At 34.6% G+C, this 72,089-nt stretch overlaps 2 protein-coding genes and 1 long non-coding RNA gene across 4 annotated transcripts; 1 reads left to right on the top strand and 2 right to left on the bottom strand.

Moving 5' to 3' along the window:
* Window positions 1-4,110: 4,110 nt before the first annotated feature.
* LOC128556057 (thiol S-methyltransferase METTL7B-like) lies at window positions 4,111-6,526 on the bottom strand. The gene is made up of 2 exons (XM_053539967.1): window positions 5,648-6,526; window positions 4,111-4,922 (listed from the first exon to the last, which is right to left on the bottom strand). The coding sequence occupies exons 1-2, from the start codon at window positions 6,149-6,151 to the stop codon at window positions 4,683-4,685; spliced, it is 744 nt and encodes a 247-aa protein (XP_053395942.1). The 5' UTR covers window positions 6,152-6,526; the 3' UTR covers window positions 4,111-4,682.
* A 29,866-nt stretch (window positions 6,527-36,392) lies between these two features.
* Window positions 36,393-61,295, bottom strand: LOC128555723 (uncharacterized). The gene is made up of 5 exons (XR_008370297.1): window positions 61,259-61,295; window positions 47,753-47,823; window positions 45,393-45,483; window positions 43,420-43,539; window positions 36,393-37,575 (listed from the first exon to the last, which is right to left on the bottom strand). It is a non-coding gene; the product is annotated as an uncharacterized LOC128555723 (long non-coding RNA).
* On the top strand, window positions 49,608-55,182 carry LOC128555722 (dynein light chain Tctex-type 5-B-like). 2 transcript variants are annotated; one of them, XM_053538993.1, is made up of 2 exons: window positions 49,608-49,885; window positions 54,154-55,182. In XM_053538993.1, the coding sequence occupies exon 2, from the start codon at window positions 54,156-54,158 to the stop codon at window positions 54,993-54,995; it is 840 nt and encodes a 279-aa protein (XP_053394968.1). In that variant the 5' UTR covers window positions 49,608-49,885; window positions 54,154-54,155; the 3' UTR covers window positions 54,996-55,182. The 2 variants fall into 2 exon arrangements, with proteins under 2 accessions (XP_053394968.1, XP_053394967.1); XM_053538992.1 differs by having other exon boundaries at window positions 49,611-49,881.
* Window positions 61,296-72,089: the final 10,794 nt, after the last annotated feature.

Here is a 72,089-nt window from a genome sequence, read left to right as displayed (position 1 = left end):
GTCTCCCTGACAAGTTGACTAAAACTATATTTTAATATCAAATATTAAAAATGTGAAACAAAACGTAGTGGATACGTCGTTTGCGTACTTTGGCCCTTTTCGTTTAAATTGTTCTACATCTTTTGAATGTCGTATTATAGTATAATTACTTTCTGTTAGGTACAAGGTTCAGCGACAGTATAATAAAACTTATTTCCCTTTATTAGATAAAATAGCAAAATTAGTGTATGTCACAAACAATTTCAATAAAAAGAAACTCAGATGTGCAAGCTATTGTTCCATGTCTTTCTATAAATTGTTTAATCCTTTCAACATGAATATGTTCGACATTTCACAAAATTAACAAAAAGTTTTTTTCCTTGGCAAAAAGCATAAAACAGAAACATTTATATAAGTTTAATAAAACTATACCCATAAAATGAGAAGCTATTATGCATTTCGTGTAAGCGTATTTGATTGATAAAGACTTCATAAGTATGACAATGTAATAATGAATGGCAGTAATGATCTAAAACAATTAATACAACGCGTTTCTGAACGAACAAGAATCTGCGTATGTCACGTGGAATTCAAGAAATTATTCGAATGGTAACAAATTCAGTGTGACGTTTTCGCACAGTTACTTGAAGCTACAATTCCCACATTACATGTGCTTGGTATCATTGAAAGCATTATAAAGATATGATTTTAATGACTATTTTACAGTTTCAATATAACGAGGAAATTAATATTTGTTGATGTAGACAGACCGATTAAAATTTTACCATCCCAATGAAATCCTTAAGCTTTTCAATAATAAACATTAATGCGATCTGCAAACGAATTTGAAATAGAATATATTATCTTCATGTTCGTTTTTACACTGATATTTGATCGTGCATTTAAATTGATTTGAATAATACGGAAGACCTCTGGTGTCTTCACGATATCAGTGTACACTAAATTACACACAAGATTTGAGAGATTAACAGATTAACGCTACACAGTGAGGTTTACTACTTAAGAACGCTAAAATGTCAAGTAACGGCCAGTTTTGCATTTTTAAAACATTTATTTAACTTCTGTTCAGCATGTGTAGATGGGACAACAGACTTATGCGTAAAATTGACCGCTTGCTTCACACTTATTAAAAGAAAAATACAAAAAGGTGTCAGGCATGATCACGTTAACACTCATAACTTCAGTGAGACTATAACTTGATCGATATGCTTATGTTTCGACATTTTTTGTTCTCACTTTTTAACAATACTACAGCTTTCAATACATTCAATGTTTAATTTGTTAATTTGCACAACTTTTGAAAAAAAAAAAAGAATAAATCTACACTGTTTATTATTTTCAGTTGTTGTTGTTTTTGTTGTTGTTTTGTTGTTCCTCTTATGCGGTAAAATATGTCCACTACCAAATTGAATGTACATTACGTGTCATCTACCTTTTCCGACGACACTTACAGAGACCAAAATCAAAAATCATAATTTTGTAAAATATCCTAGTAAAAAGAAGTTTTGTTAAGTATAATTAGGTGACCGAACGAAGTTTTTTTTTGGTAAAAAAAGACGTAGTTTTGGAGCAAATTCTGTGAAAATCACACTCGTTGTAACTGTAGAATATCTTCAACATGAAATATTTTATATACACATGCTTAGAGCTACAGTACCATACATTAAATGTGTACAGATAATTATGTCTGACTAAATACAGGGTTTCTCAAAATATGTAACACTACTTTACATATCTGTATAGCCAATGAACATTTGTACTCTCTTTCATTTGATATATGGCATGTAAAATATTCAATTCTTGAAAAAGTATTAGTTTTATCAAATACATGTATGCTCAAAATGACCTCTTTTTTCAATATATAAGACGTTCACTCTCCTTTCACGGACAGTAATGTTTCTGTAGAAAAGCTTAACATTGACCAATTTCGGGTTTAATACCAGTTCTTTCAATTAACTGTTGTCACAGGTATATGTTTGTGGACTCTGTTTTTCAAATGTCCACATGAAAGGAAGTCTTTGGAAGTCAGATCAGATGTCTGAACGTCGAGCGTCAATTTCGGAGCATATTCTTTATTTCCTATAAACCTCATTTTCAGTAATTTAGAGCATTTCAATGATTTGAAACCATATATGGTCATTTAGTATGACATGTCTTCTTATCAAAAATAGAAAAACTGACATGTTGTGTTACATATAAGAAAAATAATCTGTTCTGAAAAACATCACCCTCTGAAAATGCTCCTAATGAAAATTGCCGTTTAGCAATTACGCATATGTTGACATTTTTTTTGCATTTTGGCTTGATTCTCTATATTGCTAACTGAAAATTTTTGACAATCATTTACTCTAAAACTGCTTGTCTCAATATACAATAATTACACAACAATTTTCCTTTGGTAACTCTCTACCAAACCCTCTCAGGTTATTATAATTTGTCTTAAAACATGACCCCCAAGGGCAGAATAAGTTTTGTCTTCATGTCTTTCATAAAGGAAAAAAATACAATATTCTCAGAAATCGCCGGCCCGATAGTTAAATAATTTTATAGAAATGTTCCTTTGGTGATCCTATGTCAAACCTTTTCTGTCTAGCTTTGTAGCTCAGGTGAGCGGTCAAGAGCCATCATGGCCATCTTGTTTAACTTTTTGTCACTAGTCTTTCGCATGATTTATATTAGGTCTACTATCAAACCCTTCTCTATATTCATCTATCAGTGTTTGCACATGCTGGTTAGACACATTTGATTAGGGTTGAATGCATTATCTGAACATGAAATTGGCTTAAATCCTCCTTTATATGTTTAGATTTCTGAACCCAATTATGAAATCTTTGAAGCCTGCCTCCGTGATACATGCAGGTATAGCTTTGAGAGCAATAATGTCCTTTGAAAGAATACCAATCATTTTTAGATTGGACAATGAAATTATGGATGATGTTAATAAATACAGTGGCCCTAGACGTACTGATTAACGGCTTCACCATATACACACTGTAACATGAGCTATGGGTAAAGAGTTTGAAAAGAATAACAAAAGAACAGAAGGATTGGGGGAAAGGGTATTGATTGGGTTTTGTACTTTCTCGTTAAATCTTCAGTGCATGACATAGACTTTGAATTCACAGATAAAATCTTTAAAGGAAAATTCAATTTTGAATACACCATTGTGGACCATTATCTCCACTACAATTCTTTTTTATAATGAAAACTAACCTCAAGTACCTTGAAGTGAACTCTGAAAATGTCGAAATTCAATATAATGAAATAAAATCAACTTTCAAACTTACAAGAATTATTTCTAAAATCATACTGACTGATAGAAAGACGATTTAAAAGAAAACTGTCGTCAGCTACCGTCAGCCACCTTCAGCGATGAAAATTACGTTTGCTATATAACGCAACGATGTTTGCAGCCGAGGCAAACGCTATTGACTTTGCATTAAATTTTCAGATCACTTTCTGTTGCCTTCGATTCTTGACAGAAATATGGAAAATCATTTAATTCAAAATATTCTTCTCAGTGTTCGTGATCTATTTTTCTAAAAGTCTATCACATTTTGTTGGATTTTAAGTCATGTTGGTATTAATGGAGACGAAGATGTCACTTTATTACCACAAACCATAACTAAACCTAAATGCAAATATACTGTAACTAAAAGGCATTTTAACTCTTGCCTTGTTACATGCTTTCTAACATGATCGGGTTCGATAACAATTAAACCCATAAATTCGACGTCCAATAAACAAATATTTCATTGTACAAAACAGCCGTACAGTTTCCAATACATTATCCAGTAAGACCTCATCACATGGTATGAACTGAAGCAGAAGGGGGGGGGGGGGGGGGGGGGGGGGGGGAAAGAAAAGAAGTGGAAAAAATTAAGGAATAAGCCGAAGACATATTTTTTCTTCGTTTATGATTAAACCCTACAAATGAGCCGTGCCATGAGAAAACCAACATAGTGGGTTTGCGACCAGCATGGATCCAGACCAGCCTGCGCATCCACGCAGTCTGGTCAGGATCCATACTGTTCGCTTTTAAAGCCTACTGCAATTAGAGAAACCGTTAGCGAACAGCATGGATCCTGACCAGACTGCGCGGATGCGCAGGCTGGTCTGGATCCATGCTGGTCGCAAAGCCACTATGTTGGTTTTCTCATGGCACGGCTCAAATATTTATTCCTGTGTACTATTTTGAACCTATCGTCAATAAGAGTTTTAAAATGCTGTTTGGTTAACCACATTTACACGATGATAGTGTAGGTCATTTGGCGACTTTTAAGCTGTTATATGATGGAGGAAGACGCCGTGAATTATTTCAGGGATGGGCGAATCACCTAGGTCCCTTAGCCAGAAGGCAGCTAGACGGCTTCCTCATATGAAGAATTCTACATCCAAAACGATGTTTCAAATCTACAGCGGTGATGGGTAAGTCAACATAATCACTCGGCCACGGAGGTCAAACATCACAAAGATGCTTTCGGATATATCATATGTGAATCAGATAATCCCACAGCTTTGGATGACTTGGAAAAAAAACTGTATTTATTGAGAAACATTTTCAATGTCCATTCATATCCATTCATATCAAGTTCCTGAACAGTAAGTCTTAAGGAATATTTATTAAAAAGGTGAACTAAAAACGTAATATTAGTCTAGGAACAATAATGAATTTTATGGTATTATTTTGTAGCTATTCCCATGACACAAGTGTTTAGCCAAAGAGGAGCACACTTGGGGCGTACACAATGCATTTGAACATCTGAAAATCCTGAATCTCTGACTGACTTCTCAGTGTCTCGAACTATGCTGCGACAGCCATAGATTAGCCAGGCCAGTGGAATATATGCAAGTTGTAATATATACGTCCATGAACATTTATCTTTGGCAGTTACGTGTTCCAGAAAAACTAGCTTCCCTCCCTGAAAAATATCTTTCAAAGATTAAAAATCATAGGCTGAGATATGCCATTTTATCAAATAACATGTGTTGAGTTTTGAATTTAATGCTCGTGTGCTCAGAAGTGCAATCTGACTAAAGTACTTGATCTTCTAAACGAAGATCTGAGAACGACCCATTCACATTCGTCTTCTGTATATTTTGGATTTCCATTATTGCTATTTTTATGTTATCCAATCAGACGACTTGTTCGATTGTCAAAGAGTAAGAAAAATATGCAGTTATTCCAGGACTCGAACCCGGGACCCCTCGCTTACAAAGCAAGTGGCCTACCGACTGAGCTAACCGGCTATCTGATACATTATGACATAAGAATTGTAAATATCAAAAGTCAATGCTACAGGTAGATTTGCAAGATGTTGTAAGCTAGCCTCTGATTGGCTAGTGAAAGGGCCGTCAGAACGAGGCAATGAATAGGTCGTTTTCAGATCCTATGCGTAGCGTAATAGGAGATGTACTTTAGTCAGATTGCTCAGAAGTGTAGATAAATTTCTATCATTATGGTTATCTATCAATTCACATCTAAACCCACCAAACAGTGAATGTTCGTAAATAAAACTCAAAATTGAATCTATTCTGACTGTCTGTTTTTGTGTTTGTGCAACGAAGGTTATCATGATTTATAATTCAACTGTAGAAACTCTACATTATGAAACGCAAATTTGAATATGAAGTAAACGATACAAACCGGTTTTAAAACCCTCTTTATTTCTTTCAATGACCTTCCAATGTCATTTACAGTGCACAGTACAAAAGAACAGACTGCCGCGTCGAATAGTTCACATTCAAAAGGTATGTCCTCAGCAAATCCTTGAACAAAGTCTATTTCTACAGCATTATTACATTTCTTCATGTTTTCTTCAATATATCCTGCAAAATGTGAATTTGGATCCAAGCATATTAATTTTGTGTTCTGTGGATAGAAAGTTAAATTTACAGCAGGACCTGATCCAACTTCAAGTACGGTTAGAGTTGTTTTAGCTTTTTCTTGATATTCGTGCATAAATTGAAAAACGTAAAGCTTCTCTTCCGATAACAGTTCTTTCATGTATGTCTCCCTGTTAATATTCCAGGCATAAAATCTCCGGAAACAACGATAACCGACTGAGCGCCAAACATAGCAGATAACGTCAAGAATAGCGAATATAATTCCTGTTTTGTACAAATTAATTTGAACTCCGATATTTTCCATGATTTCTGTTGTAAAGCTTGATGAAAGTCAGTGGTCCTGTTTTCACGAATATTTGATTTGTAAAAACGCATGATTTCAAAGTTTGTCATGCTTGTCATAAGATATAAACTTGATGTCACTAGATAATATAAAACATTTCAAGGCTAACCATCAGACCGTATTCCCATCAATGTTTGTCGCGGAAAGGTTAAACCCAGTTTAATGATTTTATGCATTACATAAAATATTCCCCAACGATAACGTGTTATTTACATAAATAAAATAAAAACGGAATCAATTGAAATACTATAGGGAAATAATGTTACAACTTGTCAAATATTAAACATATCTACTCTCCTATTAATCCTCAACAATAACGTGATTCCCGCGGAAATGCAAGGATGCGTCCATTTCATGATAATAGATCAAATAAAAATTAAACTTGCTTGTGCAATACTTGACAAGTAAATGTCAGTATTTTTTTTTTCATTTTCATTGTCCAATAAGAATAATGAAAAATAGCGCAGAAGAACAGAATGCAGATACCAACAGCAAATCATCAGACCGTTTGGAGTATTTGTATATACATGAACAATTAGTATACTTGTCACCCTAGTTTTTCTTGTAGGCTCTTCAACCAATTGTTCAAGTCCCAGTGAGATAGTATATTAACCTAACCACTCATTAAATTTTTTAGAATTTAATAAATTGCGATTGAAGCCCCCCCCCCCCCCCCCAGAATTAAGGTTTCTTTTTTTCCCTTATTAATGATATTTGTGAAGTTTTCAGATGATGGACGATTCTGGTCAGTTTGACAAATTATAAATGATTTACTATTATTAAGAAATACCTTAATAACTACAGATTCAATGTTCGTTCCTGCGTTTTACTTCTAATTCGTCTTTGGTATATACCAGAAGACCCCCACCACCATTTCTTGTTACGTTATCCTTTTTGACAGGGGCCTTAAGGCCTTTAATCTTAAGTGTGCAATCCACTGTATCTGCTTTTAATTTAGTTTCAGAAATACCAAAAATATCAATTCTATTTTTCGGTGAAGTTAACATCAACAGAATTTCATTAAACTTATCGATATTGTTTAAACTCTGTACATTTTGATGTCCAATATTCAGTCCTTTCTTTTTTAAGGCTTAGAATTAGGCTTTGAGAAACAAAAATCAAACAACACCAAATCATAGAAAGAAAGGGTTGATTGACATGAAAATTGAACAGCATGTGAAACATGTATATTACTTTACAAAAGGAGGCAGTAAACAGTTTTGAGCTGTTAGTGTCGAAATGGTCAGGGTTAAATTTACAAGTAAGAGGCAATTTACGGAATGAAGTGCATATTTGAACTTCTAAATAATAATAATTGCTAGAATTGAAGTTTCAACGTCTAGAATTGAGTTTCACTTACTAGTATTTAAATGAAAAAACGATACGGATGACACATATATCTGAGCTTATTTTCAGATTTTACAGCGTTACTGGAGTATGGAACAGTGTAGCAGTTGGGGCTATCATTTGCAGGGAATTTTCTGCAGCGATTTGAAAATTGGCAAATTTAGCTTTTTTCGTCATCAGTTACCGCGACCGGGAGAGCACAAAATTCAGGTTTTGTAAACAGAAAACTAGTTATTAGAGATGTATTGCAGATGATTTGTAACGATAGACATACAGTGATGTTAATGTTGCAATATCTTTATTTCAGGTGTGTGGTTGAGGTTTTGAAAGTTGGGTAGGCGACTCCAGGCCGAGAAGCTCAGAAAACTGTTTACTGCCTCCTTAAATAAGAGCAAATCTTGAAAATTTGTAAGTTCTTCCATGTGAATTTATTTGATGTCTTTGAGGTTTTTCAGTATGATTTGTGAAGGAATATGAGTTTTAAAGTTATTTTGAAGCAAAATGAGAGTTTTTAAGAGCAATAACTAAGGGGAGATAACCGCGATTCAGACATGAAAGTCAGTTTTACAGTGTTTTCCGAGCCGATACAATGAAAGATATATCTGTTACGACACCATTTTACTTAGACATATGCTTACTGTGACATTAAAGTCGTCAAATAAGGCATTTAAATGCAAATTCATTGATTTCTATTAATTCAGTAAGCTTTTTAACAGCAAAATAGCGGCTCGGACTGTGGAACAGACCTCGGGGGTACTTTCGGCAGTATGTCCTCTGAATCAGTATTTCTTTGTTCGTTTCAGTTTAGAATTTATGTACAAATTGCATATAACAAAGACGCCAGTCACAGCACACAAAGTTTAGTGAATAGACATCTTTTTCCCTGAAATAGATAGGTTTTGAAAGGTTTGTCTCAAAAATAACGTTTTTCTCATATTTCATCACTCACGAAAAGTGATCATTATCAAATTGAGGTCTTAACATGGACTCGTGGTCTAATGCAGTCAGTTCTATGGGTTGAAAGTCATGTACATCATAGCTAAATATCACAGTGCAGATAATTATCTTCAAATAGACACCATTTAGTGTCTTGTAATAGACAAATTAGCATGTAGTGGTATTTTGTGAAACGTTAAGACGGTGACATATGGTGCTCATGCATGTGCTTGTAGCTTCCTGGAGCAGGTCTAGCACAGTACCAGTGACTTAAAATTGCTGTAATATTCAGCCAGCTTGGCAGCTGAACATATCTAGATTCTAAAAACATGATTGAGACCTCATTTTTGTATGCAATGGGCCTTAAATGAAACTGTAATGTTACTAGTTAATTTCGGTACGCGTTCCTGGGAGAATTTTTGCATACATGATGTATTCCAGTTGTCAAAATTTTCAACAGCATCTGTTGGATATGTATGAAATTGGGTTTCTTTTGTTCTGAATTGATTAAATTACAAAATAAACAGCAAATGTAATACTATTGGGATCACTTTTGTCTCCCTTAAGGAGGCAGTAAACAGTTTTCAGCTGTAAGTGTCGAATTGGACAGGGTCAAATTTACAAATAAGAGGCAATTTACGGAATGAAGTGCATTATTTGAACTTCTAAATAATAATAATTGCTAGAATTGAAGTTTCAGCAGCTAGAATTGTGTTTCACTTACTAGTATTTAAAGAAAATCAGTTGAGTAGCCTTGATCTTGATAGTATGACGTAATGACTTGCAGGAGCGTATACATGCTTCCTCTGAGCTAGCTTAAAGTGGCGTTGTCATTTTAGCAGGGGCCTCAGGAAAACTTGAATAGTGAAAAAACGGTACGGATGGCACATATATCTGAGCTTATTTTCAGATTTTACAGTGTTACTGGAGTATGGAACAGTGTAGCAGTTGGGGCTATCATTTGCAGGGAATTTTCTGCAGCGATTTGAAAATTGGCAAATTTAGCTTTTTTCGTCATCAGTTACCGCGACCGGGCCCGGGAGAGCACAAAATTCAGGTCTTGTAAACAGAAAACTAGATATTAGAGATGTATTGCAGATGATTTGTAACGATAGACATACAGTGATGTTAATGTTGCAATATCTTTATTTCAGGTGTGTGGTTACAGACTTTTGTGTGAGGTTTTGAAAGTTGGGTAGGCGACTTCAGGCCGAGAAGCTCCGAAAACTGTTTACTGCCTCCAAACAAGTGTCAGTATGCTGACATAAACATTGAATTCCGGAAAAGGACTGCCTAATGGGACCCCACTTCTGGACAACGCCTTTAAAAACTCGCCATTTTCAAAGAACTGTTACACATGTTCGTTTTGATGCATTTGCAATAGCGTGCGAGTGGTGAAATTTCACGTAACAAGGTGGAACACAGTTTTCAGCAATTGTTTATCTTTATTTCTTTACAAATGGCATTTATTTTCAAATGGAGACAATTTTTTCCGAATATATTAAGTACAAATGGCATTTATTTTCAAAGGGAGACAACTTTTTCCGAATATTTTAAGTATCAGTCGAGAAAAGGTTATCTACACGTTGGTTTAAAGGTCCGACCTACTCGGATGGGGCCTCAGTGGCCAAGTGGTTTAGATCGCCGACTTCAAACCACTTGCCCCTCACCTATTTCAGCTTTTAGATATATACATTGCTATGTTTTTTACAATCCATGAATTATCTGTCTGGGACTGTCTTCTGTTATAAGAAACTGTATACATCCAAGGTTCTTAACGCACTAAGGGTGACGGTGTGATCATGAATGGCAATAATGACCTAATGAGAAAAGATTTTGTAGTGATATCAAAGGTTTTAAGACATGTATAAAATACATTTTTACTTGTTATATTGTGTTCCTTTGTCTCTAATTCACGAGGTCAGAGCATATAAATGTTTCTAAGCATTGGTTTTGGTTTTTGTTAGGTTTAACGTCGCACCGACACAATTATAGGTCATATGGCGACTTACCAACTTTGATGGTAGAGGAAGACCCTAGGGGCCCCTCCGTGCATTATTTCATCACAGGCGGACACCTGGAAAGGACCATCGACCTTCCATAAGCCAGTTGGATGGCTTCCTCACTTGAAGAATTCAACGCCCCGATTGAGGCTCAAGCCCATACAACATTATTAAGGGGAAGTGACCTTAACCACACGGCCGCGGTAGCATTGATTTGACATTATGAGCTTGCCTATAGTTTCAATATCAAATAATACCACTGTAGTTGTGTGTGTGCGTTCGGGTTAAGCGTCTTTTTCTACATTTTTTCAGTCATATAAATGATGGTGTCTGCTGGTAGCAGTGAGCAAAGTGTCCAGTTTTATAGCACTGCTTCACTGGAATATTACGTCGTAGACACGGGATACTGGCAACGGGCTTACCAGTCCTAGTTCTGCCCTCTTAATGCTGTGCTCTAAGGGAGGAAGCTACTAGTACCATTTTGCACGTCTTTGGTATATATATATATAAATACAAGCCATATAAAATAAATAGAAAAAAAGATAGCTGCTTGTGTAACAACAACACATAAATATGTGTCAACGTTGGCCATAGCGACTAAGGAAATCGAGGCACTTGCCTCAGTCATTTTTTTCTACCTCATTTGCTTCGGTCGACTTTTCTCCTTTCAATTACCTCGATTGATGCTTTTGACTCAGTCATTATTGTTGGATCTCTTCTTTTGTTTTTTTCCAACTGTATGAATTACCAGTTGTTCTGTAAGAATCTAATCCCGGTTTAGTAAGTGTTTCTTCATGTTTCATTTTCGAGTAGGTTTGTTATTTAGAATATGTAGATGGCTATATAGCGTAGATCTACGACGTCACAACTGTGTGCCGAATGTGAGGTACATGTATTCGGTTGATGCGCGCATTTCGGTTTGAAAATTAGCTTTTGTGTTTTTAATATTTTACCAAGCAGCAACTGAAATTACCTGCCAGTAATCTAGAGGTCGCTCACAGGAACACATCATGGCATACTCATTTACTTTGCTGACTGTTGAGTAACATTTGCAATTAAAGGTTAAAAATCAAAAGGCTTAAAGTCGAAAGAAGCTAAAAAAGAAAATTCAAGAGAAACTGTAACAAGTGAAAGGCAAATGTTTTAGATTGAATCTATTTTGGTCTCCGGTTACGAGGACATGTTTGAAGATTACCAAATCCCGACGTTTCGATCAGTAAGACGTTCCGCTTTTTAATAAAGTTTCTGTGCATACACATGTTTGAGACTTGATATGGTCAAAATATATATGTACATTAATGTGGATTTCGGTTCTGCCTAATGCAGATTTTGATAACATAATCAGGCCTCCTGCAGTCATTCATATGATAATTGCTACTGCACACACGTATTTATATTTCACTGCAAATGTTCACTAGGCAAAAAAGCCTACTAAAATGTACATTATTTCATACTGCTCAATCAAACCGAGCCTGCAACATTTTCGTTTTTGTCGTGTTAAGCGACCTGTGAAGTTTCCACTGTTTGCTATTTTATATCATCCTACATTTTGCCACAATAATGACAATATTAACATATTAGGATTTCATTTCATGAATTTAACACGTCTTTAAAAGCATTTAAGTAAACTTCAAAAAGATTTACCAGATTTAATACTGAATTAGGTTTTACGGGCAAAAACAGTTTACTTTAGTAAGTATTGACATTTCATTTAATCACATATACTTGTGCCGTAATCTAAACGCTGCTAAATGTAAAAGGTATCTACAATACTATGAAAATATTATCCGATAAAACTACTTTTAAAATGTATATAGTTTAATGAACGCCCCAAAGTAAGTCGTTGCTTGGATCTCATTACTTGGTAATATGGACGTAAGTTGCGTAGTGTCATTGCATTTGTAAAACGAAATGGAAACAGCACTTGATAATTTCGCTCAAATAGCCTTATACTGAAAATGTAATTTCAAATACTGAAAATGTAATTTCAGATACTGAAAATGTAATTTCAATTGAAAATGTAATTTCAAATACTGAAAATGTAATTTCAAATACTGAAAATGTAATTTCAGATATGAAATTCAAAGATTGCAGGAAAAAAACAGTTCATACCAATGGATGACACATTTAGTTACTATTATATCATGAAGAGTAGCGGAATAAGTTTCCCGTCTAAATTCTTAATACTCAAATTAAAAATTTAAACAAACAGTATCCAAATCCTTTATTACACTTGCCGTTACCGTTACTACATTGCATCACTGTATTTTAAACAATGGTACATACGAATACCCCTGTACAGTGAGGTCTTCTGCATAATTACAGTTGACACCAAATGTGAAAATGTCGAAGCCGCTCTAAAGCATTTTCACTTCTATTCAGCACGTGTAGAGGGAGAATCAGTTTTGACTTATGCATAAAAATGTTCGCTTGTTTCAAAGCCTATTGTTAGACATATTAAAAAAGTTCAAATGATCGTGTCAGTGGTGATCACGTTTACACCCAGAATTTCAGTGAGAATATAATTTAATCGATTTACTTTATTCTTTTTCTTTTTTATATAATTCAAGAACTTTTATTCAAAACGTGTAATGTTTAATTGTATCATTTTATTTGTTTTATGAGGTAAATGCCGACAAAATGAAGCTGAAAATTTCTAAGTAAATTCACACTGTTCAATATTCTCAAGCTTTCCTGTTTGTTTCTCAGCAGTATAATATGTCAATTACCAATGTATAAAACGTGACATTGACCTCACCCCACAAGACTGACAGACATCAAAAGCTGAAACTTTATGCAGCATAATAAAAGGATAAATACAAACAATGTGTTCCTTAAAATACTTTTGAAGTTTTGTATGTTTCTTTCTTAATCTTTTATGTAATAAACAACAATATTTCCTTCCATGCTCTCAAATGATGAATAGTAGGTTTAGTGATTTAGTTCTCTATTATAACATAAGAAATTTAAAATAAAAAGAAGATATCAAATCAAGTATTCAATATTAAGGGTATTTAATGCATATCTTTGTAGTTACCGGATGATGCAGCTGAAATTTCATTAATATTTGTGAGAAAACTAGGAACATCTGTTTCACTACTGTTTAATTTATAAGCTCAAGTGTACGGCGAGCTATGCTGTTTAAAGTAGTGGTCCAACTAAGCAAAAAAGCAATGTACTAGATATCGAAGCGGTGTAAAATCCATGTAAACGAAATCCATTCAGCAGGTCGCCCCACTATGACAAAAATAAAAATGTTGCAGGCTCGGTTTGCTGGAGTTTGTAGCGGAAATGCATTTTAACATTCATGCTCTCTCTAGTCCTACGTTGAGCAGAACTCTCAATATTGGAAATATTCAAAACTTGAAAAAGGTATGATTGTATAATATATGTACAGATTGACCTTGCGTTTACATTCTTATGAAAATTAACAGATATTAATGTTTCCGTAAAAAAGCCTGTTTTTATCAAAAATTCTTACAAATTCAAGTTAGGATTCTGTCAAATGTCCCAATAGAAGGAAATCTTGGGAAATCAGATTATGTGACTGAACGAAGTTATTTGTGAAAAAGACGTAGTTTTTGAGCAAGTTCTGTAAAATTACACTTTTTGTAACTAAGGAATATCTCCAACAACGAAATGTTATTATATACACATGCTATTTAAAAGTAAACGAATAATTATGTCTGACTAAATACAGGGTTTCTCAAAATATGTTACACTACTTTGCATAACTATTGCCACTGAATATTTTTACTCAGAAGCTTCATTGATATAGGACATGTAAATATTTTTAATTTGAATGTTGAGAATATTCAACACTTGAAAAAGAACTAGTTTTACCAGATGTGCTCAAAATGACCTATATTTTCAATACATATCACGTTCATTCTCCTTTCACAGACAGTGAAGTTTCTGTAGAAATGTTTCACATTGGCCAATTTCCGGTTTTATACCTGTTCTTTTAGTCAAGAAATAATACGTGCTACTTATACAAAATATGAGTGCTAATAAGTTCATACGTCACGTGATTACAATACGTCACTTATTACTTTCATTATTTCTAAAATTAATTACTTACAAGTCTAAAGTTAAAGTATGGAAAAGATTATTGCAGCTATCATTTACAACCACAAATTAACAAAATGCAATTGCAAATTGAACGTTATACAATAGCTGGTATGAATGTAATGTCAACTACCATACAACAAAACGGACATTGTATAGATATGCTATAGACTGGCACACAATAGTTTCAAGTTACAATTACATATTAAATAAACGATACTAGACTTCTCAACACATACATTTATCCATTACAATGTAATGCAGTACCGGCATTCCATAATTTACAACGAAATGTTTGACATGTACTATTTATGACAAAGATAACTTTCTAATTATCATGTTACACAATTTTCAGTACAAATCTTACAGCTTATACAAACGAAACATTTTAGATTCCTCTTTCGAAATAAATTACAAAAGTCTGAAAAATTTACTAGATTAGCCTGACATTCCGAAACTAACTATACTGAACAGCAAAAGAAACTATCCAGATATATAACTGGTATGTTGTGAAATAAAAAAAAATCAAGTTTGAATTGTTTCTTCATACCAAAATTACGCTTGAAGATCTTCACGTGATTTTTTTTTAAATCAATCAACCGTGAAGTCAGTAGTCCCACAATAGCCGTTTGAAAGGCTATATCTTCTGAGCGTCAGTTGCATTGTAACATCCCAATTGGGCGCTCGCGCTAAATCTGATTCAGTCGTGCGGTGCAACCAACAATATATTTTAAACTTTATGCTGTTTTTCGAGTTAGCCAATTATCAATATTTCCAATGACAATAAAAATTACAAAGAATTTCATGCAAAACGGCTATTGTGGGACTGCTGACTTCACGGTTGATTGATTTTTTTTAAATTTTAAAAGTGAAGTTCTTCAAGTGCAATGTGATATGAAAAACACAAGTGATTTATAAATTAAAGTTTTAAATAAAAAATACCCCAGTTATAAAACTGGATAGTTTCTTTTGCTGTTCAGTATAAAAGTAAACGTTCTACAAAATTCTGTAGAATGAACAAAAATTTACTAAATAAAAATCGTAATTAAAAAATTATACAAAAATCTAACAAATAAATTTCTTACCGCGATCGAGCAAATTTTTCTACCAAGAAAAATCAAATTGACATAATTTCGTCTCAAGACTGTCTAAAATGTTGTGCACTAAAGATATCTAGTCCAGTCTATTTGTAGGGTTATGTCCCGCCAAATATTGGATTTCACGGGACTCACGGCACAGGCGTGAACTCTGACTAGTTACATTTTCACGGGAATCACGATATAGCCGGGAAATCCGACTACGAATATGAATTTGACAATTTAAGGCCCGTTATAGTGGTTTTGGGGATGAAAACATAAATTACTGAAGTTTGAAAAATATCAACTTTCTTATTAATGAACCGAATTTAATAAAATTTACATGGAAATTTAAGTTATAAAATACAGAAAAACATGAGAGATATTTTATGCATAAAATTTGACATTTACCTCAATAACTCAAAAATTTACAAAAGATGATGCAATACCTGCATTTAAACTACAGATACATTGAGGCCCGTATGTCAGTTTGTTACATAGCTCCAAGGTCACACTTAGAAGTCAAAGGTTAACAGGATCTGTTTCGTGTCCGGTTCATAACTATGCCATTCATCAAGGGATTTTGAAATTACTTGGCATAAATGTTCCCCATAGCGAGACGAAGTGTCATGCGCAAGATCCAGAACTCTAGCTCTAAGGTCAAGGTCACACTTAGAGAGGATAAACGTTAACATGGTCTGTTTCTTGTTCAATCCATAACTCTGCCATCAATGAAGGGATTTTAAATTACTTGACATAAATGTTCATGCTCAAGACCCAGACCCCTAGCTCCAAGGTCAAGGTCACACTTAGAAGTCTTGTCTGGTCCATAACTCTGTCATTTATCAAGGGATTTGAAAATAATTTGACACAAATGTTAAAAACCATATCGAGAAGAAGGTGTGTAGCGCTTATGACCCGGGTCAATGTCAAGGTCAAAAAATAAAGTGTGATTTTTTTGCGCAGACAAATGTAGCATTTTTGGGCACGCTTCTGGGCATTTGTCACTAATACTGATAGTTCTTGTTTATGTATTTATTTATTTATGTATTATTTATCTCGAATGAGATAAATTATACGAAAAGACTGGTTCGTCAAAGGGAAACTTATAGGATAAGATTTTTTCAGCTATTTCAAGAATGAAAATGCAGATTTTTCTTCTATTCAGTGTGAATTTTTTTAAGGAAAAAAGGTCATCCAGTGTCAATGCCATATGATGAATCTGTCATGTGCATTACCATGGATACACGCTAAAACAATATAATGTGGTACTCAGAATGTTGAATCTTAGAGTTACAAATATGTTTAGAATATTGAAGTACACAACACTTACACATGTAATAAAGTGTCCTCAAGAAATTTTAAAACTAAACAAATATCTTGTTGCTATTCATATGATTATTTTAAGAAACGTATGTACATCACACGCACCTGCTACATGAACTTCGTTTACAACGAAGTATGGACCACCATACCCTGGAACTTATGTTTCTGACGTCTAGTGCATCCTTATTTACGCAAAGGTTTCTAGATTCCTTACTAAAGTTACTTGCATAGGTGCAGTTTACACCAAACACAAAATGTCGAGCACATGACCAGTTTCGCCCGTTTAATGTATTTATTCAAAGTTTGTACAGAAATGTAGAAAGAAAATCAGTTAGGACTCAAGAGTAGATTTGTTGTTTTAAAGTTGAGTCTATATTTTACAAAGAAACTTTCAAATTATCGCGTTTACACTCAGAATTTCAATAGGATTTTAAAACATATTACCCTTAGTCTATTTTTCTTTTTTTAACAACAGCGCAGCTTTAAATTAAACAGTATCGTCATTATATTTTTCATTTTATCTATAGGTAATTATTCGACAGAATGAAAGCAATTATACCGAACGTACTTTGAGTCAAAACGCTGAAAAAATGCTTTGATTAACTTCAAAATCGCCGGGATTTTTCAAACGTCTTCTTGTTCCGCCCTGGAGGACAAATAAAAATGTTTCTACTTCCAAAGTGCAAACAATAACATCGGCTTCGAACACGCCTATATTGCTATTTTAATTTTAGGTAGCCATACTTTATCATAATTTTAAAACATAATTTTTGAAAGCATTAAAGATTTTAATTTTGAAAGAGGCCTGGGCACTAAGACAATGACAAAAAGTCCCTCAAGGTGTTTACATTTCTTGTTACATTTTCTTTGATCTAACGCGAAAGAAATGAAGTTGTTTACCAAGGTATTGCAAGGCCTTCGGTCATTAGGTTGACATTCTGCCTGGTCATGTTCCATTTTATGTATGGTTCCGTGAAAAAAGAGAGTGTCAATGGCTACCATTAGGTACCGTGTACTTGCTTATAAAGACCTATAAAAATAACTGCCCAGCAGGTCTGTCCTTATATCCTTATATACATTTTTTCGCAGTTTATTTTATATTTTAACCCATACCATGCTTAATTTCTATAATGGACTGGCCCATCTACTAATTTGGACAGTACCATTTATCATTTGAAGGGGTGATTACTGAAAATATACTGACTGCAGACCATGATCAGACTGCACGGATGTGCAGGCTGATCTTGGTCTGCACTGGTCGCAAAGGCAGACCAATTGCCGCCAGCAGGCTAAAGTTTAATGATCCAATCTGATTTGCTTTGCTATCGAGTGCTAAAAACTTAAGAAAAAACACATTTTAATTTTGGAAGTGGCCTGGGTAATAAAATAGGACTTTACAAGTGGCAAAAAATACCTTACGCGTTAAGTTTACGTTTCTTGTGATATTTCATTTTATAGAACATGAAATATGCAGTATTTTATTGAAAGAGTTAACTAATATAACCTTTGTATTCGGTCTGCCATTCATAGCCAGGTAGGATTTTTATATATGCATTGTATGATAGGAAAAAGAATGTATGTAGCTACCATTTGGTACCACGCATAAACACGCAGTGGGTCCTTCCTTATGTAGCGCTCTGTGTAAGATCTTTTTTGCAGTATTAATGCAGATGTCCGCAGAATTTGGCTCCATATTATTATGACTTAGTCTGATATGCTCAAGTATTGTTTCTTAAGAAAGGTAGCATTTTAATTACCTTAAGGTGGACCTAGTACTAAGAAAAAGGACTATACTAATGTGAGAACGGTTCTTGTCTATTTTCTTTTATCTAAGGGAAAATACGAAGTTTTTTACTCACGTATAACGAGCGCTTTGGTCTTCAGGTTGCCATACTGCCAAAGCCAGTTTGGTATCATATAGAAGGAATATATGTGGCTACCATGTGGTAGCATGTACAGGCACAGATTTGTTTTAATAAGCGCACAGCAGGTCCGTTTGTTTGTGCGCAAACTATTGGTAAAAACCTGAGGCCAAGAAAGCAGATTGCTGCTGGTGTTGCAGTAAATTACAAGACGATGAATAAGAGTGTAATGTTCAGTCTGAAATATTACAATGACAACGAGTGTAATACAAAGTATAGTTCTTCAGTTTATTTCAGTCAGCGGTGCCAGGCGCAAATAAACTGTCTACTTAAAGTGTGTCAGGGTTCTTCAAATCTGCTGGACAATACCAAATATTGTATGGTGATTATGAAAATGTGCCATGTATGGTATCATTTATACTAAGAAATGAATTCTGGTGTTTGTAATGGATACCTTGACAACAACTAGATGTACATTAGTTTAATCGCCTCTGTAGCTTAGTGGTAGAACGTCCGCTCCTAGTGTGTGAGTTCGTGGGTTCAATCCCCGGCCGCGTCATACCAAAGACTTGAAAAATGGTATCAGTAGCTCCCTTGCTTGGCACTTAGCATTAGAAGGGAAACAGACCTCTTCTCTCATACCCTCGCGGCGATGGATTCCATCAGGAATGAGGTGGCTTCACAATCGACCTAAAATAGATTAGTACAAAATAAATTAGTATAAACGACCTAAAATAAACTAAATTAGTATAAACTAACCGCTTCTACTTACCAAGATGAATTAAAATCAACAATGAAAATAAGACACATGAAAACCATTAATGGAACTGATCGAATAACGCTTTGGTGATTGTCAGTTTGACAAAAAAAAATGTTAATAGATATATATATCCGGCTGGCTGAGTTTTATGCCTTTGAACTACAACTAGAGGTGTTTTCGTTGCAAATAGATTCTGTGGTTTTGGGAGGATCACGGGCTCCATTTGAACAATACTTGAGGTTTACATTGCAAAAGTTAAACTACATTGCCCATGAAATACAACTGCCGCTTGATGAATTGTTTCAGTCGGTCACAGAACTCATCCTTACATGACTAGACACAAGTGAGAACCGCACACATTATTACAAGCCTTAGTTATATCTGTACACACTGAAACAAATATCTGTCTCTCAATTGCAATGAAAATATATTTGCGTATTAAGACTGTAAACTATGATTAGATGTGCTTCGCTGCCGAATTTGATCTTGAGGGCAGGATGACGGTCTTAGGTTGGACAAAAATTGACATTTTACACAGCAAACCTTAATATACATGCCCTATGAAGCGTATTTGGTTCAGTGTTTGGAGCAAGAAGAAGGTCTCAATTAGGACAAAAAATTTAATTTTGCATATTAACAAAAGTTCAAACAAATGGCCTGTATGTATGAAATATATTGGGCGTTTGTTGAATTGTTCAAGTCCGTCACAGAACTCATCCTTAAACGGCTCAACGCAAATGAGAACAGAACATATTACAAGCCTATCGGGCCACTGTAACTTGTTTGTCGCTCTATTGCAATGAAAATATATCTGTCAATTAAGCAAGTAGACTTCAATAGAGGTGCTTAGCTGCCGAATAACTTCAGAATCTGTGGTTACGGTACGATGACCCGTCTCAGTGTGTTTCGAAATTGAACTTTTACATAGCAAAAGATAATATATAGAGCCTATGAAGTTTTCTTGGCGCTGGTTAAATAGTTTCAGTCTGTCTTAGAATTCATCCTTATACGACTCCACGTTAGTGAGAACCGCACATGATATTACAAGCCTTCGTAATATCGGAACTCTGTGACATAAAAATTTGTCTTTCTACTGCAATGAAAATATATCTATGCAAGGAGACTGTGTAAACTACAATTAGAGCTGTTTCCCTGCAAAATTAGTCTCTACAGAATAAGGGCCACATTTTGGACAAAAATTGAATTTTACATGGCAAAAGTAAGTATATATGACTTATGAAATATATCTGGCGCTGGCTGAATTGTTTCAGTCCGTCAGAGAACGGCTCGGCGATATATCGCACACGATATTAGAAGTCTTAGTAATGTCAGGATGTAGTGGCATAAGTATTTGTCCCTCTGCTATAATGAAAATATATCTTTGTATTAAGCCTGTAAGCTGTCGAATCGGTTCAGTGGTTAGGGCAGGGTGACGGTCTCAGTTTGCACAAAACTTGAAATTTAACAAATCAAATGTAATACACATGGTCTTTGAAATATATCTGACAATGGTTAAATTGTTAGAATTCATTCTTATATGGCTAAAAATGAGACCCGCACATGAAGTTACAAACCTTAGTAGTATCAGGCCACTATGACATAAGTATTTGTCTCTCTAATGCATTGAAGTTATATCTGTGTATTGAGACTTTGAAGAACAGTTATAGAGCCTTTTTGCTGCAGAATCAGTCTCCTGGATGGTGCAGGATGAAGGTCTCAATTTGGACAAAAAATGAAGCTTTGTAGGATCACATTCGTATCAGATCGCATATGTAACAGGTGTTACAAATGAGATCGCATATGTAACAGGTGTTACAAATGAGATCGCATATGTGACAGAAATCAAGCACATATGTAACAATGTTTGAGACGAATGTGATCGATGCCGATTTTTGATGTGACATCTGATCACATTTGTCACATGTCATTTTCGATCGGAAAAATGAACAAAAAAGTGCATTTTTACATCTGAAACATATTTGTAACATGTTTTAGCTCACTTGTACGAAGTGACAAAGAAAGCTATTGTGATCACCCTTTGTACGTCGTCCGTCGTCCGACCGTCCATCCGTTCACATTTTACTTGTGAATACCATAGAGACAACATTTATTATTTGATTTTGACAAAACTTGCACAGAACTTATATATATATCTATGATATCTCGGATCCTTTCGAAAACCAGCCATATCACCTTATTCGTCTCGGAGTTATGGCCCCTGAGATGGCAATAATTACTGATTTTAGCCTTGTGAACGCGACAGAGACCACATGTTTTGTTTATTTTGACTTAACTTGCACACAACTTATATATCTATAAGATCTCGGTCCCTTTCAAACACAACCGTACTGAAACATTTGACTTGGAGTTACGGCCCCTGAATTGAAAAAATCCTGCTGATTTTATCCTTGTCAACACAGTGGAGACTACATTTATTATTTGATTTTTATTAAACTTATATAGGATCTCACTTCCTTTTAAAACAGCCATATCGCGCTATTTGTCTCGGAGTACCGTGACCTTGACGCTTGTCCTAGGGACTTGGTTTATGATCACTACAGATTGTCAATATATGGTTGTTATTTGTTCCAAAGTATTTGGAAATCTGACTAAAGTGAGTTATGATCCGGACACAAACATATATATTATAACAAAATAATAATAAAAAAAATCTTAGTTCAATGGGGAGCTGTGACCTTGATCTTGGATATAGCAACATGGATCATGATCGCAACACACCTTCCTTCCATGCTGATCATTTGTACTATATGATTTGAAAATCTGACTATGCATGAGCAAGTTATACTAAGGACAAGAACCTATTTATAACTGCACGAACGCGCAAACTCCGCAATTTAACGGCGGAATTATAATAAAAGAAGGCCTATTACCTAACAGGCGGGCTCAGTTGGGTGGGGGTAATTAAAAAATAAAGTGTATTTTCTTAAAATCTCATAGACATTAATTCGCAGCACAAGGTCGGGCCCTCCTAGACTTAAGGCTAACGACTCTGTCCATGACAAGTTGTATATAATTTGTCCCAGGACATGGCAACTTCCTGTTTGTCACCCAACTTGAAACAGCTCCTGATGACGAAAGATAGCTACAAATGTATGTCCCCACCAGGTTCGAACCAGTGACCTGAGCATGTGTGTCTACATTTCAGCTAGTCGAAGTAACAGTAGAAGTAGCTTAAATTGCAACTATGTTATAGTGGTAGTGGCAGTGGATGCAAAAATGATAATAAAAATTGAGCTACGTCACGGGAAAATTGACATTCGGACATTTTCGTGAATTTCCGGAAAGTGTATATTTAGGCTGACCTGTGCATTTATATCATTAGGGTCAGAAAATTTCATATTCAGGTAATAAGCTTTCTTTGAAATAACAGCGAAGGATGTGGGCCCGATCAGACTGCACAGATGCGCAGGCTGATCTTGGCCCACACTGGTCGCAAAGCCCCTAAGATACCCGAAGGCCCATTTTCTCATGATGCGGCTCAAATAATTTTATGACGTCATTGACGTCGACGCTTACTTGTGTGTGGGATTAGGCCTATGGCAGTCATTTAATGATGTTGCGATGACAATCAACTAATTGAACATTTGCAGTATAAAACTCAACATGATACATATGTGCTTCTCATGTCAACCCTCATGTTGGACAAACACATTCGTAACACATTTTACCTGTTACGAATGCGATCGCATACGTACGAAATCTGTTACAAATGCGATCTGTTACGAATGTGGTCCTACAAAGCTTTGCGAGGCCAAAGTTAATACATGTATTTATGACTACTGGAATGATTTTAGCGCTGATTGAATTGTTCAATCTGTCAGAGAAACCATAGGGGTACTAATCAAAATGCACCGAATTGTATTCATATTTGAACGCTACTCGTAAGTTTTTTCATCTTACAGGCTCGAAATTTAATTCAAGCTTGAACTCAGTTCTGTATAGTTTCGACAGACTTAAAAGTTTAATGCTGGCTCGAATTTAGCACTAAACATATCAATTTCGAGCTTCGATCTAGATCCAAATTCGATGCGGATTCTTTTGTTTTAAACATCTGAATTTCGATCCCCAAACTGTTGCAAATTAGTCTACCGTTAAGGAACTTAAATTCCGAAGGAGTTGACGGAAGTATACGAAAATGTTCGAGTCTTCCTGATAACGAAACAATACTCATCTACAAAACGCAAAAAAATAGACAATTTTCTTCTTCGCCTAGAAAACTGTAGCTGTTATGAAACTATCAAATTGAAAGGAATATAGATTACTAAGCTGTTTGCAATGGTCTTAAATGGCAAATAACTAACTATATTTCTCCGTTATGGTTTCGAAAATGAGCGTAAAATATCGAATACTTTGAGGTAATTAAAAATAAAAATTGTGTTTTCACGCGTTTAACTTCAGACGATATATTCAAATTTCCAAGTCCATAAAGGACCGTAATTCAGCCAAAATACTAGACAGAGTTATGTTCTCTTGCCTATAGATAGAAACTGTTATGATAAACAAGTGATAAAAGCTTCAAAACTATATGTCCAACAGTTTACACAAAATATGAACTGGTTCGAATTTGTAAGTTAAAAGGGGCCATATCTAGATAAAACCCTTAATGGAGTGTGTACTCTTGCCTAAGCTTGGACATGTGATGGTACACAAGTTTAAAAGTTATATGTCAAAAGATTTTTGTAAAAATGCGGACTGGTATGATAAACGCCGGCGCCGTGGTGAGTTGATAGCTCTCCTTATTCTTCGAATAATCGAGCTTAAAACCTCAATAGCCAAGTTGACGAAAACAATTTTCTTACCCCTTTCCACAGAGTTATGTTTCCAATAGACAAATTTTATGGCGTTTAGCAATGCGAAACGCTCTCAACTTGACTACACTGGATTAAAGTGAAAAAATTGTTTGGTTTGTTTTTATTCAATATTTCTTTATTTGCAGCCACTCAACTAAATATATTTTTACATTTGTGGTTTTAAATTATATGTTTTAATCTTTACGTTTAAACAGAGAAAAGTGGTGAAAGTATTGTAAAATTTTCTTTGGATTCTTGTTTCGTTAATACATAGATAATATTTCTTTTTACAGTATGAATACTAATAAAATATATCTACAAAAGAAAGATTTCTTAAAAAAACTTACGGACATAGAGAATATTACATCGTCACGAGGTTGAATAAAATAATAAAATGCGAGGCTTTGTCGAGCATTTTATAAATTCAATGTGGAAAGTCACAAATGTAATACTGTGAAATCATTTTTTATTCGCGTAGGACGAATTTTCGCGTATTTCGCGCTAGGACCGATGCGCGAATTTAAGACCGCGCTATCATTATTATTTTATTATATTTTTTCATTTCTAAAATGTGCAGGTCGTTTTGGTTGTTATATTGAGACGTTGAAAATGTTGATAACCAGGCATTAATTTTGATTTTCTGATACGCATTGAAAGCAAACTGCTTATGTTTGCAGCGAGCTAGTGCGCTTCCTGGATATACAAGAAGTCCCAAATTTGAATCTGGTTTTTACACATCTAAACGCGCAAAAGAGTATCAATTCTTAAATGAATCCGGGTTAGCGAGATAACTGTTTTTTTTCGCGTTGTAAGTCCCGTTATTGTCATACACTCAGTTGAATTATATACTGCATATCTGAAATTCTTTTTCTTTTCCTGTGATATATATATATAATACAACAGTTATGAAATCCATATCTTTGTATAGATTTTACATTTTTAACGCATTTGTTTTTCATTTTTGAATAAGATATTCATTATTAAAGACCTTCTTACAAAATTTCAGCCTTTTAATGTGTTTTTTTCCCCATATTTCACATACGATCCGAGAACAAACATCACAATTATCAGCCGCCATGGAAAAAGTCAGCAAGCATGTATCGTACACGAGCAAACTGTTAGTGCAAAATCTTGAATTTTTAGTCAGGGGTTTCATAGCCAACAAGACTTAACATCAGAAACACACAACAAGGTTTGTTCAATAAATGGCTAAATTCATGGGTCTTGTCAATTTGGTTGATGAGTACTAGCTATCATTAGAGTTTCATTCACTTCGTGAAAAAATATTTTCTAAGATATGGAAGGGTATTTAGTAACAGTCAAATACTTAACAGTCCGTGTCAAATCGTTTATTCCCACCCCTCCGACCACAGGCCTTAACAATAAATTTTAATAATACTCAGCTTAAGTAACAAGCACAAGCCATTTTATTCCACCCCTCCGACCACAGGCCTTAACAATAAATTTTAATAATACTCAGCTTAAGTAACAAGCACAAGCCATTTTATTATGTATTATATCTGATATATAGATAGGTTATATTTAGGTAAACAATTCTGCAACTGATGCAAGTATGTATGATAGAAAAAGATTAATGTTTCTTCTTGCATATTTAGTGAATATCTGGCCCTCCCATTCGCCGGATATAAGTCCGACAAAACGCTTGTAGGACAAATTTTAACGGTCAGTGAAGGCTGTTTGACCAAGAAATTGCATACAGCATTTCTGTATTGTAACATATCATTTTAAATCACAGCCGGTCTGTGCGCATTTGCTGCCATGCCATTTTTTTCTCTGGCTTTAAAACCAGCATAGTAGATAATACATTTTCGCTACACGTATGGTCAAATACCACGACAAATGTCATTTAAGTGTCGTATGGCAGCTGTTTAAAGTCTCCCCGTATTTGGATTCAGTGTTGTTATATTTTCTGTTCCTTTGGGATCACAAAGAAGTGTAATAGAGTTCCGCTTAAGCCGGTGCTAATGGGCGTGAGAAATGTTGCATATCACACTCCAGTTAATATTATCATATTTTATATAAAACTGACATTTTTTTAAAAGCTACAAAAGATAGCTAGACCCATTTCAGAAAACAAATCCTTACCTCGTTTTAAAGAGTTATGATGACACAAATTTCTCTTGTAACATTTGCTAACTGAAAATCACATCAAAATCACACTGCTGTGACTTGAAAGTACTACTCATACTAAAATTGAGTTTCTTTTCACCAAATACAACATCCTCTCCCATTTTTTTCTACCAAAATGTCAATAATACGTCCGCAATAAAATTTAAATAGAAACCGGCTTTAATTTAGATCTTTGTTGCCATGCCAAGAGAAAAATTAGAATTCAAAAACCTGTCCACCATTACGCGTTTGATAAAATGGCTCCCACGCTGGTTCCTTTACTATAATTAGGCCTGCACATTACATTACCACTCATGAACAGACTCACTAAAGATCGCAGGGTCGTGAGTTCGATCCTCGGGCGGGGCGTATGTTCTCCGTGACTATTTGATAAACGACATTGTTTCTGAAATCATTAGTCCTCCACCTCTGGTTCATGTGGGGAAGTTGGCAGTTACTTGCGGAACACAGGTTTGTACTGGTTCAGAATCCAGGAACGCTGGTTAGGTTAACTGCCCGCCGTTACATGGCTGAAATACTGTTGAAAAAGCGTTAAACCCAAAACAAACAAACACACATTCAAACCGAGTCTGCTTTATTCTGTTTGGTTGCATTCTTTGCTTCTAAAGGATCTTTTTACAGACTTTATTACTATTCTTGGGTTGGTAGAATATCGATTTCTTCCTGTTTTGTAATGATTTTGTGCTCTTGCTATGAAATTCGTTTTTGGAGCGGAGTATCCGCCTCAGTGCTAACATAATCTTTTACTGACTTTCAAAAATCAATCATTCTTTAATGCAAATAGCCTAACAAAATAGTGTCTAAAAGTAGGTCTATCGCCTACACCGGACAGTCTTCTGCATAATCATACTGTCATACTTAACCTAGCAGACATGTCTAACAAAGTGTATATCATATAAATCAATGCGTTTAATATCGTTAATATTTAATAAAGAGCGCAATAATACAGCCATTGTACGCTAAAACAAATTTGTGGGCTAAAGTTACCATTACGGAGACTGACGATTCGACTATTCGAGTCGAATCGTGTGCTTTCGGTAATAGGAAAACGGCAGGCTTGCAAAAGAAACTACTGTTTTCAAAACTAGCTTGTCCTTTGTGACCAAATAACTGTGCTATTATACAACTATAACTTGAAAATTTGTACCACTAGCGTGCATGAGTAGGCTAATGCAAATTTTGCGACCAGCCGAATTGAATTCACCTAATGTATTATTGGAAAACCGACTAGAAGCGAATTATCAAATAGATCTAATCATACGTCGAAACGTTTTTCTGTACATGTACCTTCACGGTTCAGACTTTCAGAATGCTATATTTCAGGAAAGACATTAAGCCTTAACTTTACATCACTGGTGTTCTGTTCGGGATACGCTATTTAGACTATTTCAGAGTTTAAGCTTAAGAACGACAGCTTCGTTAAACATATCTGAATTAGTTAGACAGCCTACTGGTAGAGCGTCCAATATAAGTGCAGATGTCGTGGGTTCGATCTCCGATCGCGCTATACCAAAGACATTAAAAATAGTACTAGAAGCTCCCTTGCTTGAGTTTGTTTACGTATAAGGGTGTATAACCATGCATATTTTAATCCAGTGGCCTTTAACAAGATGCAACTGCAACATTTTGACTGTTTTTGTGTTGAGCGAGGATTGGAATTTCCACTTTTTCTTTTTTAGTGTTCCATTTGTTCATAGTACAATCATGATTCTATTTCTATTACAATACCGTTAGCAAGGAAACACATTATCATGTTCAAGTTTAGCAAAATAGAATTGTGTTGTTATTTATCTAAAACTATAGAAATTTTTACGTGAGCTGGATAAGGAAAACGAAGGTATATCTTACAAATATATTTTCTTTGCTTTATTGACTGAATTATAAACTACAACGTAAAAGGGTATATTCTTGAAAATCCTATGGAACACTGAAGAGAGCAGTCGCCAATTGCAGTTCAAACAGCAGAAGAAACCGAAGATCATCAACATTTGGGAAATGGAAAATCGACCGTTCATGCTTAATTACCGTTTGAATTTTTATTTTCTTCACGAGGTAAGAATCCATAGATTTCATTAAAGATTACTAATATTTACCAATTAACAATAAAATGATAAGATATTGTTTGTAAATATAAGTGCCAAAGTAGTTCACAAAATGTTTTAGATTTAAACAGATTCTAACATATTTGCAGTTCTGGCGCTGACCCGTTTAAACTTGAGCTGTAGGACAGACTTAAACAATTCAACCAGCATTAAATATTTGACATTGACCGTGTATAATTACTTACCTTTGCAACGGTCGTCATCCTGTATAAACTACGTTCCCGGATTTGCAGCGAAGCACCTCCTATTGTAGCACACAGACTTAATACACGAATATATTTTCATTGCAACAGAACGACAAAAACTAAAGAACTGTGGCCGAACATTGCTTTGGCTTACAGTAAGTTCTCACTTGCGCTGAGCTGTAAAAAGATGAGTTCTGTTACAGACTGAAACGAGTTAATCAGCGCCAATTATATTTCATATGCCATGTAAATTAAGCTTTGTTGTGACTTTTTTTTTGCAAAGTTCTTAACCAATTTCGCAGCGAAACACCAATTATTGTAGCGAGCAGTCTGAATACACAGATACATTTTCAGAGCGACAAATATATATGTCGCAGGGTCCCGACATCATTAAGGTGCGGTTCAACCGTATAAGGTTGAGTTTTATGACAGACAGAAACAATTTAACCGTTGTCAAATATATTTCATAGGCCATGCATAATAACATTTGCTATGTAAAATTTCATTATTTGTTCAAATTGGGAAAATTGGGACAGTTATGCTGCCTTGACCACTGTAACGATTCGGATGCAATGCATCTATAATTGAAGTTCATCTGATAGTTTAATTGCAGTAGAGTCTCAAATACTTAATTCACAGTAGCCAAAGATTACTAAAGCTTGTAACTTTCAATTTAAGACGACCATCCTGCCTTAACCATTGAAACAATTCGGCAGCGAATAATCTCCTATTGTAGACACAAAAAGAAGACAGACAAGTACTAAATTCACAATGGCCCTATATGACAAAGAATAGTTCTGAGGACAATGGAAACAACGCAAAATATATCTCATAAGCCATGTATACCTATTTTTGTTTCACAAAAATCAATGTTTGTCCAAACTGAAACAGCCTTGCAGCCATAACCACAAGACTTATTCGGCCGCAAAGTACCTTTAATTGTAATTGATAGGCTTAATACAGATATATTTTCATTGCAGGAGAGGGACAAACACTTAAATCACAGTGTCCCGATATCGTGTGCGGTTCTCACTTACGCTGAACCATATGGATTCTTTAACAGACTGAGCCAACTATATTTCATATGACATGTAAAATTACAATTATCGTCCAAATTGAGACCGTCATCCTGTACAAACCACGAGATTGGTGCGTAAAGGCTCTAAATATAGTTAAAAGGCTTAATACAGATGCGAATTTTCATATCACAAGAGAGACAAATACAATGTACTTAAGGCACAGTGGCCCGATATTACAAAGGCTTGTAATATCGCGTGCGAGTCTCACTTGAGTTGAGCCGTATAAGGTATATTTATTTTCGCTACGTAAAATATCAATTTTGTGCAAACTGAGACCGTCATCCTTCACAAACCAAACCACGAGACTGATTCAGCAGCGAAAAAGCTCTAAATGCTGTTCAAAGGCTTATTACAGAGGCAAATTTTCATTTCACTGATTTCCGGAACAAAAAAATTAAATCAAACAAGGCAAAATGTATTATATAAGCCATCAAATATATTAACTTTTGCTATAAGAAAATCAATTTTTGTGTCAAAGAGACAGTCTTCTGCATACCGAGATGTATGTTACTTGCAAGGAAAAAAAATCATTGTTTTCCTATTGGACAGTCTGTGCCATGACCACGAACTGTTCGGCAGCTAAGACATCTTGTTGTAATTGAATGGGCTTTATCAGATATATTTCATGCATATGGGACAACAATTTTGTCACAGTCATCCCGATATTAATACGCGTGTACATCGTGACTGTGCGGTTCTCATGCGTTAAGCCGTATAAGGGTGAGTTCTTTGACAGGCTGAAACAATTCAATCAGCATCAATTATGAATGATGTTGTTATTAAATGCTTCAACGTAAACTTTGTTCATGGTAGAGAGTACTTCTGTGTGGATAGATCGCTTCGTGTCAGGAAATTTGCAACGTCAAACATTAGTCAATCAATGAAAATCTGTTCTTTCCTTGAATTTGTATAAAAAGATAGGTCTGGAATGCTTGACAAGTTAGTTTACAGTCACTTTACTGTACACGTTAGGAAAAAAGGAAACTGGATGTTTATCTATATAGGAATATATGAGAGATTTATTCAGTTAATCGATTAACGGATGTCGAAAAAGTTCTAGGTGTTTTTTTGTCTTAGCTATTTTCTTCTTTCTTATCATTTTTTTCTGCATATGTGACAATTATGCTGTATTTAGGCAGCATTTCAAATAGATAATAGCATCAAAGAATGTTTCAAGAAACTTAGGTATACACCACTCAATTGTGATCTCATTTATAGGATGTTATCAGTGTGTTTGGGGTTTGTAATATATTTCTTGCATTTTTACACACTGCAATATTTCAAAAAATTAGTTTAAGAAATTGCGGTTGGTCTGATATGTGCGCACTCATTGGATATCCCAATTTTATAGAGTAAGAAGCCCTATTTTAGAGGGTTTATGACCTATTAAGTAATCGTTTCAATCACAGTCTGTCTGTAAAAGTTAAATGGCTTTTTGCCTGATCATTCATAAAGCCGGAACCATCACCTTACCACAGAAGTGAGTAGTTGCTTCACTTGAGTAAGGTGGGGGCTAGTAGTCACATCGAGTTACCTATTGTTTAACTCGCCAGGTATAGGCATCTCTGCAATCAGTGTACTTATAACAGTTTTCCTTTTTTAATAAATATTGGGATTTGATTATTAAACTGCTAAGTAACACTACAATGTCTCTAGTAAAAGACACTTTGAATGCGTTATCAGCTGCTTCCATTTTGACACAATTATGTAGTCACATCATAAAGAGTCAGCAGTGTAGATTATATCACGCAGCATACACACCAACATTAGCATTGTCGCTCGAACTAGCTGACCTAAGTAATTTCAACCGATACGTAATTTGAGACCAGCAAAGAAGAAAATAATAGATTAGTCAAACTCAAAAGAGTTATGGGGATATTAATTTACACAAATGAACTTTTCTCTTGGTAGACCGACCAAGAAATACTAAAACGTCAATCTCAAAAGGAAATAATTTATCTTAATCATAGGTTATCTTTTTCGTATATATCGAAATTTGATAATGAATCCATTTTTATAGAGCATTACTTTGTAAATGTAGTAATAGAATATCAATCAATTATTTCAATGGTAGAAAAAATCCAACTTTTTATATTTAAGATACAGGAAAGGTTAACCAAGTATCATTTTCTTTAATTAATAATCATATAAATATTGCGCGGACAAAGTGGATTCATGATTTTGCTGGATTGACTTTATGTAACAGTTATTGCATTTTCAACAAAACACTTGTTTTGGGACTGTTTGTTTTTTATGACTCGATGAGAGTAACGTTTATAAATGTATATGCGAAAAATAACGTAGTTTCAGCATGATGAAATGTTGGTTTGCATTTAATTTTGGGATTGACATTTCCTCAATTCTCCTTTCCATCATTTTCAGTGTGCATGTCCACTGTTTTAAGCTATTTAACGATGGTAGTCAGCCACCCGTGTTCCTAGATGATTAAACAATTACTGAATTATTGACTATGTGAGCTTAATTCAGAACTGTATTGACTTATTGATTCGTTAGCCTGACCTGTAAATAACGGTTGAGGGGCCTTATCTGTACAATTAACGACCGTACGGACTCAAAGAGCCGGATCCCGTACGGCAATAGATACATGACTATCAGTTATAAAGGCTTCTATTCAATACTGACTTGCTATCATTGTTGACGTGGTTGTGTACACCTACTTCACGGATTTGTAGTAGCAGTTTTGTAAACTAGACGTTAAAAACGGGTACACTATTTATTGAAAAGGAATCGCACACCATGATGCTATATTAGCGGGAAGACAGCAGGACGGGTGGGCCCACAAACTTGGTCTTGGCAGATATGCGTTTTATCTATGCTCGAATTGGTAAATGATTTTTGGGATTGGAATTCTAACTTGAGCCATGAGGCTAGCTTATGACTTCTTTTCTTTACCATTCTACAAGGCAATTATAGACGCTGCAACCACACAGCGAGGTACCTAAACGTTAAAACGTAACACTTAAGTTACTATGAAAGATGTGAATATTGAGCAAATTTAAATCTAAATAAACCTGTCACATGATTCGATGTAATTTGATTCTTCATGGTAAAACAGAGTAGTATACTTTATGCACGATTTTGGCTCATGTGATTATCGAATTAAAGGGATTAATTCAGCTCTATAACTGCGGCCCTAAAACCTGTGAAATTGTAACTCGACTTTTTCTCATCTAATTGTCAAGAGGTAATTTACGACAAAAAAAAAAATAAGAAATACTTTCACGTTCTAAACGGTATATGATATTTCCGAAGTTTTAACGCGAAAATATTGGTACTGTGGTAAAATACTCAAAGTATTGACAATAGTGTTTCGACACTGATATGATAGGTCATATTCGGTCGAAAATGTGCTCTGTGGTGTTGTCAAGGATCATAGTATAGACTTATTGATTTGTGCAAAGTGTAACGAGTGCATTAATAACCTTGTTCACTGCTAGAACTCCTTGCTGCATGGAATGGGTTTTCATGCCAAACTCATATGGCAAGTTTGAATCACAACTTTATGACGGATGCATTTAGGGTAGCAGACACAGTTACTGTCATTATAGGAATCAATCCTATCTTTTTCATGAGTTCGTAATTTATTAGAATACTTCATGCGAAAATCATGTGCAGGATAAAGGGATTTCTATAAAGTACTAAGGCACTGAAGTTGTCGCTCTGATGAAACAAAGAAGGAATCGATTACTTCAATCTAACAAGAACATGGTTAGGTGTTCTGAATGGACATGAATTGTCTAAACGATTAAGCTGGTGCATAAAAAAGCATGTAAAACTTTGTCCGTACTTTTCAATTCATTCGATTTCGCAGTGGCATATGGTTTACAGACACAAAAAAGGAGGTAATCGCATTATGGCGGATTGAAATAAGACTTGTGTTAGCCATGAGATTTCTGGCCATTAGGATCACATGATCAATGTTGGCAGTTGGTGTCTTATTAAAGTAATTTAGCAAGACAGAATTATCGTTAGACGTGGTGATATACTCACTCATGTCGTTCTAAATTGAGCTATTTAGTTGGGATTTTGACTAAAAAGCTTTTGCAAAACATGACACCTCTATTTTCTGTTTTGTTCAGCTCTGCCATACCCCTTGGTTAAGTTGTAAGTTATCACATTTGTAGTGGCTGATCTAGGTATTTCGTATATCGTTGCGTATGCTCGTTTAGTTTTTTCATTAGCCATTTGAAGTTTTGGCGGTGCTGGCCAACGAATTTTAACGAAATGCTATAGCTTGATCTGCACGGGAGATATGCGGACCCATGCGCATATTAATCCCAAGAAGTGTGCAATATCTTCCGATACTTAAAGTTGGCATTTGTCATGCTACAAGTAGACACGTCGTTATAGTATGAAATTGTTAAAAGCGTTTATTCCGATACACACAGCAACAACACACACACACACCACACCACACACACACATAGCTTTAACGTTTCGTACATTTTGTAGTTTGTATTTTTGATTCCATTTTATCTTGGTATGGAAATTAGAAATTTTATATATACATTAACAGAGCTGTTTTATTTCGATTTTTTTTTTTTAGATTTTATTTTTTGTCATGAACTTTCGCTTGTTTGATTCTAATTCTTCCCGCTTTATAGCTTTGATATTGATAATCATGCCTTGGATTTTGGTAACCTTTTTTATATTTTGCTTTTACAGTTTGTGATACAGCTCAATAACCGCAGATCCCGTTTTTTGTTCGTCATGTTTTCTATTCGCAAACCATTATTTTAAATGGAGATCACTACCGCTTTATGGAATAAAAGTGTATATTGAAGTTCATGTGCCCGCGTATGAAACACTGTGATGAGTAAATTGTTTTCGTACTTGTAAACACCTGTAAAATGTTGAATTTGCTCAACCGGGGCAATACAGGGTGCCAATAGATACATTTATACGTCTATGAACTGTTCATCGATCGAGCCTACGTATTTCATTTTTTGTGTGTTCTGATCTGTGGAATTTACTTTTTCTTTTTTCTTAACGCCGCAACATTCATTAATGTGTTGTCATTTGTGAAGTCACATACCTAATGTGAAAGTAATTTTAAAAATATTGATGAATGTTCCATTTCACTTTAACATAGGCGGAGGAGCAAGGAAAGAGCAGGGGGAGGGGGCCTAATGGAGAGAGTAGATGAGGGCAGGATATGGTTTTGCCATCCATTTTTTACACAAAAAACTTGTTTCTCTCAGACATAACTGTAGATAAAGGAAAAAAATGAGAAAGCGTTTAGATGTAATGATAAGGATTTTATGTGATATTTATTGTCAATAAGAACTTTTTTTATTTATTTATTTTTATTTTGTCCGAAAATTTCAGGGAAAATCTGCGCTTTGAATTCGCACCTACACTAATGCTTAATGCAGGTAATGTGTTGTTGTTTTTTTTTTTTTTTTGGTTCACGTGACTTGCACTATCACTGTGGGGATCCACATGATTAAACTAATAAATAATAAACCAAAGTTATATTTCGAAGAACATGAATAAATTTCCTATCATGATAAGATATGAAATTTGAACATAGCCTAACATATGACTAACGAAAATTGTTAAACTATTGTGCAGCAATGATTGATTTCCTGTAATTACAAACACTAAGGAAATAAGAAGTCTCTGTTTCTTTAAGTGTTCCAGATAATCAGAAGGTGATTGTGATTGAAATCTATGAAGTTTAAGGATACATCTATGTTGCCATATGATAGACTATATTTTAGATTTACAGCAAAAGTTGCTTCATTATTATCCCATTGTATTCATACGTTTAGTTTGGTTTAGAGATTATTTTGATCATGTGATTCCACACGGTGCCTGTGTCATACTAGATGCAAAGGATATGCCCTACGCAAATGTATGCCAATGTAATCTGGTTCACATGACAAAAGATTTGCTTTTTGATTGGACGTTTTAAAACAGTTGGCATGTGAACAGTTTGTGAACAACGGGTAAAAATTACTTTGGAGACAAGTTTCAGAATGCATTCGTTAATTTAGATTTCTACTCGGAAACAAGCAGGCCGGTTTTGAGACACGCTCTTTTTTTACACTGAGCTGTGATGGAAAAGTACACATCTGAGTTTGCAGACATGTCTAGAACTCCAGCTTTTGACTGGTTGAGTTTTAACTCAATGTTGAAATGAATCAATGGAGAGCTTGTATTCTGAGATTGGGTTGTACTTGCAATTTTATGAACTGGAAGCCGCTTGTGATCTTTAGTAGTCTGAAATACCCCAAGCCCCTCGTCTGAGAGAGAGATCCTTGTAATTACGTTTTCGGGAAATGTAGGTAGTAGTTCAAAAGAGTTTTTAAATGTATATCGATGAAGCATTATAAAATAAATATTTTCGTCCGAACAACTAAACACATCAATATCAGAAACAAGCACCACACTAGAAACAATTGTAAGTGCTCAGAAATAAAAAGGACATGAACAACTAATAATACGTACGGAAGGTTTATTACCGTAACAATTGACTTTAACAATACTTTTATTGAAATCGTTATATCAAGTGCATATGCATTCATTTCTCATTGGCCAAGATAGTCTTATTGTCTATAAACGCTTTTCAATTATTTTAGATTCATCATACGGCAGCCAAAACCAAAATTTGGATGCACTTATTATTGAAAAAAATGTTATGAAGGCGAAAGTTAAATAATACTTCTTAACTTGTAGTCTTTAAAGGTCCGGCTCACAGAAATTTCTACAACAATATTGATAGCGTTTAAACAATATTGAATGTTGATATAGATCTATATGTGCATTAACTCATGTTACGGAGGGTAAAACATAGTAAACCTGTAAATTCTTTAACATAAAGAAATTAAACATTTACTTAATGCAACATGTTTGATAACACATCAGATATACAATACAATAAATATGACGTTTTCTTCCGTCAGGAGAGAGAATAAAAATGTTAAGCTGTATTCTAAAAAAAAAAATTTGAATATTTACATTTGTTCTGATTTTAAAATTGAACATCATATAGAAGAAAAAATGACAGCCCTCTGACCATTTAAAATGTCATAAACACCGCACAAAAAATTGCGGATGTGCTTCGTATAACATAGTGCTGGAATGGCCATTTCAAATACATGAAACTTCGTTACGAGGCATAATAAGACATACAACTAAATTAAAACATAAACCTAAAGAATATATAGCGTTTTTCCTAACAGGGAAACATGATTTTAAAACTTCATCATATGTTTTATAACGTTAATTATAGAAACAACAACAATTAGTCGATCTATTACAGTACCAACAGTGCTAAGTATTAGAAATCCTTAAAGAAACCTGTAACCGCAACATAAATTCATTTTAGAGATAGCCCTTGAAACAGTACATTTTTAAATAATTACCTGCATAAGACAAAACAGCAACTATAATAAACTACCAAAAGTGGCATTTATAGATCGACTGATGTTATAAAATATCAATAATATGCTATTTCTAATGTAAGAACCTATTTTTAATGTACATTATCCATCATGTGTTTGTAACAGATGACCAATAACGCAGGCGACAAGAATTTTTCTAAAGTGGGTCATAATTTTTGTTTTGGCTGAATGATCTTTTTATTTTCCTTCTTCCTCTTGTTGTCAATGCTTCTATTGGACAATTCTACAATTATTATGCTGGACTTGATACTGAAGAAAAAAAAACAGTTTCAAGCATGAAAACTTCTTTTAGATATATACACAGCACTCTTACTAGTATCTAAAAAATAAACATTTATCCACAAAAGCCAATTGTCAAGCAATTTATAAGAAAGAGAAAAAACAAAATAACATGTAGTTGTTTTTTAGAAAGTACATTGCGTTGATACTTACATCACATTGGGTTACACTTAAGTCTGTCCTGCGTGCTGGTTACTAATTACACATGCCCTGCTTTGTTCATTACTTATTACTACTGTACCCTACTTCGCGTTTCCTTATTACACATTTATCCTTCCTGCTGATTGCTTATTACACATGCACCATACTTGTTGTTTACTAATTACACTTGCCCTACTTTGTTGTTTACATATTACACCTGCCCCATACTTTTTTATTTACTTATTACATCTGCATCCTACTTGTTAATTACGCACTTAAACTGCATCCACCTTACTTATTACACTTTCATCATACTCGTTGATCACTTATTACATATACAATTCTCTTGTTGATTTTGTAGTTCACGTGCTTTCCTAAATTTTGCTGAACTAAAGTCTAAAACACGAAGAAAAACTTGTCGATTACTTATAACACCTTCCTTACATGTAGGTTACTTATTCTCCTTGTCTGACTTGTTGCTTACTTATTACACATGTACCTTACATTTTTTAAAATTACTTATTACTCAAGTATTCTACATGTTGATTACTTATTACAGATGCATCCTACTTCTTAATTATTTTTTACCGGCACTCTACTTTGCTGATTACTTATTTCAAATTACTTTCTTGTTAGTTACTGATTACACCTGTCTTAATTGTGTATCAATTATAACATAGGTATCTTTATTCATGACACAAAACTTACTTGTTGATTATTTATTACATAGTTGATTACTAGTGTCTAAAACACATGCCTTACTTGTTGGTTTCTTAATTACATCTGCCTTACTTGTTGACTACCTACTTCACAGGCCTGAGTTATTGATTACTTATTACATATGAATGACTTGTTCATTACCTATTACACACGCCTTACTTGTTGATTACGTTTTACACACACCTTTCTTCTTGATTACTTATTACACAAAGCTTACTCGTTATTTACGTATGACACACGCCTTACTTGCTGATTACCTTTTGCACACACCTTACATGTTGATTACTTATTACACAAATCTTACCTGTTGTTTACTTATGACACACGCCTTACTTTTAGCACACGCCTTACTAATTGATTACTTATAACACAAATCTTACCTGTTGTTTATTTATTACACATGCCTTACTTGTTGATTACTTTTTGCATAGACCTTACTTGTTGATTACTTATTACACATACCTTACTTGTTTATTACTTATTGCACACGCCTTACTGGAGCCCGCCCGGTTAGCTCAGTAGGTAGAGCGTTGGTCTACGGATATCGGGGTCGTGAGTTCGATCCTCGGGCGGGTCGTATATTCTCCGTGACTATTTGATAAACGACATTGTGTCTGAAATCATTAGTCCTCCACCTCTGATACATGTGGGAAAGTTGGTAGTTACTTGCGGAGAACAGGTTTGTACTGGTACAGAATCAAGGAACACCGGTTAGGTTAACTGCCCGCCGTTACATGACTGAAATACTGTTGAAAAACGGCGTTAAACCCAAAACAAACAAACAAAAACAAACGCCTTATTGGTTCATTACTTTTATCACACGCCTTATTACACAAATCTTTCCTGTTGTTTACTTATTACACTCGCCTTACTTGTTGATTTCTTATTACACTTGTTGATTACTTATTACACAAACCTTATCTGTTGTTTACTTATTACACAAGCCCTACTTGTTGATTACTTTTTACACGTACCTTTCATGCTGATTACTTTTTTACACATACCTTGTTTAGTACTTATTTCATACACTTTACTTGTTGATTACTTCATGACTTACCTGTTAATTGCGTGTTTCATATGTTTTACTTGTTGATTACTTATTACGACTGTCTTAATTTTTGATTACTTATTACAAAGGAGTTGCATAGACAGTTTTGATATTTTCATATTTCAAGTAATTTCTGAGATCCTGTAATAAAACACTTACTGAATGGTTTTCTGGTCAATAGTCACATTTGTTGACATTTAAATGTCGTATCGAAACAAAGCCGAGGTTAATAGTTAACTGATGTGTGTCGATAGTCTTTTTGGAGGCTGATAATTCAAATCCTTTGACCAAATTAAGGTTATTCACCGATTACTCGCGGAATTTTTAAAGTATGAGATAAAGGACTGATACCAGGTTTGTATGTACTAATATTTTCTGTCTTTCATTTTGCGAAATAATAATTTCGTTCTGAGTCCATATTTCCTTCTAGGAGCGTCCTCTAGCGGCGTATATATTTCTCAAGAAAAATTGTCGTTATTTTTCTGCTAAAATCGCGATAACATTTTCAAACTCTAGAAATGAATATAGAGTATTGTATTATTGTTACACTTTGCGTTTTGTGAATTATTTAATTTCGTAAAGGCAAAATTAAAGAGATAACCGTAAGAGGGGTGGGGTAATCGATGTATTTCATGGACGTTTAGCCGATTCTTGATTTTAAAAATATAGTTTGCTTTAATCACTTCTCTACAAGAAAATAGAATAAAAAGTTAATCTAAATAGCGCGTGACGTTGATACACAATGATAGCGTTAACGTCAGACAAACGCCACGTTCATTATGCATTTTTAGATACAGAACCATCAAAGTACCGATAAGGCTGTGTTTTTTTTTTAACTCGATAATGACGCAGATATTCGTTGTAATGACCCTACAAATGTCTAGTTAACCTTGAACTTTGACACGTTTATGTCTATAAAGCAAGTCCGCTACCGGCATGGTTTTAGCATGACTATTCAGTATTAATTTGCGTGTAAGCTTTTAGAATTATTTTTTTCATTTTGATACACTTGATTGATTGTTTTACATCTTTTACAGACAGTACATGCAGACTATTTTTCATCTACACTTTCAACCCAAATTAAAAGCTTCATATTTGAATAAATGCAATGGCATTGTGTTAATCATAATTTTTATGTAAAATGCAATTCATGGTTACCATTCTACATAGCAGTAATTCGGGTGTAAAAATGTGCTTCCGCGGTGAAGTAAAAAAAGTCCCTAATAAATAGATACTATTTTTTTCCAGTTTTGTCTGGAGCGCTTTTTCCTCACATTAAGTATCTAGTAAACCGGGCATTCTTTTACTATTTATCTCTTATCTGCGGCAAAACATGCGTTTCTAGCACTTGTAAGATTGAAAAGCAATAAGGAATGACGTTACAAAATTGACGTTCAGTTTCATACTTAAATATTTCATACAACAGGTAAAATGTAAATTCACAAAAACTCTGAAGACCCCGTCCCACCCCAACACACCTTTTATTTCATTTTTGGGTTGAGAAATGACCAAAGAAAACTACAGTTGAACTTATATCGGCTAGACCTCCCTAAAATACATTGAATTATTTCTTTATTGTTCCCCACTCCTACTACGAATATCTTTATTAAGGTCACAATACTATAATATTTTTCCCTATATATTCTATATAGTCTGACATTTTTTTAATGAGCTACCAAACATAGCTAGACCCATTTTAGAGAATAAATCCTTACTTCATTTTAAAGAGTAACGATAAAACAAACATAAAATGAAGTGAAAAGTAGGGGTCATGCATCTTCTAAGAGAGATTTCTCTTGTCACATTTGATTACTGTAAAATCACATCAAAATCACACTGCTGTGACCCGGAAGTACTACTCATACTAAAATTGAGTTTCACTTCACAAAATGCAACCTCCTCTCCCAATTTTCTACCAAAATTCACCCACAAGAAAAAATAATGTTCAAATACCTGGCAGCCATTACTTGGTTCCCACACTGGTTCATTTATGTTAGTTAGACCTTAAGACCTATATAAAATTATTCATTAAGCACAAAGTGTAAACAATTATACTATACTTATTTATATACTTGGAGATTGTGACAGAAAAACGGTGATTTTACTTGAGAGATGGGTCTCCACGAGGCGCTGTGGACTAGGAACTATTTTATTTTTCTGCCAAACGAAAGATACATACAGACCTGATATCTGTTTTACATCTAAATTTTAAGATTTTTCAGGAAATCCGCTAACAATCTCAAATGTAGGTAGATGTTTATCATATTGAACAGCAGTAAAAAAGACTTATACAGGAAGAAAGTTCTACACCGGCGCGCTTTTTGCGGGTGGACGTTACGTCATTTCCGTTTATCATTTTATTTTTCAGGCAAAAACTTTTGCGCAGTTGTATGTAAACTTAGTATAAGTATGCTTGTCTAGTGGTTATTACATGATTACCTATAGAGAGTAACAAATTTATGTTGAAAATTCTCCTGTTATGGCGCCCCGCCAAAACGTCGCCCCAGATGACGTCAGTATGGCGCCCCGACAAACGTCACCCCGCCGAATGTCAATCAGCCAGACGTCGCCCCGCCGAATGTCGACTTTTCGCCTTCCGAATGGTATGTGAGAGATTGTACTTAGCAAATTGGAGATAAAGGATGTACATTCAGCGGGGCGACGTCTGTCGGGCGACGTTCGGCGTGGCGCCGTTTGTCGGAGGCGACATTCGGCGGGACGACGTTCAGTCGGGCGACACTCGGCGGGGCGACGTTTGCCAGGTCGCCATAACGACGTTCAGCGGGGCGATATTCGGCAGGGCGACGTTTGGCAGGGTGACGTCGGGTTGCCATAACGACGTTTTGTCGTTGTGTAGCTATAAGAGAACGATATAACAAATGGCATAATCAGCCATATGTTATCGCATTTGCTTTGTGAATAATCGCATTTAATTACAGGAGTACGTATAGAGTACCTATAAATAGTTAAAACTTTGTGCTATAAATTATCGTGTTATCGTATTATCACTTTGGCACAGCCTCCATTACTCAAAGACACCGCCATTTATCAATATATATTTATAGGATACATCTAAATCTTTAGACGCTTACATTTGCTCAGTTTTCATTTCTTCAATTTCTTCATGCGAAGACTAGTTGCCAGGACAACGGAAAATACATACTATTGTCACGTTTCATAGTCCAAACACTGTTATTTCTTTGGACGGCGAGATAACTAGAGTAACTGATTGGGACTAATACAACAACTCAGTAGGTGGTCAAAGATTCATATTGCAAGGGTCAATAGTAATCTAGGAAGACATATAGCGTTAATAGCTGATTTTGTTTCGTTTTCACCTATCAATTTACAGCATTTATAAGGTCACAATAATCTAAATAGTTTTCCCAAAATATTCTATATAAAACTGACCTTTTTTAAAGAGCTACCAAACATAGCTAGACCCATTTCAGGGAACAAATCCTTACCTCTTTCAAAGAGTTATGATAAAACTGATATAAAATGAAGAGAAAAGTAGGGGTTATGTATCTTCTAAGAGAGATTTCTCTGGTCACATTTGCTTACTGTAAACTTACATCAAAATCACACTGCTGTGACCTGGAAGTACTACTCATACTAAAATTGAGCTTGACTTCACCAAATACCACATGCTCTCCCATTTTTCCTACCAAAATGTCAACAATACATCCACAATGAAATTTAAACAGAAACTAGCTTCAATTTAGACCTCTGTTGCCATGCCAAGTGAAAAATTAGTGTTCAAATACCTGGCAGCCATTACGCGATTAGACCAGATGGCTCCCACGCTGGTTCCTTTAGTTTAGTTAGGCCTATAATGATATAAAATAATATAGACTATTGACTGAAAAAATATTCAGTAAGTGTATACTTAAGAAACTACCAACCAAATTCGCACAAAGGTCCTGATAATGGAGGTGGAAATACACACAAACACTGGAATCCTGACGGTGTCAATAAATTGCACGTGCCACCATTTAAACACGGGTTTGGATTGCATTCATCACCTGTTTTGTTTTTTTTTTCAAAACAAAAACAAAAATTCAATTACAGAAAAATAATAAAACGTTTTTTTTTTCAAATTGCGCTATTTTAATAACATATAGCCTAGATTATATAATTATAAAAAAGATGCCTTTATTTTTTACATATTTAATAATTCTAATCCAGTTAATTAATATAAAATAATTTAACTCGACCGGTTTATATATATATTAGAAAATATTAAAAGTCACTCCTGGACAAGTATAAAATAAATAAAAAAGAAAAACATCCAATGGGTTTCCTCTATCTGTATTTCTGTCTACCTACTGGTTTCATTTCAAAATCATCTGATAGACAGAATTACAGATAGAGGAAACCCATTGCAGATATCTATCTATCTATCTATCTATCTATCTATCTATCTATATGTGCTCAATGAAATATATTTTACTGAAATAAAATCGGCCTAAGTGTATGGATAATATTTTTAAGTATGTAATAGGGTTATTTTGACTTCCTTGATCTGCATTGCTGTATTTGGCTGGAATGGACTTTGACAGGCCTGGACTGGCGCTTGCTCCGTGTGTGATCTTGCCTGACTAAATCCACGAGATCAAGGCACGTCTCTTATATTAATTGCTCACTATTGGAACGTCGGGACGCCATCATTTCGACATTTTGACGTCAAAGATGACGTCGCAACTAAGGCAAACAGTTCAATTATTGAATATATTTCCGTATCCAGTAGCATATGAATACATGCTTTTGTATTTGTTAGTGAAATACAGGCTGTGCTTCAGTGCTTCAATGCTTCAGAAAAAAATATGCATGACCATAATTAAGATATATATCACATCTAAGAAAGTACTTCAGCATGATTTTAAAACTTGAAAAAAACTTATAAAATTTAGTAAAAGATAAATGGTAATTGTACATTTTCCAGAAGCTCAGAGTACCCCAAACACAGCCATAGAGCTATGCATTGCAAAGAAGGTGCACAAAAAAGGAAACTGTAAAGGAAAATATTGTTGATGAGTTGCTTCGAAAATCCAACAACAAATGAGCCGTGCCATGGGAAAACCAACATAGTGGGTGTGCGACCAGCATGGATCCAGACCAGCCTGCGCATCCGCGCAGTCTGGTCAGGCTCCATGCTGTTCGCTTTTAAAGCCTATTGGAATTGGAGAAACTGTTAGCGAACAGCATGGATCCTGACCAGACTGGGCGGATGCGCAGGCTGGTCTGGATCCATGCTGGTCGCACACCCACTATGTTGGTTTTCCCATGGCACGGCTCAAATACATTTTAAGTATATGCAAAATACAGAAAGAGAGAAAAAAAACAAAGATGAATATTCAACGAGGAAAGCAATCTTCCTAAAACCTAAAGTAATTTATCATTTCAAATGGTAGAAGTTCTGATGAAAAAAAAAATAACACTCGAAAACTAAAACACACAAAAAGCATTTGGGTCCTTACGACTTTGACCTTTGAGTCAATGATATAAAAAAAATGAAACTCTGCTGGTACGAAGACCTCGAAGTTAGTTACTGTGAAAATGTGTAAAACAATAGCTATGATATGTACTGGCGTAAAGTTAGGAACCAACAGGTCAACTTGGGTCTCTGTAACCTTGACCTTTTCATCTCAATGGGTTGGTTTTTACGATATGTTTTTTTTTAAAGAAAAAAAAGAAAGAAAACGTTATTTTCACCTAGCTTTCTCTTCAAATGTATTGACAAGCTGAGAACTGTTTCCACTTTTGGGTAATTGGTCGATGATATACCAGTATATTTACTTCTCAAATATTTCAGTCTCCTTTATGTTAAGATTAGCATAAAAAACGGACCACTGACTAGAAATTATAAAAATCTAACCTGATTGATCTTCCGAAGATTCAGAAGAAGAGTCTGAGGAAGAATCCAAGGATTCGGTGCTGGTTATTGTAAGTAACATCGTTATCAAGACCTGAAAGGCATAAATTTACTACTGGGTACGTTTTCATTCGTGTTTTTCTTTTTAACTCCCAGAATAAGGAGCATTATATTTACCGAAAATTTAATTTTTTAAGAAACAAATTTCGGTTAAGTTGTTTACGTTAAAGTTAAGCGAGTACATTGGAAATTGCAAACAAGTAAGTCATATAGGTTAATCGTTGTTAAACTCGAGTGCAGAGCAATGTGTTATAATAGAAAACTTGTATTGCTGTTTGCAATTGTATAAGTCACATTCCTACAAAGTTTCAGCACAATATAAAATTATGTTGATTTAAGAAAGTTCATCTATAAGACTGCTACTGGTATCAATTGCAAAACATATATATTTCGAGAGGTAAGATGTGTCTGCAAACTTATAAGCCCTTACAACTGTTTTGCTCTCAACATTCAATTTGTTCAATAAACTATCGTTAAAGATGGCTATTAGGAACGTATTAACGTTTCTATTATTTATACTTTATAAGCTTAACAATGTCTTTAAAGGACTTACCTCAAGATTTTAACTAAAATAATATTTCTTTAAAAGTTAGAATATAAGTTTTTGTTTCTAAACTATTTTTTTCATAAAATGCCATATGAAGAAATAAAATGTCCAAGTCGGTAATCAAACCCGGGCCGCCGACGCAATAAAATCTTCCCCGCTGTCTTTACCTCCACAGAGGAATATGTATTAAACTACCGTTAAATACAGATATTTATATTAAGGGCAGTTTTCCTCGAGTAATGCGTTAAAACGCTTTTTAAGTTTTCAGTGTGAAAAGTAGTAAAAACAACTAATGCTCATGAGTTTCCATCACATATAATATGTCAGTAATTAATTTGCAAAGCTTTCTTAAGAAATATAGCGTGACATTAGTTTTCTGATACCGAACTATTTTCTCTTTTTTGTTGTCGAACGATCTGGAATCCAGTACCTTTAAATGAAGCAAACCATTAGGAAAAATACTTATAAGTTTGATACAATAAATCCAGCCTGAATGTTTAAAGCATCCTTGGGAAATTAACATAGACCACACAGCCTCTGAGTTTATGTACAGCGAAAATAAAATATAGCATTTCAAAGTCAGAGTGCAGCGTTAAAGAATTAGATACTGGATTTTTACTCATGTCTTTATAAATATCACATATGAGTTGACGGTTGCAAATTCGGGATAGTTGGAATTTTGTCTTACCTTACTGCCTAGAATATTTTCAACATAACTTGAAAACTGCACGAATAGTTTCAAAGAGAATTTTTGCCTAGAATTTTTCCATATATCTTTAATGACTGCACGAATATTGGTAAAGACAGTTACTGCCTTTTTTCTACATATCTTAAAAACTGCACGAATATTTTCATAAAGAATTACTGCCTAGAATTTTCTACATATCCTAAAGACTACACGAATATTTTCATTGAGAATTACTGACATTATCTACATACATGTATATTAAAGACTACACGAATATTTTCATAGAGAATTTCTGCCTTGAATTTTTCTACATATCTCAAAGACTGCGAGAATATTTTCATAAATAGTGATTGCCTAGCATTATTTCTACATATCGTACAAACTACACGAACAGTTTCACAGAAAATTAATGCTTAGAATCTTTTCTACATGTATTAAAGTCTACACGGATATTTTCAGAGAGAATAACTGTCTAGAGTTTTTCTACATATCTTAAAAGACTGCACGATTATTTTCACTGATAATTATTGCCAAGATTTTATCTCAACATAACTTAATGACTGCAAGAATATTTTCACCGATAATTATTGCCAAGATTTTATTTCAACATAACTTAATGACTGCAAGAATACTTTCTTTGAAAAGACAACACGAGTAGTCTCCCTAGAATTTTTCTACATAATATGAACGACCTTACGAATGTTGTCATAGATGAATACTGCCTAGGATTTTCTAAATATATGAACGACCTTACGAATGTTGTCATAGATGAATACTGCCTATGATTTTTCTATTTATGAGTAAGAATACACGAATGCTTTCAAAGGCAAATACTGCCTAGGAATATTCTGTATTTCCGTAGACAATCACTGCCTAGGAATATTTCTACATATCTTAAATGCTACCTGATAGACAAATACTACTTAGGATTACTTTCTACATATCTTAAACACTACGTGAATGTTTTCATAGGAATATGAATGTTGTCTAAGGCTCATTGAATCACTCTACAATTACATACAAATGCTATTTATAATAAGGAACGAAACAAAATCATAATTGTCTTACCAATAAATTGATAGTAAGTTTCTGCATGATGATTCAAGTTATATTTCCTCTAGAGAGTTTCTAATGATTATCTGGAATGAAAAATAACATGTGTAGTTTCAATTGTGTACATATAATAAAGTTAATGAAAAGTAAAACACCATTTATCCTCCAATGAACAATTACAATATTTGTCAACAATAGCAGGCAAATTACGCTATTCTTATACATGTACTGGTTCAAGACAGCTGACTTTTATCTATAATTCTTATTATAACAGATTTATATAGCGCCCTTTTCATGATAAGCACGTTTAAAGGCGCTTTACATATAGCAAACGAGCGAAATGTATCCTCTACTAGCACAGACACAGAGCGATCAGACCAGAGGGACAGAGTGAAATAAAGCCCCCAGAACAGGTAGAGAGAAATCCTTTTTAGATACAGGCTTGTCCGGACAACTTAGCCTAGCTCTTTGCGAATGGACAGTCTGGTTCTTTAACGTGCCCGTTGTAGAGTACCGATACACGCGAAGCCGTCTTTCCTGGGAAGTACCAATACAGGTCTCTTAGTTAGGTAGGAGACACTCAAGAGCATCTCAGAAATTTCCAGTGCTTGGACCAGGATTCGAACCCCGGACCTCTGGATTGACAGTCAAACGTGTTACCACTAGATCACCGGCCCATCTATAATTTATTTATGTTATATTAGCCGAATGTGTTCAGTCGTATTTACTGAATGCATGTTTGGACAGTTTGACGTCAGCAGTAGTAATTTGGCAGGTTAAACATCAGCTACTGTTTATGCGCAGCCACCATTTTGAATCTAGTACAAACAGCCATTGAACAAACAAATCCTACTCTTGAATAGCTGAGCGTTGGTAGCGTTGTCGGAAAGAGAAATGACAGATGTTCTGCTTGGGACAATAATTATACTTTACTTGGTTTTGCCGCATAGGCCAACACTGTTTATTAGAAACTTCCTTTATTGCTTAAGTTTTTCGGAATATTTAGTGTATACGCCTTCTTTCTTTCTTTCTTTCTTTCTTTCTGTATTTCCTTATTTATTTGTTTATTTATTTGTTACTGAGTACCCTTGGGTTAATCCTTTGTATTTATTTTTGAGATGACTGGTTTATTCTACCTTAACATTTCATTTTAGAGGAGTTTACCTTTACATTTTTTTTTTTGAAGTTTAGAGAGAGTTCTGTCTTGACAAACGGACAACCGTTTAGTCTAGAGTTCTATAAACTGGTCGCTTATATAGTAATAAATATTTTATACATTGAAAATCCCCATATACCTATCATTATTGTTTCAAGTTTAAACTTTGAAAATTGATCCACATCTATTGATAAACTATACGTAAACATTTGCAAATTCTGAATAAACATTTGCTTTTGATATTTATTGACCACAGAGGTCAAACTGGTAAAAAGTGATACGAATATATACGGTGCCCGGACGTCATTTAGAAAATGTTTCCTTTCGCGTCAATAATTTGTAAAGTATTTTCAAGTTTAAAAGGATGTTTATAGCTTAAACTGTACGTTATTTTAGTTTTAAAACAAACAAAAAATGAACACACCTTACAAGAATTTACCTATCTCTCTATTTTTTTAAATTAGTATCGCATTACTTGAAACAAATTTAAATCAACTTATTTATAATATGATTCATCGATACGTTAGCAATTTGTACAATATATTTTATTTGTTTTGTAAAGATAAGGCCTTTCGAATGAAAACTAAAATCAACGGTATACTGAATTTGTATCTGAAATTGATAACGCTTTTCTATAATATTTTAAGTCTAACATGCACCGAGTCAATAGCTATTTGTCCGAAAATGTGATAAATAGTTTACAAATCAATCACTATGTACAGAGTTAGGTATAGCACTGATAAGATATATTTCTATTAATATTTTTGAAATAAATTCATCGATTCAAGTGAAGAAAATCCGAAAGGGGCCTATTCAGGCTTACGGCTGATAAATTGCATGGCGACCGTCCCTTGTTAGGCTTATTTTGTTCGTACAACAAAACGCGCACGCGGTTGAAAACAAATCTTAAATGTGAATGCAGATATTAAAGTTGAAACTGAGAAGTCAAGTTATACTTTTCCTGTCGGATTTAAAATCAACGAAAAAGGTTTGTACGTAATTCAATTACTTGTTAAAAATAACTACCTGAAAAATATAACCATGACACAGAAATATGATAAAAAGTTTAAAATATTTCTTAATTTTAGATAAAAGGAAATCTATTTTACATTCAATGATTTTTAAATGTTTCGTGTGAAATTTAAGTTACTGACAACTTTCTAACATTCGTGTATTGTATGAATTCTGCTGTAGCAAACATTGACTTTCTAACAAAATACATTATTTTGATAATATTTTTTATTATTTTTTAACTCTTTTTATGTAATTTATAATAGCTTTAAAAGATGTGGTTTCAATAATTATGTGAAAACTTCAACAGAATTAAACTATGGCGTTATATAAGTTTATGTGTTTGACGCCCTCAACCCATCTTTTGAAATGTCACAGAAGTTTAAATAGATACTAAAAAGCATAAAACATAAAGACATAGAGGATATTTCAGCCGCACCATGAGAAAACCAACATAGTGCACTTGCGACCAGCATGGATCCAGACCAGCCTGAGCATCCGCGCATTCTGGTCAGGATCCATGCTCTTCGCTAACAGTTTCTCTAATTGCAAATTGCAGTAGGCTTTGAAAGCGAACAACATGAATCCTGACCAGACAGCGCGGATGCACAGGCTGGTCTGGATCCATGCTGGTCGCAAATGCACTATGTTGGTTTTCTCATGGTGCGGCTCATTTGTTTGTTTCACTGAAAAAGTGAATATATCAATTTAATTACACTGATGTATTCCAGTATTTCACTGAAAAGCATAAAATAAAACGCCATTGTCGCGACGTATTTATAATTTGTATTAATATACTAAACATCCTTTACTGAAAAGTACGCCTTCAACTTGGTTTTCTTATAAATGATGCTCGTTAGTTTTTTATTTAAACAAAAACTTTGAAATGAATATTGTGACATTAAAAAGAATGGACTGAGTTCGCTAGATGAAGAAAACAGTGTCTTTCTTGATTCCGGTGTCTCCAAGAAGAAAGTAAACAAATTCAAAACAAAGCCTTATCATTAGCCACAATGTACTGATTATATTTCATATTGGAATATGGATAATTTATTGAAAAGAACTATTGAAAGTGCACACATGTAACGATTTTTGTTCGTACCTTTATTAAGCAACCGGGTAAGGGAGCGGCATTATCTGGCTGTTTAAGACAGGCGGCTGGTTAAGACAATTCTTAATTAGAACAAATGTCAATGTGGGAAGTTGACTGGTTTAATTAAGGCAAGGGGCTGCAGAAAAAAAGCTTATCCGTTAATGGCAGGTTATACTGTAAAATAACTACGATTGATATGGACGGAAATAGTTTTCTATGCATTTATTTTATCTCATTTTATTTCATATTTGTATTAGCAAATTACACACATAAATGCTTTAAGTCATAAGTGGATAAAAATTAAATTATGATGACAGCTAAATTTAATGTGTATTCAAAAAAAATTATTTTGCGGTGGCAGTTATCCTATAAATCGGAATATGTAAACTCAGATTTGCCTTTGAACATAAAAGGTTTAATAAATTTCGATCAATTCTTCTCATCACATAATAATATGATAACATTTTCTTTTTATTCGGCAATTTGAAATTTAATAAGAATTAATTACACCCTTGCAAAACTGTCAAAATCACAATGACGAAAATAGATAGTCAACAAAATATATAGGTTTTGGATAACAGTTTTTAAATCTACAAAATACAAAGAGAGTTAAGAGCATTTTTCTTTCTTACCCTTGTTAACAAGATCAATTCTTCATTTTTTTTTATATCTTTGGGTGGCAGTCTGAACTAGTACAAAAGGGAAAGTAGGACCGTTTACAATATACAGAATTTATCGGATGGTATGTAATGCATATAGTTAATGTGGCCATAACAATGCTTGGAATCAATCGAACGATATGTTAGGCATAGCAAGCCTGGCCATAACAATGCTTGGAATTAATCGAACGATATGTAACGTACAGCCAACCTGACCATAACAATGCTCGAAATAAATCGATAGAAATATAGCGCATAACATATACAAGCTGGCAATAACAATGCCCGGAATAAATCAATCTATGTTAAACGGATAAAGTCAACCTGTTATGACATAAGTTGGAATAAAGCGATCGATATGTACCGCACATAGGCAACCGTGTCGTAAAAGTGATCGATAGTCAATTTGGCCATAACAATACTGGGAAAAGATTTTTTTTATTGGAGTTAACGCGTCGCACCGACACATGATAGGTCATATGGCGACATTCCAGCTTTAATGGTGGAGGAAGACCCCAGGTGCCCCTCCGTACATTATTTCATCACGAGCGAGCACCTGGGTAAAAACCACCGAGCTTCCGTAAGCCAGCTGGATGGCTTCCTCACATGAAGAATTCAACGCCCCGAGTGAGGCTCGAAACCACATTGATGACGGACAAGTGATTTCAAGTCAGCGACCTTAACCACTCGGCCACGGAGCCCCCTCGAAATAGATCTATCGATATGTAACGTATGTAGGATACCTGCCATGACAATGTTCTGAATAAATCGATCTATAATGCATATAGACATCGTGGCCATAACAATACTTCAGTTGATCGATATGTAACGCATTTAGTCAAACTGGCCATATTGATGCTGAGCTATGTAATGCGTATAGGCAACCTGGCGATAACGGTACTCGGAATAAATCGGTAATTCTAGACCTGAAATAAACTGCAATCCTTTTTGAATTCCATTTAAATGTCCGTAGAAAGTATTTTACTTTTCTTTTATTAATAACTTCTTCTAGTACAGAAGGTAAGGTAAGGCCGTATACTATAATGTATATAATGATGTTATGTGGGAATATTATAAAGAAAGAAACACACCCAAGACTGATACGTAACGTAGGTCCAACCTTGCCACAACATCGCTCGGAAGAAACCGATCGATTTGTAACGCATATAGACAACCTGGCCACAACATCGCTCGGAAGAAACCGATCGCTTTGTAACGCATATAAACAACCTGGCCACAACATCGCTCGGAAGAAACCGATCGCTTTGTAACGCATATAGACAACCTGGCCACAACATCGCTCGGAAGAAACCGATCGATTTGTCACGCATAAAGACAACCTGGCCACAACATCGCTCGGAAGAAACCGATCGATTGGTAACGCATATAGACAACCTGGTCATACCAACACTAGGAATAAATCGGACGGTACGTTACAGATGGATACGTGACGCATATTGAATACCTGACAACAACAATCCTCGGAATAAATCGACATATATATAAAACTTGTCATAACAATGCTCGGAATATATCGATCGGCAATGTAGCACATATAGTCAGCATTCTCATGCTTCTTGCAATAAATCGACCTTTATGTAACTTTTAAAGTCAACCCTGGCCATAACCATGCTTAGAATAAGTCGACTGATCAGTAATTACGCACAGCCAACCTTGCCATAGCAATGCCAAAAATAACTAGACTGATATGTAACGCACAGACATTCAAATAGTTTTTCCTGTAAATTTAAGTTAAACTAGGATATGAATTGTTAGATAACAGTTTTTATCCAAAACAGAAGCCACAATTTACTTAAAACGAATTTTGATATTTTGTTAAATATATGAGACTCCTACTTGTCAATTGACAAGATAACCATGAATGTCATGTTTACTTTTAAGAGATCGATCATTAAATAAGTGATAACAGTAAGAAGTTTATCCTCCAATCAATGATCGATTTAAGAGGTGATCTTGTAATTTTGAATACATTTAACAAGTTTTCAATAGACACTAGAAAGATTTTATCTTTAAAATTTCAGTAGATCACAAGTATTTGACTCCCTTAACCATAGCCATATTTCGTAAGAACGTTTGATAACTTTTATAATCCGATATACAAAAAATGGCATACATATATAAGAATGACAAAATAATCTACAAATAAGTTCCAAAGTCTCATTTATTTTTGACAAATTATATTTTATACATTCTGTGTGCACTCTGTTTTGCATTTTTGCTACTCTCCTTTGGTCTACTACTTGGTTTAGATTTAAAATGAGGAACTTATAGCTATTACTTGCAGGAATTTATCAATTTAGATAACATGACGTTTTTCTATTTGGCCTTGTGGGTATCTTTTTATTTAATGATATTGTTTTATTTACAGTCTATCGTTTTGAATGTTCATATGCGTAAAATGGATATAAACCACACTATTTTAAACGGTATCAAAACTTGAGATAGATAATTCATAAATATATTTTTCTGTTTATAGAGATGAAAGACACAACAACGCACCGGAAACGTAACAAATCAGAGAGCGATTCCGGCAAACAACATGATCAAAAAGACGGACACCACAAAACGGGAACCAAACCACACCATGGTGCGCAAGGAGGTCAAAGTCAACATGGCGGCCACCATGGAAGTCAACACGGAGAGCATCATGGGAGTCAACATGGCGGTCGACATGGGGGACAACATGGCGGTCACCATGGAAGCCATCATGGCGGCCACCACGGTAGCCATGGTGCTCATCACGGTTCACATCACGGTAGTCATCACGCAGGGCATCATGGCGGACATCATCATCACAGAGGCGAACATCATACAGATCATGGCCATCATGACGGTGATCACCATCATTCAGCCGGATCACATCCGTTCAGACCGCGGAGGGATACAATGTTATCCAGAGGCCATTCGACACACCACGACGATAAAAGAAGTACCGGCACCAACGAAGCGGTTACACCAGTGGTATTTTACGAGAACACATACAAGATGGTTCCGGACTGCAGAATCCATGAGGGTAAAATAAGAGAAATTATCCAAGCTGTTCTTAAAGAAAACATCAAGGAAACGAATTACGACCCCAATATGTGTGGGCAAAAGTGTCAATTAATTAGCGAGATAATTAAAGAACGCGTAAAGAATCTAAATATGGACCGGTTTAAGATTATATGTATGGTAATGATAGGCCAAATCAACGACCAGTCTATGCTAGTCACATCTAGATGTCTTTGGGACCACAGATTTGACAACTCAGTCAGTGTAGAATACAAAATTGGAAACATTATAGCTGTTGGGCTCGTGTTTGCAGTGTATGCTGAGTGAAGCTACAATACGACTAGATTTTAACTTTGTTTAATACGTAAGGACTGTATCTCCATTTACATGCCAGTCTTTTATATATATGCCGTTTGAAACGTTAAATTTTCTCAGCCAGCTTTACAAAATTACTGGCGTTTGTTATTGTAATTGAATATGCATTTATTTTAATAAAGAAATGTCTTGCTCTCGATCGAACTCAGAACCGTTTTACTGAAAGTCTAACGCTCAAACTCTGCAAATCGAGATCGGAATAAAGAATTTATACTATAAATATCCGCATAGAGATATATATTGCCCGGTAAGAATAGACTGACTAGAAGCACTGTACATAGAAAATACAGCCAGAGTCAGAGTTTATTAAAAACTGTAGTTGAAATATAGTAGACGGATTAATTCAAACGGCCATCAACAAATGTGATAATATGAAAATATTTATTAACAACATTGTTTAAAATAGTATATGAGAATTCGGTCTTCTCTGGGCCCCATCAAATGCAAAAAGCAATCCCAAAACATGACATACGTATACAGGATAATAAATTACATACTTAAATAAATGACAACAATTACCATACTCCAAAATATCCCCGAAGTGCTTATTTCCAAAATAGCGGAAAACTGTCGAAAAGGTGTTGAAAACTTTAAATTCTGAAAAAGTTGGACCCCTTCTTTCCCGAATTAATACATTAAAATATTTTCAACGTGTTAACGTTTCTTGGTACATGTACTTTTCTTTTGATCTAACATAAATATGAAGTTATTTATTCTCGTTTCATGAGCCCCTCTGTGCTGTCATTCTGTCGAACCAGATCGTATTATTTATTGACATGTAAGTGGCATGACACATGCCTAATATTTAGTACCACACAAGTGTGTACATGTGTAAGAATATTCATCATACAGCAGGTCGCTCTCATATCGCCCTTTTCATACCTTCTTCGCATAGATACGCAGCTTTTCGCATATTAATGATTGATTTTTATGACCTACTCTTATACTGTCTTCTAAAGAATGGTAACATTTAAAGGAATCATACATTAAGCTACGAATTTGTACATTTTGACTTATAGGAACAAGAGTGCCAGGCTGTCACAAAATACGCCCGTCATGCTTATTCAAGGGGCATAATCCAAGACTGCCTCAGGAGATTTGGGTGGTTATCGAACTTGGCCGAGATGTTATGCCCGCAAACATTGTCAGCAAGTTTGGTGAAGATTGGATGAAAACTGTTCGACTTAGAGAGAGTACAAGGCAAACTTCTCTGTTTTCGAGTAATTCAAGGGCCATAATCAGAGAGTACCTAGGGCAAATTGGGTGGTGATCAAACTTGGACGAGATATTATGCCCACACACATTGTCAGCAAGTTTGCTGAAGATTGGTTGAAAAACTTTTGACTTAGAGAGCGGACAAATCTAAATTCGCAGTTTTTTTAGTAAGTCTTGGATCTTTAAAAATACTGAGTTACATGCGGTAAAAGTTCTCTATTCCGCCTTCATTCTTAGGTTACATATTGCGGAAGAAATGTAGGTAGGTTTTACTTCTGCCCCAAGGTTATTTTTGAATGAAGTGAGCAAAATTCAAAATAAATCTGCAGGATTCAACCTTAATTTTTTAATGTTGGAGTTAGAATTCTGTCTCATTAAATCCGTTCACTCGAGGCACCCTAGAAAAAATGATATTGACAGTTTTTATTTTAAGTTTTATAATTGTTTACTAATAGGTTGATGTTTCTTTCATAAAAAATAATTGTATAATGAATTCTCTGCAAACGTTTTGGATAAAGGCCACCACTTTGAAATTTGTCACTACTTGAGCTTGAGAAAAAACATAAATTACACAAAATGTATAAAAAAACGGCACGGTAAAAGTTTTTTTTAAAAAATTGCAATTAAGTGCGAAGCACGGTCAACTGTAAGAATATACCCAGCAAGTGCCATCTTTTAAACATTACTATTAGGGGCCTAATACCTTAAAAATTAATTCATACTATTGGTAATATCTCTTTCAGTAAAAACCATATCTGAAATGGAAAGTTGATTTTTACTTATAAAGTACATTTAAAAGGCTTTAATACTGCTTAAGCCGGTGCTAGGGGGCGTGGGCAGTGTTGCATTTTCCATTACTGCTCATGAACAGACTCAATCAAACCGAGTCTGCAATTTGTTCTCGGTGCTTCCGAGGGATCTATTTTCCAGATTTTATTTGTCTAAACATTATAAAAAATAAAAGGTAAGGGTGCATTTTACGGAAGGACAGAGCACCCTAAACACCGCCATAGAGCCATGCATCGCAAAGTAGGCCCACAACAAAAGAAGCTGTAACGGAAAAATATAGTAGGGAGGTTGCTCCTAACAATCTAACAACAAGTACATAATAAATATATGCAAAATACAGAAAAATAGGCGTGGTGTGGTAAAATACGTATCACTGTATCAAATATGCGGTAGACTGATTACTGCACTCATATGAATAGTGCTAGTCTTACCAAAACTTAAGTGTCCCTTTTCTAAAAATTTCTTATTTTACTGATTTGGAAAGGTATGTTATTAAAATATAAATAAAGCACCTATCATCAAACACCAGCTATGAATTTCAGTAATTAACATCAGCACTATTACACTCTATTGCATACTACTAATACAAGAACACCTAACAATACTTGTACTTAAGTAAATTAAAATATGTTTACCATCAGATTCTGTAAAATACCAGCTAAGGTTATAATACAAAACGTAAATTACTCGATTAACCAGTGCCCCCAACTAAATGTGCTGATTATACAAGAAATATGTCCTTCTTTTTAAAGTATCAAAGCAGGCTTTGGCAGACAACTATACAATGCTCTTATTTGTAATAACTTCTTTAAATTTTTCTTTGTCCGTTACGGAAGTGAAATTTTCAAGATTATTTGAAGCACATGTAAACAGAATTTCACGCAGATCATCATATAAAAGACAGTTCATCAAAACATGAAACTCATTTTTCACCTGATTAGTGCAAAAAGAGCAAACCCTTTCATCAACATTTAACCTTTCATATCGTCGGGTTTCTATTCTGATTGGGACAGTACCAATTCTAAAATTTGCAAACGCAGCGGAGAATCATTGTACAATAATTCTCGACCAAAGATTCCTTCTTAAACTTTTTATATGTACGCAGATTGTTCCCTCCATTTCTACTTGGTCGTATGGGGTTATTTACTAAGTTTATTCCAAGATGTATCATAACTATTCATTTTCAATTTTATCAATACACAAAGCCTTGGAAATATCAACATTATTACCTATATATCAGCACATTCTAACTTATCAAATAACTGCAAATCTCTGTAAAGATTATTGATCGCGCGGCCGGGGAGGCTGGGGAAAATATTTCATGATGGACCTGTGAATTTTTTACTTATGGGTGAAACAGGTCTCATAAGCGTAAATACGACTAGCTTCTACTGATTATAAAACATACCGTACGATTTGTTGTGAATTAACTGTTGTTGTACTTTTAGTAGTTCAACCGCCACCCTTGTTTAAGAGCAACATTAAAAAATAACGTTTTTTTTTCATCCTCAAGTAATATGTAAGTAGACTCGCCCAGTTTAATCATAACCCCAATTGACCGACCCCTCTGTACAGTATCTAGACGCATGATCTAACCTATACATAGAGCGCCTACTTCACCCGATTACATTCGGAACATTTCACGCGTTTCGGGCTTTAATCGTATGTTTAACATGGGATTTTTGAACCGTCCAAAGATGTTGGAAATGTTTGTCCATTGTTTATTTTTTTTAATAAAAATGTTACTGCTTTCATTGTCTACCACTTTTTCCACCCTTGCCTGAAAAAAAAAACAGTACTGAGTTTTTACACTGTTCAGACAATTGTGCTCTGTTGAAATTTAACCAAACACAAGTTTACCTGCATAAACAGAAAGCATCATATGTCACCATACGCGGATCCAGAGGGGGACCGGGGGTCCGGACCCACTCTGGAAAATCTTTAAAAAAGAAAAGAAGACAAGAAGGAAAGAAAATGTTTTTCGAAAAAGGCAACATTAGGACTGCATGTAAAGTATATGTGGCTGCTGCTACATACGACCCCGACATAATTCATATTATTTATCTAAAAGAAACTAAGAATTTACCTTCGAGAAAGCTTGATTTTATCATTTTCCCAAATTTAACAGGTTAGTCCATAAAACTGTCCCAGAATGCAAAAAATGAAGTGCTAAATTTCAAAATTTCCAGGGGGGGGGGGGGCAGGGGATCGGACCCCCTCTGAGAAAATTGGCTGTGTCCGTGCATGGTCACTATACCTGTCCAGTACTGGACATTATGATATACGTTTCTTTCCTGCACAAATGACAATTTCGCAACTTCTGTCCGGTTTGTACAAATTTCTGGCCGCGATAAACCATTTGACTTGTTGCTGTTTTTTCATCTGAACCGTTAACGCAACGATTTTTTCAGCCGCGACAAGAGCTATGGACTGAGCACTAAATTTTAAATAAATAAAAAACAGTGAAGACAAGTTTATCATCTTTCCCTCCTTACTTTCTGTATTAAATTCGATTCATAACCAAAACTCTTTTCATTCAAAATATTCTTCTCAGGCTTTATGTAATATCTTTCTTAAGATAGTTGGATTCCAAGTCATGTTGGTATTAATGGAAACGGCGATGCTGACACTAAAGCAAAGACATTTTTCACTGCCACAATTTAATTCGAAATTGCCATATACTCTGTGTGTGTGTGTGTGTGTGTGTGTGCGCGCGCGCGTGTGTGTGCGTGTGTGTGTGTGTGCGTGCGTGCGTACGTGCGAGGGTGCGTGCTTACGTGTGCGTGTGTATTCCGTTCTCAGCGAGGGCAAGAATTTGAATACACACCAACTTCTCGATGACATTTTTGTTGTTGTTAGGACTTGCGCCCTAGTCCTCAGAATGTTTCTCATCATAAGCATTTGTTATTACATGTAAGACTTACAGTTCTACATTGAAAATCAACAAGTCCTCGATTCGATAGCTGTTACGTTCATATACCATGTAATTTAAAATGTGCGAAATTATATTTCAGCCAATCAGTGAAGCTTATCAAAAGTATTTTCCGGATATCAACTTATTATGCGGACCTCAAACTACTGACCTTTTTGTGCACTTTCCACAATGAAACTTACGATTTATTTATTCAAGTATATTTTTATATAAAAGTGAAATAACTACAGGAAGTTTTAATCTGATAAAAATACATTATAATCTACGTTTTGCAAAGGATATGGCGGACCGCCTTTCAGTTCGTACACGAGGTGAGTAAAATTTAGGACTTTATTTTGAGAGCACAAATAATGTTACGAAAGGCTATTGGTTTTGTTTTGGCGAACACGTATGAATGCTGCAATATATTTTTGGACTTCTTCTTCATTAATATTACGCAGTTGCTTTTAACGTCTTAAAGGCTTTGAAAGAGAACGATCTGGATTCATTTTATTTTAACATAATGCAGGAAGATCAACAAAATTCAAAGGTAGGCACAGCTTTGCTTCATTTACGTGAGCATATTATGAAGTTATATAGGGCCAACAAATTTCGGACATAAGAGTAGTTCGGATAACCGGAATATTTCGTCATTGTTGGATCTACTTTACCTGTCTGTACAAAAAAACTGTTCATAACTTTTGTGACTTTGTTAAATACTATTTGAGAGTTTATAAATTTTCATCTGAGCTCAGGCCTGTAGGCAAATGGTACAGATGCCTCATTTAAAATTTAAAGGCAGTGTCTAGCCGTTCCTTAACCTTAATCACACGACCACGGAGACCTCCAATCAGAAATGAGACTCCACTGAGTAGTAAGATTGAAAAAAAAATACAGTCAGAAATTAGCTTCCATTGAGCAATAAGAGATAATAAGTAATGACACTGTCAAAAATGAGTCAGAAATGAAATTCCAATGAGCGAAAGATATAATAGGTAGTTATCGAGTTGTGAAAAACTTTCATTCAGCATGAAGAGAGTAGATGGTCATTTTTAATTTCATTCTCTTTCACAAATTAAGTATGAAATACTGACTTTGAAAGTACAATAAAGAATAAATACATATACGACTGTAAAGAGAAATGAGAACACTGATTTACAACCCCATCTGATCCGCACATGATATAGATATATTTAAACAAGAGTAAGCGCTGGAAAATGCTAAACAAAATAGTATTTTTACACACATATTTTACTATTTCTATCAGAATAAATAATATAATATATATAAATATGCTTACATTTTCTGCCTTCTTTTCTCTGCGTCGCAAGCACCAGACACTATGTCGGGTCTTTCGCGTTCTTTTAAATATAATCTCGTGCATTTCCTTGACGCTGCAGGCAGTCTCAAATTAGATCCAATACTTTTTCTTAAACGGAAATAAACACAATTTCCTGGTAAAATCACAATTACAAAGTTACAAAAGGCCGAGCACACTTCCTTGTGGTTTTAAGCACAGACGTTTAGGGTCAGGACCCCGTCTGCCTCAAACCCTGTAAACTGTAAGTCAATATTTGTAGCATTTTAACACGAACTGAACTTAGGGGACGGATCACAGAACATGTTTTATTACATTTTCAGCCTGTTCTTATAAAGCACTTTTTACTGTCAATGCTGTATATATTACAGGACAGAGACAAGTGTGAAGCTGATATTTGGAGAAAATACAGTCGATCCAGCTTTTAAATTAGCGCAGCCAAGTGATGTTATTTCCTGAGAGACTGTACTGTAGATTTCTTATTTGAACTAACCGGTCAATCTTTTTGCGGAACACATCTATGCTTGTTTTTCATTGTAAGCAGCTCATCTATTGTCGCCACCGGTAACCCATTACTTCATAAGACTGTTCGTAGCGTGAGTGCATGATACAGAAGATACTTCGGTTCTCTAAGATTCCCTGGTTCTTGAGCAATGCATCCAAACTCAGGACTCTTTAGTTAGAATAGTGGGAGCTCGAGCTCACTACCACTCGTTCCGTTGTCAGACAGTGTTATCACTGGACCACTGCGTCCTCTCTTATTTCTATGCGAATGGATACCTGCTTTATTTATGCATAGGCCGATGGAGCCGAGTACCAAAATTGATATGCTTTTAATTAATTACTACTCGAGGACTATTTACTATGAATCTATAAAGTTTGGTTCTGTTCAATACAGAGCAGTTATACAACACAAAGAAGTGTTCAAAGAAGTCTCAATTTCATACTAATATTTGCCTGTCTTGAAGATGGTAAAATGTACATTTGTAGAACATGCTATAAATGCATGATCTCAGTTATGTTCATTGCATGTTAAAATGCTTAAAGAGTTTGGTCAACAAAGGACTGGGGCGCACGAAGGGGGATGCTGACCCCTAGTGTCGGTTGTTTAATAAATGAATTTAAAACATTGTCATGATGTCAATTCATTGTAATTGCAGAACTGGACTGCTTTCAGCGGGGCTCGATAATTCATTTTCCACGAGGAGTCCAATATTTCAAATCGCATGAATACTCATCGCAAGGATACACTTCTAAAGTGAGGCGATTACAGCAGATGATGGTGATTTATTCAATAGTCAATATTGGACTACAGTCAAACCTGTGTGAAAGACCACTTCTGAACAGAGACCACCTGGCTCTTAAGACCACATGTTTTGTTTCCGATTTTAACATTTATAGTGTATTTGAACCTGTGAATAAAGACCACCTCCCAATAAAGACCACATTTTGGCTATTCCAAGGGTGGTCTTTATAGAGAGGTTTGACTGTATTTTAGATATTAGACAGCACCAGGAAATATGTGTATGTATCAACACAATTTATGTATACATTCATTTCAATAATTGCAATCCATGTATCATATGAAATACATATAAGAGGGATGAATATTGAAATACGGTTTTAGTCATGTCCATTAACCACGGAAGTGATCGAAAAAAAAAAACAAACCCAAAACAACATAATTACGCATTTCATTGCATGGATCGACGTAGTACAACACTCTCCACAACATGTTTTGTACATCATCTTTTAAACTTATTTCTGATTTGGCATTCTGTTTATATCAGTACAGAAATATTTCGAAGAAGTAAATAAGAACAATACAAGGTTTTTCAAAGCGAAAGTTCACTATAATTTAACAGCAAGAGCTATACCTGTTGACCATCTATTTTTGCTTTCATTGTATCTCAGTCCGCCAGTGTTTTTTTTTTAAACTTATTTTTCATGAAAATTTTCTCTTGTAAAAATGCATATTTTTCCTCAAAAACGCATCATCCATTTTCATTTCGACTATTAATCATTATAGTAACTTAATGTATGTCATAAGAGAGTTTTCAAACACACCCAGCATGTATTTCGCGAACGTTAGACCACTTTACATGTCTGATATTCATCTCAGAATTCCCTATAAACTTTCAACCAACCAGAAGCCTGTGAGCTCATTTCATTTAACCATATCGATGTTGCGGTAATTGATTAAACATGCAAAATGGAAATACATGCATAACCAAATGAATGACTTAATAAATAGCAAATGAGTTTGTTGTTATTCTTCTAATATATCTCAATCTGTGCTAAAAAAGAAGCAAGCCGCTGCCTAAAAATTCCACCTGAAGCTCGGTTGGACCTTTTAGTTCGTTTTCGAGTCTAGCCGTATTTGTATATGCCATATGCATGAAAAGCGACTTGACACATCTCTTTCATGGCATCACACTGTAGGACAGACTATAGTCAGGATCAAATTAACTGCTGTGCACATATTGCCTCTTTGTTGTAGTGTTTAGGCCTAGTCCGCCACAAAGAACAATCTTCAGTTCAGTTTTCACAAAAGGAAGAACATGGTATAATTAATGCGTGTAACATTTACTAGTAGTATGTGTAAATAAATATAAACGCACAGTTAAAGATGAAAAAAATAAAGAAAAGAAAAATATATATATAAAAAAAAAATAATAAAAAGCTGGAAAACAAATAACTTCCTCATCGCTAGTGGTGTGCACGTCGTAATGAGGGCATGCAGTAGATTGTCTGTTGTGTTGCTAGTATTTTACAGCACACATTTGCCAATCTACTGCAACAAACAATTAGGATAAGTCAAATTCAACGAAAATTCAACCCAAAGAATAATAATGATTTCACAGTATTTGCTTCTCTCACTACTTTACATGTATAACATACCTGTTTGCACGCTTTGTAAACATTTGTATGTTATTTGAGTTACAAACAGATGTAAAAAATATGTGACTTTCAAATTATTAAAAATATAAAAAGTACTGGTTACTTTACATTTGAGAACACCCTGTCGTTATAATTTTGTTTAAAAGTACTTTCCACCCCCACCCCAACCCCACTTGCATCAACACAATAGTTACAGAAAATGTGTGTAATTAATATCTACATATGCTGGCCGTGGGGGTGGCAATCTTGTATAAAGAAAAATAGCTTTTATATGTGTATAACAGGGTACGTAATTCTGTTTAGAGCAAAAATCACCGTTTTACGAAACAAATATTGAAAATTTGACAAAATTAAGAAATAATGTCAAGTATGTATTTTGATGGTATTTATAATCAAATATTTATTCTGAGTGGTTTAGTTTTCACTCTTAGAGTTGGCAAATTCATATAGAAAGTATCCGAAGTTCTTCGAAATAAATATCCTAGTGAAGTTATATATTTACTTTAGTCTTCTGAATTATCACTTTTAATGTAATGTCCATTTGAAAAATGAGCACAAAGTACCCAAAGTGAGTTATTGTGATAACCCTGTGCCCGTCGTTATTCGTCGTCAACAATTAAATTAGGTCACAATTCTTGTCCCTTCTTATCGAAACTTATTAATAAGTGGGTTACCTGGGGTCAAAAACTAGGTGGGTCACTAGTTAAATCATAGAACTGTCTAGAGACCGCATTTTGTACATGATCCTCGTAAAACATGGTCAGAATGTATTTCTCTAGGAAATCTAGGTCAGATTTGAAACTGGATAATCTATGTCACAAGATTTCTTGTGTGTTCCATGGGGCTTGTTAACTCTACATGGCTATATGGAAAACTTTGAAAATCTTCTACACTGAAAACGCTTGTCTGATATTCCAGTAATTTTGCATTTTTTTTTATTTCATTTTTTTTCCAATTTTTCTTTGGTAACCCTCTACCAAATTATCTCAAGTTATGAGGATTTGTCTGAAAGCATGTCCATCAAAAGTAGAATTAGCTTTCTCTTCATGTGCATCATTATGGAAAACTAAAATCTTGTTTAACTTTTTGTTACTAGTTTGTCGCATATATTAGTGTTTTCTTTAGCACAGCACTGCACAATCATTCCGCACACAAGCAGTATGTGGAGATAGACTACAGCGATGACAAATATTTAGACCCTTTCCTATATTCGTCTATCAGTGTTAGCAAATACCTGTTAGCATTATCTAATAAGGGTCAAGTTCATTAATTCTTAACATGAAAATGTGTTTAAATGTTCTTTGTAAGTTTAAGATATGAAATCTTTGAAAATTGCCTTCACGATATATGCAGGTATAGCTTTTAGAGATCAACTCGAGGTAAGGAGTAATTTGCAAGAACACCAGTCATTTTGAGATCGGACAATGAAATAATGGGTGACGTTATTAAAACACAGTGGCCCTAAACGACGTGATAAACTACTTGCTTATTATGTCTCCCACCACACAGTGGCATGGGAGACATATTAATTTACTCCTCTGTGTGTGTGTGTGTGTGTGTGTGTGTGTGTGTGTGTGCGCGCGTGTGTGTTCGTGCGTGCGTGAGCGCGCGCGTGCGTGCGTGTGTGTGTGTGTGCGTTTGTTTGTAAACATAGCCAACTGGGTAATTTCGTATGAATACACACCAACAAACCGGGGATACGCCCACGAACCGGGGAATTCCCCAGTTCAATCTAACAATGCCATGTTAATCCTGACCTTAAAATTAGTCATCTCTCGAAATTTGAGCCTATTCTGAGCGATAGAAATTTATTCCCCGGTTTGCAGGTTCTAGTCATACACATATCTCACACACAATTAGAATTTTACCAGAGTGTGTATCCATCGCAATTTTCTGCAGTTCCCCAGTTGACCTGTATACAACTCGTAGTACATACACTCCAAGGTTTAAATCATTATCACTGATCTAACACATGTTTTCGTCATTTTAAGCTCATGGGTAAAATTATAATGTTGATAATTAATGAGTTACCAATTATATATGTTTTCACCTTCACAAGACGATATTATATATCTGTGTTTCCGAATATCTTGTCCGGCTTATCGTTTCACCATTTCGCTGTTATTGCCATGTTAATTAAATGTTTGATAATAGAAATATTGAATTGAAAATATTATAATATTCAGGAGCATCACTCAAAAAATATAGTTTATTTATGATCTATCAATATATATTCATTTTACAAACTTTCAACTTCAAGCAGTGCTTCAAAGCACCCGCTAAAAGAAAAGCAATATGAATATATTGAACAAATTTTGTTCGAATAAATATACTTTTTCCACTTTATTTGCATTTCGTTACCTCTTCTAAATTCTTGATATCATGTATATCTTTATTTATATTTCGTTAATTCTTCTAAATTATTGATATCATTTATTTCTTCATTTTAAGTTTACTTGTGGTAATTTATTCGGTATACAAACGGCCTGTTATCCTTAAACTGAAATTTATGACTTGCAACTTAAATCCGGCATGAATACTTATTTTCAATGAACTTGCTATGTATTATTTATAGGGTTAGGTAGGGGCACCCGAACAGTCACCGGTATTTCAGCGGGATTCACACGGTTCCTGTGCCCTGTTTGGGGATTATGTGTGATTTCATAATTAAGCCAATTCTTTTTAAATTCTTCAACATTTCAAACCTTCATCTATATATAAAACAATTGAGTGGTAATATCAATAAAAGCTATCGAATAATCTTAATTATTTCCTGTATAGGTACAGCAGTACTTTAAGATTTTTCGATAGAAAATAAACGTTACACTAATTGTCTAGCGAAAAAAAAAAAGGTTGTCGGCCAAATCAGTTCTTTTAATTTGGCCATATAACACTACTGATTGAACAATACTTGTTCATTCACAAAGCCAGTACCTTAGATTTTTTTGAAATGCAATAATTATATTTTTCAGCTATGTTTTATTCATGTATTTTGTAATATTCGCACTAACTTATATTTGTCTCCGCCAAATAGCGGTTACTTTGAGTACAAAGTTGAGTTTTACATTGCATATGTTGCCTTTTTATACCGTTTAATTTAGGGTCTCGGGTTTATTCATCTTCAGCCGACATAGATGCTTATTATTGTTAAAAGGCCAAAGTTTGCATGTCTCTCAAGGCCTTCTTTTGGTTAAGGGAAAGAAATAAGTTTCATACCTCTAACTTCACTCCAACAGTTTAGCAATAAATACAGAGTTTTTGGTCTCCCAAAAGTAAAGTAGATTAATACTTACACCTCCCAAATTACTGTGCTGCATTTTCAAAACGCCTGCATTTTTTGTGTTCATTACCTCCTACGATTTTTATATAATCAGCTGTCTACTAGTAATGCAATTATCTATGTCAACAGTAATAAATACCGCAAAGCCGAGATATTTTAACAAAGTTTTATTTATGAAGTATTTGTCAAATTTAGAGACCACATAAATCATAACACTAGTACATTATCTGAGTGATATTATCTACCACAAATCAAAGAAATGGTCACAAGGATCTGACTCCAGTACGTTGTTAATACTGTTTAAACAAGCCTAGATCATAACTAACTCATGCAAATATCTTAACACGGAATTTTCATGCTATTTTCGCGCGGTTTTTGTTCAACGATCGCCATGTATAGATATTCATGTTACAAAAATGTTTCAACAAAGCATAGGCTACGAAATGTGTTGCACATGTCCGAAATATTTGTAGTTTACGACGGGTTTATTAACATTTGTCAAAATATGGAGATCGTGAGACATCAGCTAAACACATGAAAACCAACAACAAAAACAATATTAAGCTTATATTCTTATGCAAAAAAAAATACAAAAAAAAAACTTAATAAAATTAGATGTTCACGTTACGGACAGATATATCCTGTGGAAAAATTGTCAGTTCTACAGAACCGTCTATAAGTTGCTGTATTTTAATAAACGTCTTATAGTGGACGCAACTTGACCCCGATGGTTGACCTTTGTATTAAAATACATAATGAGGCACAACCTAATATTGAAAAGGAGTGTACGTGAAAACACGAGCTGCACGAGAAAATGGAAATATAGATTTGTGTAAATATAAATTAGTGTATTGGAAAGTTTTAACTGGTCAAATGTAAGTATACATACTTTGATACTGCACTGTATACAAACTAATTCCATATAAATAAATGTTGTTTTTTCGAAATAATTACCTTAAAGGAAACTAAATTTCATCATTTTCCCCAATTCAACAGGTGAGCTCATAAAAATGGAACATAAGGGGTATACTTTATATAGAATTGCAGCGGAAAAAAAGTGTTCTTAAATGCTCCTAAAATGCCCCGGAATGCATATAGATTTTTATTGAGTAGAAAGCTTTCAAATACATAACGACATTATTTATTGTTACATATAAGATTATTTCATACTTTATTCATGTAACTGACCACAAAATAAGACATTTCCCTATTCGATGACACACTAACGCTGTATTTATTATGGGTGCAAGTACATTTATTTTAGTTTTGACAGTGACATACTATGCTTTACTGGTATTAATAGCATTGAAATACTTCTTTTTTCTGGGAAACACAGATATGTCATAATCATGAAAATACTTAGGACATAAAAGTTTAGAAAACAAAAACAATATCAAATGCATTTAAATACCTATGATTGATTCATTTCACTCTTCCTTGATCAGAATGATTTTTACACGAGCATTACTACATGAATGCATTTGATAGAAAATACTAATATACTTTGTATTGCGGTAAATTCATTGTTTCTTCAGTTTTCATTCTCCTACCTTTGTAATTATACTATATATACCTTTTCGTGATTAAACTCTAGTAAGTATTGCTTGCAATTAAATCATGTAGTCAGTTTCAAAAAGGAAATCGTCACAAAATTGGGAAAAAGATTTTCCTAGTGTGGGATCCGAACCTATGACCCTCACAAATTCTGAAAGATTAACTGTGTAAAGTAAACGTACTAGTGAAGCCTGGTTTTCTAAAAATAAGATAGAAACAAAAACTTCTTATACGAAAATATATTGGTAACCAAAAATGCTGTTTCTTTAATTCTTTGTTAAAGGTGGTCAATCATATTTAAACGACATTTTATGACATTTTTTACTTTTTGTATATTCTGGTAGAGATTTATTTAAGGAACAAAAGACCCATTACATAGAGATAGATTCCTATTTGAAATGTATATTTTATTAATTTTTATAAAATTTTGTAATTACTCCCCTTTAATATGAAAGTATTTAAAAAGCTGGATATTTCTTCTTATTTCGATACAATTTCTCGTTTTACATTTGCATTTGATAGACATATTTAAGTATTAACATCCTAACCAAAGGCAAGCTATTAAGCTGTGTGTATGTTCTGAATTCATTTATTTCCAATCTATCTTGGTTGCGCAACCAAGATAGACAAAGGGAGATAATAATATTTTTTCAAACTTGCGTTTCTAATGAATAACAACTAAATACATAATTGTTAATGCAAATATTTTACAAATATATTACAATATGTCTAATATTTATACCTTTCCTTAGGCAAAGTACGTTTATCAAATTTATACTTATGATAAATTAACTCCAACTTGGTTGGGCAACCAGGATAGGAAAATTAAATTTTAAAAAATACCTCCAGTGAAAATCTAACTTGTATTAAGCGTTAAGAGAACATAAATGGGTGTAAATGATCAGACATTAAAGTTTCAAACAAATCCGTTACATGGCCAAAATCTGATTATCCACCTTTAATATTAACTGCGATTTCCTCAGGCAAGAAATAACGATTTTCATGCCAAAATCAGGGACTGCGTATCATTGCGGAGGTTGAATGAACGATTCCCCGATATTTGATTCTTGTTTCCACATATCAAACCTGAAATTTTACTTTGCAAATATGCGAAAAAGTCTTTTTCTAAGAAAATCAAGTTTTCGTTAGCCTGTTGTCGGATAAAAATAAATGCTTTGTCACTGTTATTCTTCTTGATTTAAGGTAACGTGCTATCTTATTCAAATTAATTACCTCGATAACTCTATTGTTTTCGTCTTAATTTTAACACAAATTTGCCTTCACTCACAGCGAGGGTCATAGGTTCATATTCTACTCTGGGAGTCATTTTTTACCATTTTGTAATATCTTACTTTTTGAAACGTATCATGATTAAATAGCAAACGGCACTAGAGTTTAAATCCATATAATGTATACAGTGTATATACAGTTGTATAATAATACAATATTTCAAAGGTAGGAACACAACAACTGTTATTGGAACGAGTAGAATACAACTGCAAATGGTAGCATGTTGGTCTGCAATATTGTGTCTGTAAATCAATTCTTTTATTTAGACAGAATTGAAGGAAAAATTGTCTGCTTAGCACAGCTTTGTAAATGCCTGATGGAAAATTTTAGTTAAACATGAAGAAGGAACTACAATATACAATATTACTTAATATCGAAGTTCAGCAATCTTGTAAGCATGCAAAGTGACTGAAACATGAAATTGATACAAACAGATACTGTTTTGTGCTCTATTAATGTAAACATTTGACATAGACAATTTTGATTGAATGTCGAAGGATTGACGTACTACATGTACTTACAAACAGATATAGAATTTCTCTATTGACTGACGCCTCTATGTTAGGGTGGTTAGAGTCGCTGACTTAAAATCACTGTAATCTCTCACCTATTAAGGGGCATGGGATCGATCCCTGCACCGACCGTATCACTTCATGTAGGAAGATGACAGTTTCTTACGGAGGATGGGTACAAGTAGTGGATCTTTCCAGGAACGCTTGTTGGGTAAACTGCCCACTTGACATAACTGAAATACTGTGTTAAAAATGGCGTTAAACCCATCAAATCAAATTAATCCCTCGACTGACTTACTCATATATATGTTTATGTAACAGGTGCTTCCGCTACACCATTTTAATTATGGGTACGAACTGGTTCAAAATTCTCAAAACCGCATCTTGCGGTTTAGAAACCGCATCTTCCGGTTTAAAAGCGCATCTTGCGGTTTTAAAACTGCAAGATGCGCTTTTAAACCGCAAGATGCGCTTTTTATATTTGAACCTGTATGCATGTTCTTTTTATAAACCGCATCATGCGGTTTTTTTATCTTCCATTTCCGGTGATGTTACCAATTTTCACGTCAGCCAATCAGAATGCCTTTTGACATTTTTATGGCGCCCGAAAGCAGTTGGCGCCACATTCAGTTATTAACAGCCACCAGGATATCTTTGCAAAACCAGGATTTTGGCAAACTTCACTACCATTTCTAAGTGACTTAGAAACTTCTATTTATGTTTGGATGGTAGTTTATGGACCATTGAGCAATAAATGAATGAGTTTTGTAATATTTCAAAATTATTTATGTACAAAAAAAATCAATTAAAAAATGTTGTACAATCGAAAATTCGATTGGATATATGGTGTCCGATCGGAGTTTTTGAAAATCCAGTCGGACATTTTTCCCATATTTCGGCGTGCTGGATTTTTTTCCGAATTTTTATCAAAGAATAAATGGTATATTTATACTAAGTTTTCTGTTGTACAGTAATTTTGTCTGGGTTTGAGACGAATTCAGCGATAAATAAAAAAAATCCCATTTTAAAAGCTGAAAAAAATCCGATGGACATTTTCAGGGAAAAAATCAGATTTATTGTTGGCGGTAATTAATATGATAAAATAAATACTCTTATACATAAAATGTTAATTATAATACTTGTTGCAATTCTTTGCGACCAAGTATGTTGCTATTAAATAAATAAACAAATAAATTAGACCTTGATCCCTCTCCCCCCAAATATGTCCTTGAAATTTGTCGTTCTGCTATTCTGCTGGAGTTATTCTGCTATTCTG

Source organism: Mercenaria mercenaria, chromosome 3 (assembly GCF_021730395.1).
Source record: "Mercenaria mercenaria strain notata chromosome 3, MADL_Memer_1, whole genome shotgun sequence".
NCBI lineage: Eukaryota > Metazoa > Mollusca > Bivalvia > Venerida > Veneridae > Mercenaria > Mercenaria mercenaria.
The sequence above is the reverse complement of the archived record's forward strand: the minus strand, read 5'-3'. Positions and strand labels throughout refer to the sequence as shown.

What these genes read in the sequence shown, in the direction of transcription:
- LOC128555722 (XM_053538993.1), top strand. Translation starts at nt 54,156, where the DNA reads ATGAAAGACACAACAACGCACCGGAAACGTAACAAATCAGAGAGCGAT.
- LOC128556057 (XM_053539967.1), bottom strand. Translation starts at nt 6,151, where the DNA reads ATGGAAAATATCGGAGTTCAAATTAATTTGTACAAAACAGGAATTATA. An exon ending in TAAAGAGGGTTTTAAAACCG is followed by an intron (nt 4,923 to 5,647) that starts GTTTGTATCGTT and finishes GATATTTTTCAG; the next exon opens with GGAGGGAAGCTAGTTTTTCT.